Source organism: Ictidomys tridecemlineatus, chromosome 7 (genome assembly GCF_052094955.1).
Source record: "Ictidomys tridecemlineatus isolate mIctTri1 chromosome 7, mIctTri1.hap1, whole genome shotgun sequence".
NCBI lineage: Eukaryota > Metazoa > Chordata > Mammalia > Rodentia > Sciuridae > Ictidomys > Ictidomys tridecemlineatus.
The window spans coordinates 47,043,892-47,115,980 of NC_135483.1; the positions used below are offsets into that span (position 1 = coordinate 47,043,892).

The window sequence follows — 72,089 nt, forward strand, 5'->3', positions numbered from 1 at the left end:
TTTTTTTTTCTTCTTCTTCTTCTTATTTTTAAAAAGAATATGTTTTTCCTCTCAAGAAGTAGACTTTCCACTTCAAATTTTAAATGACATGTTAAGTTGGTGAAGGATTTGGCTTCCATTGTTCCTGGATATCAGGCCCACTTTCCCTCAGTGCCAATTAAAATGACACAGTCTGACGTCTGTAAGCACCTGATGTTTCCATAGCAGCTAGCAGTAAGCAGCTTTACTCACTAATTAGCCTGACAGTACACTGCAAAAATTCCTTCTACCCAAAGATGAGAGGTTATGAGATATGGCCTTTTTGTAAACATAACCTTATATGACAGGAAGCCAAAAAAGCAAAATTCATCCAGATGAAATAGAAAGGGGAAATGTACTCAGCCAAAGTGTTAAATTCAAGCTGAGATTTGGCAGAACACTGGGAAGAAAATATCCTTCCTGTACTGTTTTGTTATCACACACATATTCAGAGGAATACTTAATAATCAGAAAGAATTAAAAGCTTGATTTTTCTAATGCAGTTTGGCAACTGGCAACTGGCATCTCCAGGACCAAGGTCTTTACATATCTCACAAGACATTACTTAATACTGATTTAGGGGACATATCAGTCTGCTGAGTCAGCCCCACTTCCTGTCAACAACAATGTTAATACAAAAACCCTCACGTACTCAGCAGTTGTTTAAGAAAGCAATCTAAACTCTCAGGAAATAGAGGATAATCTATCAAGCTGAATAGTTTACCAAATATTCAAAGCATCGTCACAAAAGTCCAGGTGCTAAAGCTTGTATATTCTCTAATTTTAGACCTAATTTTAACTGGTATAAAATTTTAGTCTATGGCTTCATGTAAATAAGTCCCAAATCAAGTGAAATACAAGGAGGCTAGAGAAAAGTTCTAAAAGGTAACTAAAAGTTACCTTTTTTTTTTTTTTGGTACTGGTGGTTGAACCCAGGGTACTTAACCACTGAATTCCAGTCCTTTTTATTTATTTTTTTTTATTTTGAGACAGGGTAACACTAAGTTGCTGAGTATCTGCTAAACTCCTGAGACTGGCCTCCAACTTGCTATCCTCCTGCCTCAGTCTCCTAAGTTTCTGATTACAGGTATGCACCACCATGCCTGGCCTATTTTACTAACACTTAGAGAGAGGCAAGAAAATGATTTATAGAAAAAGCACACATAAAACGACAGAACATGTACTCATTTGGAGGTTTTCAAAGAAGAACACATAGGTCTACTGGGCTTATTTTTTTCTTGAAATAAATGTCTATTATTATTCAGGGTGGAGGAGCATCCCAAGCTGTTAAGAAGAGTTTATACTCTATGTGAAGACCACTGTTTAAAAAGGCAAGACACATTTATCTAAATTTCCTATAGGAATTTATTGTAAGATGGAGTTGAGGCATGGGGAATGGAAAGGGAATGAATGAAGAAAGGTAAGAGTCCTAGGAAACAGAAGTGACTAAGGGCTCAGCTGTCATTGTGGCAGACAGTAAGTACTATGAAGGATTTAGGAGGGCAAAGAGGAAGGGGAGTAACTGAAATTGCAAAAGAAGCATCTGAATTGCTCTAGGGAGTTGGGGAAGAGAGGTCTTGGGTTGGTAACAGGCGCAATCACCATACCAAGGAAGCCATGCAGTACAATGTTGGTGGATATAGAGGGTGAGAGTCCTCATTGATTAGAATTAATATGCAACCTGCTGTCATGTAAAATTATTTTAGTCTAAATCAATCAATCAGTCAATCTGTCAATCTATCTATCCATCTATCTATTTCCAATACCAAAATTTTGGTCTTATTTTAAAAGGAGATATGATTTATTTTGAGCAAATATTATGCTGTGAACTAACGGAAACACAGATAAATAAGAGATGGTGCTTATTTTCCATGTGTGTTCAGTCTGGTGATTGGGGTAGTCACACAAGTCATCCTAATACAAAGGAGGTATGAATTTATTTATTGAGCACACACTTTATGTCATGCTGTACACTAAGCACTAAAACATATCATTTAACTTTTATAGAAATCTGAAGAAGTAGATAAACTCACATCATTGTCACAGATGGGGAAACTGAAAAGTTCATTAACGTGCCTAGGATTTCATAGTTCTGGAAATTAGAGCAGATAGATTCAAATCTCTCTAAATTTTGGAGTCATTTCCTTTTGGGCTCTAATCAGTTAATTTCTTAGAGTCCAATTTTGTTTGTTTGTTGACTGATAAGGTTTGAAGCACTTATTTATCAGGCTTTTTATCAGCTGAGCAATGCAAGCAGAATGAAGGCAACCCATTGGACCAATAAGAGATTGAAAGGGGGATATCTCCTTGGGGATTGGATATTATTATTATTATTATTCCATTATTCCACATCATTTAGCTCTTTGATCTTTTCTATGTACTACCAAAGCAAAGTGTCTGATGTTGTCCTGTTTTTGGAATACATCCCCGGGACTGTGAAGTAGATTCCAGTGAAGATTTAAGTATCTATGGCAGAAGAACAACAAATAATGACCAGTATGTCCAAATACCTTCATCTTTTATCACCTTCCTTAACCTGGGCCCATGTTTCACAGGTGTTGTTCAGTTTATGCACATGGCAGTATTAGGACCATTGAATAGATTTATTTGGAAAATGCCTCCTTGAGGATCTGGCTTGGAATGGTGCGTGTGAGAAACACTTGCTGAGGTTAGGTTTAATGTTTAAGGGCTTTGGAGAAGCTGTCACTGAGGACATGCTTGTGGTGCTTAGCAAGGACATTTTCAGCATTCCTCAGCTCCCAAGAGAATTGCACAACCTCAGAGGGTTTATGAGATGGTATGTTCATGTGGCTGGCGGTCTATGTTTGAACATTGTTTGCTTCTTAATCTTCACCTACACCTGAAGGAGTCCATTATGGAATGTCCCTCTCTCATTAAGTGAAAAAGGTTGCTCAATGGGATAGATGGTTAAGTGCTCCCTAAGAGGAGAGCATGCAATGAATACGTAATAAGTGCAAGACTCCCCAAAACAATTATTTCAGAAAGTCTTAATACCTATTCCTCCAGCTTAAGAGTAAGTAGTCTGTGTGCCTTTCTGTTCTTGATGGGATGAACACTTTGTGGCTTGGTGCCCGGTATTTGAACACTGGGTTCAATGATGCCAGAGACTTTGGAATTAACCTTAAGTGCCATTTGCAAATGTTAGAAATAATTTCTCTCTTCCTTTTTCTTACATCATTTATCTTTTTTTCCTCTTTAATGTACTCATTAATTTTCATCACTGAAATGGAATATTCTGTGCTTCTGTTTTGACCTATGTGCCAGGAGCACTTTGAAGGAGAGATAACAAAATCAGTTGAATAAACAAACAGTACATGGCAGAGTAAATCTCACTTGATAATTTATTCTGATTTTTTTTCTCTTTTAATACATGCCATAAATGAAGAAAATAACCGGTTCTTTATGTATTTTAGGTTCCTATGAAGTTTAACGTAGAATCTTAAACATTTGAGCAGAGAGGCAAAATTGGGCTGTGAGTCATATCCCAAGATTGTCTTGATGTTTGGTGAGTATCATGGAGCAATCTCAGTGTATTTACCTATCTTTTGAGTTTGTCTTCTGGGAGCACATTTATCTGTAGCTCATGGAAGGAAGACTTTATTTAATTAAGTAGTTTGGGGCTGATGGATATTTCTGTGATGGAACCGGCTTGGCTTCTGAGTGACAGAGCTGTGCCAAAATATCACTGCAAGCAAACAACAATGGTCTGGCTGTTCCCTGCTCTCAGGGAACGCTGTACTGGGGGAAGGTCCCCTTTTACTCTTTCCCTTGTTTATTTCAGGATTCAGATGTGGTGCTGATGCAGCAGTTGTACCAGATATGGATTATTCATGCAGCAAATATGTGTTGTGTCTACTTTCCGCTGAGCATTGCACTGTGATTCAGGGTTTCATCAGAGAGGGAGACAACAGGGTCTCTATCGTTGGATGTTTATCTGTGTGTTCTCTGAGTGAGGCTGTGGGAACCTTTCAGTTTCAATTGCTTTGCCTTCTCCATTCCTGGGTACCAAAATGTCTGTGCCTCAATAGAAATATATAAATTCATTCATTTGCTGAGTTTGTTCTGACTCTTCTGTGATTGAAATTAAACTTTGTTTTTTAATTTTTTCATATGTTTAGTTGTCAATGGACATTTTTAAAAATTTATTTGTGCTGAGAATCAAACCCTGTGCCTCACACAGGCTAGGCAAGCGCCCTACCACTGAGCCACAACCTCAACCCCGAAATTAAACTTTACAAGAACTGGGGATATAGCTCAGTGGTAGATCACTTAACTAGCAGGGGTGAGGCCTGAGGTTTGAATGAAAAATTAAATTTCACAGGTGGAAGAACTTGTTCATTAATTCATTAAACAAATGTATGTTAAATGCTGCCACATGCCAGGCTGTGGGTAGAAGGCAGTAATCAAAAAGATCAAAAAGAAAAATTTGCTAGGCATGGTTGCACATGCCTGTAATCCCAGTGGCTCGGGAGGCTGAGTCAGGAGGATTGTGAGTTCAAAGACTGCCTTAGCAACTTAATGAAGCCTTGAGTAATTTAGTGAGACCCTGACTCAAAATAATTTCTTTTTTAAAAAAGGACTTGAGATATGGCTCAGTGATTAAGCGCCCCTGGGTTCAATCCACAGTACTAAAATAAATAAATAAAGGAATGAAGGAATAAATAAATAAATAAATAAAAATCCCTACTCTAGTAGGATAGTTGGATGGGGAAGACTGAAATTGCAAAACAAGTAAAGCCAAAAAGTGCATTTATTGTTGCAAATTGTGCTTAGAATTATGAAGCAAAAGACAATGTGAGAAAGACCAACATACAAGGTTCCTCCTTAAGACTGGAGGACCTCTTTGAGGGTGGTATGCCATATTTTCATGTACTGATGGTTTGCAGAATTCCAAAGATATGAAAGATACTTACTGGAGTTGGGCAACATGACAATGAGGAGACATTAAAATCTGAAAGGGAGAAAGAGGTAGTTATCTGAAAATCCAGCAGAAAAAGATTCCATGTAGAGAGAAGAATATGTGTAATGGTTCCAAAATGAATATTAGAACTTGGAGGATTGGAAACTTCCAGAGGCCAGGGGTGTAGCTCTGTGGGAGAGTGCTTGCCTATTATTTGAGAGTCTCTGGGTTAGATCTCCAGCACAAAAGTGGACAAATAAACAAATGAAAAAGTAGCTACATTTTTAATAAATAAAAGTTAAAGGCCAGTGAGAGGGGGGTAGTGGATGGAGGGCAGGAGGAGCCAATTGGAGAAAAGAATGAAAAGGTAGGCAAAAACCTAACCATTCTGGGGCATTTCAGTCATGGTAAATGTTTTGATTTTACTTCAAATACAAGGGGAAGTCACAGAAGAGTTTGAAATAAGGGGATGACATGGTCTTTATTTAAAAACAAACAAACCACACTCTCAGTTACAGAGGATAATAGGTTGAAAAAAGATTAGATTACAGTTAGAGGTCTATAGCACTAATCTAGATTTCTAAGATGAAAAAAGACTGATTTCTGGTATGATTTATATTAATATTTTTGTTAGTAGAATTGGGGGAACTTATTGATGGGTTGTGTATGATGGGAGAAAGAGACCTAATGGCACAATAAAATTTAATTATTGCATGCCTCTAATCCCAGAAGTTTGGGAGGCTGAGGCAGGAGGATTGTGAGTTCAAAGACAGCCTCAGCAACTCAGTGAGGCCTTAAGCAACTAGGTGAGACCCTGACTCAAAATAAAATATAAAAAAGGGCTGGGAATGTGACTTAGTGATTAAGTGCCCCGGGGTTCAATCCCTGGTACAAAACAAAACAAAACAAAAAACCTTAACTATTAACATTATACATTTAAAATCTGAATAAACTAACTTTTTGATAACTAATATTAAGGTTGAACAATGACAACACCACTTCCAACTAGAAATCACAAATTATACAGAATGTGATATGTTCTGGTACTCAGTAAATGCTAAAAAATATATTAAATGAATAATTAAAGTAGGTGGTACTTCTACTATTCCAATAATTTATAGAAATAAGTTAACAGCATATTATTTTTATAATTTGTCCTAACTTCTCAAATATTAGTGGAATAATAAATATTATAATTGGAAAGGTTTACCTGAAATATCTTGGCAGATCAGTTACTGGCAAACCCAGAACATTTTGTTGCTATTGGACAAGAGGTACTCTTTCTACTTACTGGACTGGGTACTGGCAGTCTGTGAGCCAGGGCTGCTGCGGGTCTCCCTGATACTATACGGGGAAAGACAGAGAGAGACAATTTTTAATGAAAAGTTTGAAGCTCTGGGTCCAATCCCATGAGCTCTTCTTTTTCCCATGACATGCAAAAATAAAATTTCCTTTTTGAATTTTAAGCTAGTTTGATACAATTCCTCTTATTTTTCATAGATCATATTCTGGCCCACTAAACACTTTATTTAGTCTTAAACTGGTGGTATGACTTGTAAAAATGAAGGTAACACTGAGAAAGTCATATATGTATATATATAAAAATCAGGACACATACCTCTAGTTTTGACTCTTTTCTCTGATTTTAATTTTCTTATTTGGAAGACTCATGTCCATTCTAGCTCTGAAATTCTATACAAATACACCTTGACTTACAGTGGGGTTACATCTCAATAAACCTATAGAAGGTTGGAAATACTGTAAATCAAAAATGCATTTAATACACTTGACCTGCCAAACATCATGGCTTAGCAACATAATCCACTGTAGAGTTTTGGTATTTACCTGGTGATAGTGTGGCTAAACTATCTTGACCTTCTTAGCTTTATGAGTGAGTATTATACTGCAGGGGGAAAAAAATCAAAATTCCAAATACGATTTTCTTTTCATTTTTCCAATTTTTGCACTGCTGGGAATCAAAATGACATATATCACTTGCAGTTTGGTCGAGTCAAAGATTGTAATTCAAGCATCATTAAGTTGGTGACTGTATTTTTCAGCATGTGTTTAATGCCTATATTTCATACATTATTAACATCATACATCTTGTTTCTTGTTCTCTTTAGGAAAGGTATAGCAAGGAAGAAATGAAGTTCTGTTTCTTAGAAGTCAACTTTGAATAAGGAAACAAAGGATATTAGTGTAAAGTACTGATGTTGTTAGATCAAAGATATGACCAAGAAAGCAAATTGTTTACAGTATAAAAATTAAGAGAGGTCACTTCTTGTACATCAATTTATTCATAGATATTTTGTAGATATTTCATTTGAATTTTCATCGTAAGACAAAGGCCTTGCTACAGAGAATATAGAGCATTCAGAACAGGTGTTTTGAGGTCCATAAGAGTATCATAAAAATATAAAAATGGGTTCTACTGATTGTGGCTAATATCTCTTTGCAGAAACCATGGTTATTCATCTGCTATCTTGCTTAGCTAAAACTGCTTCCCTATTTTCCACACCATTTCATAATCATAAAATGATAACATTGAGTGGCACCTGGGAGCTTGGGAGAAAAGATAACCTGGGTTATCTCCAGAAGACGGGAATCCTCAGGCTGGGGGACTGACATCTGTACATCCCTGTGATCTGCATGAGGCACAGCTGAGGAACTGTGGTGTCAAAAATAAATAGGACATATCTGTCCCCAATAGCTTTTTTCAAAAGAATGCTCAAAAACTCTCTTTATTAAATTCTGGCTTACATTAGTTAGCAGTATCATTTGGTCCCTAAAACAGTGTAATAGGGCTATTAGCACTTTCAGAAGCCTGAAAAGATAGACTCTCAATTTACATCAGCTTAAATGATAAGTAAACTCTTACAATTTCTATTTTAATAAAAAGAGCTGTTCTTTTGTACCTGCAACTACATTCATAGAATTTCAGAGTTTGGAGATTATTTTCTATTAACTGTTGAATTTGAGATAAAGAGCACCTAAATAGCTGCTCTAATGGGTCCTGTGGACACTTAGCAAAAGCTACAACATTGCTTTCCCTTGTCTCTGAGATATTACATTTTGTGGCTTCCATAAAGCCTGGAATTATATTTAAGGTTGGCACTTATTTTCTCATTCTGAGTCTATTCTATCCTAATTAAATTTAACATTTATACTACAATAGTTATATTCTACTGGGAAAATACACAGCAAAAACCCTAAAAATGAAAAGAAAGAAAATGGGGAAAGTGTTAAGGCATTAGCATGACTTACAAAGGGTGTATGCTCTCATTAACCTCAGCAAGATTTGCTTTGGTTTACTTTTCCTAAGTTATCTCTCAAAGTGGGCAGTTCTCATGGCTCCAACCTAGAGCTAATTTGAGGGGTGAAAAAAAATCATCTGCTCTGTTGAAGTTCTGTCTGAATTGTCTGCTGGTTTCTACTTTCTTTTTACAGAAGCATCTCTTTTCTCCTTGTTGCTGCCTTTCATGTTTGCAAATTCCTCCTGTCTTAAGTTAGGTTATACCTTCCATGTGGCTCAGGAGGGGTCAGCAGTGTGCCCAGCTGTTTTTGATTCACATTTCTGATTTTGCCTGGAAATGGCTTTATATCGCAGGATAGTATAAGCTATTCTTTGAACATAAAGATATATGCTTCCTTCTGGGAAATATACTGACTTAAATTTCCACCTGCTCTTCCTGGATCTACAGTATTTACTGAGGAGATTATGCATCTGTCTGCTCACTCTTTACTCTTCCATTTGATTTACTTTTATTTGGCTTTAAGTAATAAAAAATGACCAAAAAGATAGAAATGATTCATTTCCAGGTGCCATGAGGGATGTGAGAGCACAATTTTTATCTATTTCACTGGAGATGAAACCTTAAAAGTAATTTGTCCCATTTGATCACTCAATTCTGGATATATGCTTCAGGAAATATCACCTGGTCGACCTTTATTTTTTAACCAATCCATAAAGTTTTCACCTATCTTTTTGCAAAAACCAGTAATGCCGGGTAATGCATTTGATGGCCGGGAACATCAATTATTTTAGGAAGTTAAGTATGGATTTTTGGATTATAATTTCAATTTAGTATGAGAGCAAACTGGTTGTGACCTTGGCCCCGTGTCCTCCCCATGATTGACATGACTGGCTGTTGTCCAGGTGGGTAATCCTTCCCCACCAAAGCAGGTACCCATGTCCTGAAGCTTGTTCAGCTTGTTTGGCTCAACACAATGTACTTGTAAGATACAGGGAAGATACGTGAGCACTTATATTTTATTTCTCAAATTAAAATCCTTTCCCATCCATTAATTTTTAAACTGTGATTTTCTTCTATTCCTCAGGCTCTGCAGTGGAGATTTCCAACCTGGAGTCTATAAACCTCCAGGTTGCCCATGAATGGATTTTAGAGGGTGCATATTCCTTTCATATATTATGCAAAATTGCATGTGGATGTGCAGGTATCTAACATTCTGAGGAAATATGTCTTAGTATTCATCAGATTCTTAACAGGTATGTGAACCTAAATGATTAAAGTCACTGTTAGGATTCACGTTAAGTTTTATAGCTAAAATGAACTGATATTTTATGGAATTACACAGGGCACACTTAAGTGGTGGAATGTTAATTCCCTAGAATATAATGTATGTTCGTTTATTTGTATATACAGATCTTGCAGATCTTTCCTATGATCCTTTTGCTGAAAGCCTTTTGAAGTTCTGAAGTATTTACTTAGCATACACTATGGCCACCAGACTACCAGATGAGTTCATGTCAGTGAAGTTGGTGATGCTAACCAACTTGGTGTTGCTGTCAGTAAGAGAACCACACCAGTTAGCAAGCATCACCAGTATTTGAGTGCCTCAAGTCAAGTTCCTGATGTACTCATACATTTGTCAATGGTCCTGGCTTTTAAATGGCATTTGTGGATCTGGATAGAGAGATCATTCTCTGGGAACATCTCCTTTCTGTTATATTTATAGTCACACTGATCTATACATGTATCTTATTTACTTATTCTCCTTTCTTTCCAAAGATAATTCCAACTTGCCTTCCCTGGTATAAGCAGTCAGGGATCATCCTTGTTGAGCAATGCTGTACTCAGCCGAGGATCAAGCCTTCAGTTAGTGGCTGACACTTAAAACTGTACCACAAGGTGACTAAGGGGAAAGGGAGAGCAGGTGGAAAGGTCACTGATGGGAGGCCAGATGCAGTGATGAAAATATAAGAGAGGAGAAATTACTTAAGGAAGGAAATTTGGGCCTTATTATAGTTTCTACACTTTATTTTTGTATACATATATATAAAATGTACACTTTTTATGGCTACGCAGTCATCCAAAATGACATCAAAACTTCTGGGCTCAGCGACTGAGAGACGTAAGGGATGAAATCACTAAGAATGATGCCCTTTGATAATGTCACATATATTTCCTAGCTATTCTTAGTCATTCTCTCTCCCCATATATGTTACACACACACACATATACACACACACACACATACGAAGTTTTTAATGCTTCCATATACTGAAGTAGAGAAAAAAATGACTCAAAATGAATCATACAATAGGGAGAATTTTGGTCCTGAATCACTAGGACAAAACAGAGTGAAATTATAACTGTCTCCTTTCCTTGTCTTAACTGGATTTAAGACACTGCTAACAGCATTTCTAAGTGGTGAACTTAAAGGTTATGATTAACAAGCTCCTCAGATTTGATGATCATGGAGTCTTTCTACACTGTACAAAGATTCCTTAGTCTTCTCAATGTCATACTCTATTGCTGCCATGCTGGGCAGAGGGAGAAGAGGCACTTCAGACTGGTTGACAGAGTACCTTCATGGTCTAAAAATATTTAGCCTTGGGTCAAAATGCATCCAGATGCAGAACGGCCAGGTCCACTTTCCCTCAGTGTTCCTTTTTCCTGGAGCATCAGAACAAATGATATGACTTATTTCATCTTAGATATTCTCCAAACATCCTGAGAATTGCAACTCTTACCTTTGGAGCCCAAAGAGCACTACCAATCTCCTGAATGCAAAACCTCCTTCAAGGTCTAACAAGTTCCTGACCACAGAGAGGCTGAAAAAAGACTTGGCAAAACCATGAAAGCAATGCTGAAGGGAGCAGGGAGGGAGAGAGTGGAGAATGGTTGAAAGACTCTAGGAAAGAACAGGCAGGACTGGCTGCAGCCTGCAAGAATTCTGGGTGTGCCGTCATTGGAATACAATGTTCCCAGACCAAATGCACCAGACAAGAGAAGTGGAAATTTGAGAAGTTGAAGAAAGGCTGGGAGCAGGGCAGGGAAGAAATGGTGAGGAGCATCAGCTTTGTCACTTAGAATCAGAAATACATTTTGTCTCATTGCTCCTCATCGTTCTATAGACCTGACTTTTTGGCCTTACATGATAAAGTGTTTTTCAGAGGTCTACGTTCTTCGTAGTAACCCAGTTCCCTGATGCCTGATGGAAAAGTCAGATCCCAGCTCAGTCACTTGTAAACTCTGAAACTTCAGGGCAAGGTTTTCAAATTGCAACTGTGTGTATCCTTTTCAATGATTGGGCACATTCTATTTGCCTCAAGAGATTGTAGATTCTCACAAAAGCTGGACTCTTGAAAGGCTAAGGAAGGGTTTTGAGTCTTCATATACAAGGAAAGTGAGTATAACTTAAGCTTGCAACCTGTGGCCCACGAAGGGTCCTAGACATAACTTGCAGAGGGGGTAGGCAGGAGTCCTCTGAGAAGCATTTCCATACCCTTCTTGTATTCCTTTCCTATCAATTTTGATTTCCAATCTTTATAGATGCCCTGACCCTGAAAATCTACACAGACTAAAATGGAAAACAAAAGTCTCCCAGTGCAAGTCCTACTATGAAGGACAGTGGCCTGAGCAAGAGAGGGAGGATACTTTCCATCTCAAGGGCCATTTGGTCAACAGGTGCTTTGGCTTCAGCTGATGGGTCTGCACTTCGGTCCTGCACAGCTACCATCAAAACTTGGGTGTAGGCTGGGACTCCTGCATGGGGTGCTTTACCACTGAGCTATATTCTGAACCTTTTTTATTTTCGAATGGTGTCTAAGTTGCTGCGGTTGGCCTTGAACTTTTCTTTTTTCTTTTCTATATATATTTATTTATATTTAAATATATATATATATTTAGTTGTTGATGGACCTTTATTTTATTTATTTATATGTGGTGCTGAGGATTGAACACAGTGCCTCATACATGCTGGGCAAGTGCTCTGCCACTGAGCTATAGCCCCATCCCATTTGAACTTTTCATTAGGTCTGATTTTTAACACGACCAAGTAAGAATAGGAAAAGTACTGCAGGGTTAATTAAATGTCTAAGTAAAGTCATTAGGCACTTGGCTTTCTTGGTCTATGTGTCACTATTTTTATGTTTAAAAAAATCCCCATTACTAAAATATTTTACTAAAAATTTTGGATTTATGCATCTAATTCTAGATATATGTGTATATGTAATCTCTATATTCTCACTTAAAAAAATTCTCAAATAGCTACATTTTGTTGTTGTTGTTGTTGGTGGTGGTGGTGGTGTTGCGGATGAAACCCAAGGCCTTGTGCATGCCAGAGAAATACTTTACCACAGCTACACCCCCAGCCCTGTATGCGTTTAATTTTTAAAGCATAGCAAACACAGATTTTAGATTTAGGATTTAAAATATATATATATATATATATATATATATATATATATATATATATATACACTTTTAAAATATATATAATTTAAAAATATATATCATATTATATATATAATTACATATATATAATTAAAGAAAGGACTTGAGCAGAATTTTGCTGCTTTTACTCTTTCGGGGTAGCATCATACACTACTTTTACTGAGGTTTTATGGAGAATCCATACTGTACAAACAATATCTGTGATTTTTGCTTCTGAATGGAAAAACAAAAAACAATTAGTGAGGTTATTTTTCTTCTCTGGTAAAGTATGAAGGAACCACAAAAAAAGACAGTTTTCTTTTTTATTTAAAGAAAGTTGTGAGAAAGTAACTCATTAACAAATTTAACACTACTTGCATCAAGGGAACTGTGTAGCATTCTCAATTCTACCAAGGCAAAATGTCTTAGAAAAGAAATGTAACATTTCTCATTAAATGTGGTCTAAGTTGGCTACATCCAGCTTTTGATTTTTATGGATGTCGAGGAGAAAAGGCAGTTAAAAAGTAAAGGAGATTTTCAGTATTTGGGCCTGTGGAGGAGCATGGAAAAGAAAGAATATAATATTTTCATTAGGTCTGATTTTTAACGTGACCAAGTAAGAATAAGAAAAGTACTGTAGGGTTAATTAAAACTAGTGTCTAATTGAAGAATGAAACATAAATTTGGAAACAAAATTTAAGGCTGCTTAACAAAAGAAATGCTTTGTTTCAGGTTGGTTGATTGGGTTTGCAGTGGATCTACAATTCACCAAGGTACAGTGTGGCTTATTTTTGTATAATTTAGATAATGTAGCATAATTCCTTTTGTTTTCCTCAGTAACTTTTAACATTCATGATTGTCTGCATTTGAAGCCTCCATATTGGCTTATAAAATGGGAATGTAACTGTTGATTTTAGTTCGATGTCTCTGGGAAATGCATTCTGCTATCCACACAACATTTCTCATTTCTTGTTCCTTCAGCTTTACATATGCATAAAACACACCGTAGTGGAACTGCCTGTTGAATGCCAGCACATTCATTTGTACCTGAGGAAGGAAAAAAAACAACACGGGTGATCAACTTCTCTGGAACATACCGCACTTATGAAATAATATTAAGCTACAGACTGGCTTCTGTTCAATCAGTGCTTATTTGAATTTAAAAAGACAATATCCAAGTTGGGCCAAATGGAAGAAGAAACAGTAGCAATTCAGTAAGTTCTAAAGGGAGCATTAGAACTTTGACCAATGCAGAAAGCAGCACTTTAAAAAACCAAGTGTATAGACTCATAATACAAACTCCAAATTTTAGCAGCACTGCTGCTAGGGTAAAGATTGCTAGGTGTATTTTGGAATGTGTGTCTAACTTTGTACTAATATTTGTCTGGCTTCCACCTAGTGAACTTGTCTCATTTAAGTATTCTTGGCTACAACTTTTAAAAATTGAAAAAGGTATTTAGGGTGTCTAACTCCCCTCCGGGGCAATGTCACAGGCTCCTGGAATTTAGATTGAGTGATATTATGAGCTTTTTAAAGATACTTGGCAGCAATTTTCCATACAGTTGAGTTGTTTTATTCTGTAAAAGCTAAGTGAGCAAACAAAAATTGTCAAAAATAATTTTTTAACTGGAATAAAGTAGGAAATTCCTTCCTTTGTTTCCATTTTGACATTTAGGATGGAAAAAAGGAGGAGAAGTATTTAGTTCCTCGTGTAGCTCTGAAAACACTGCACAAAACAGTCAGGAAGCGGAGGCTGCCTCTGTTCTCAGCAATAGATACTTATCCCTGCCAAGGGCAGCTTCTTTAATAGTCCCCTTTGCAGCAGTAGCACAATAATGTGGAATTTAGAAAGAACCCTAATATATTGGGTAATTTGCATTGTTGTTGCTTTTTTCTATGACAGACATGAGAACTCTCAGAAAATGGCTAAAGGGTAGGTACAAGAAAGTTTCCAAATGGCTTTCGGGAGCCAATCCAAGCCTATTATTAGTTTTGGTCAGATTGAGATGGAAGGACCAATGATTTCAGAGAAATGAATACATGAGAAACATTCTCTAGATTTGGGGGGAATTTACCTGGTTGGGAGGAAACACTTTTGTTAAAACAGTCCAGTAGTCCACTAATTGACTAAACATGAGTTAAGTACTCCTCTGCCTTTTTTTAGGGAAAGAGAAGAGTCTAGAATCTCCAAATGGATTTCCATATAAATATTTCCTAAGATTTAAAATTGTGTCCATGTGTTTTAACCATGGAAAAACCCTTCCTGAAGGGAAAATGGATTAGAACGAGATGTACCAAACGGTGAATATTGTCAATATTTGATGGTGAGGAGGTACTAACTGGCTTCTCTAGTTAATTATGGAATAGCTGCTTTCCTCCAGAGCATCACAGGGTTGCACATCTGTTTGTCCAGGACAATTCCATATGAAGCTATCATGTGTAAGCCATAGAACCTTGGTACTCCAAGTCAGCCATTAATATGCTATTAACTGACATGCATTGATCGGCCTGCTCAACTACAAAAAGAATACCCAAACTAGAGCATATTTAAAACCCACAGTAAAAGTATGTTAACTGATAGCCTTTTTTATTTATGTCATACCTCATGCTCATAAAACACATCTTCCAATGTCTTTCCCCCATTGCCACCTACAGCCTCAAACAAAGGCTTGTATACCTTAAAAACAAAGACAAAGATTAATTTTTAAGAGATCTTCATTTATTATAAATGTATGTGAATATATTTTTCTAGAAATATAGAAATTGTGCATAAAAATCTATACCAGAAGCCCTGAATATTTTATGTAGGATCTTTGGTCTCTGGTCTGGACAAAAGAGAAAAATAATCCAAATAATAAGAGTGTGGATGAAATTCTAACCTCTTCACTTATTCGGGGATACAAGGCAAGAGGCAAAAGCTGACATTCTAGTCTTAACATACACTGTCAGAACTAATTACACACTCCAGTTCTTTGGACTCAGTGAACGCTTATAGTTTGATCAATATGGGTTCATGAGGGGAGATAACAACTGATAAAATTCACATGAAATTTCAAATGTGGAAGGGATGGGAATTGGGGGAAAGCTCCAGTTTAAAACTGTGTTGAATAGTCTCATATAATTATAGGTGAGATGTTATGAAGGTCCATGTATCATTTGCTGACTTTTCTGTTTATTAGAGGGCTTCAGAAATCCACAGGAAGGGCTGGGGATATAGCTCAGTTGGTAGAGTGCTTGCCTCGAATTCTCAAGGCCCTGGGTTTAATCCCCAGCATCACACACACACACACAAACACACACACACACACACACACACAAAAAAAAAAAAAAAAAATTCCATAGGAAAAGATGAGTGTCATTCTAGTCCAGGTAAAAGTTACCTGGAGGGTATGTAACTGTCAGAAATCAGAGGGAATAGAATCTGGGATGAGATATGTAACCTTGAGCTGAGAAGCTTCAGGCTGTTTTAGAGTAGCTCAATGCCAGCAGAGGGGAGGAATCCCAGTAGTTCTCTTTCCTCTCCCAGTTTCTTATCTTTCTTTTCCTCCCCTCCCACCACATTCTGGGGATTGAACCTAGTTGCGCTTTATCACTGAGCCACATCCCCAGCCCTTTTTAAATTTTGAGATAGGGTCTTGCTAAGTTGCTTAGGGCCTCCCTAAATTGCTAAGGCTGGTCTTGAACTTTTAATCCTCCTGCCTCAGCCTCCTGAGTCACTAGTATTACAGGTGTGCACCACCACATCCAGCCTCTCCTGATTTCTGCTACTCAGTAAAAAGGAGTGGAAAAATGCATGCATATCTCCATTCCTGTCTTGTAGTCCAGATAAATATTTGGCCCCTTGCCCTGTTTTCTCAATGAGTACTTGAAAAGACCACTGGGTCAGGGTATTACACATAATTTTGACATGAGCTCACATTTCCAGAACACCACATCAGTCTCTTGGGTAACTTGTTTTATCGAGCTCTTCAAAGGAGTGCTCAGGTGGCCACTCCTTAGAGATTTAAACAAATACTTGCTTGGCAGGAAACTTAAAAAACACACTTGGACCAGTAATTTGAAGTATGTCTTTGGGAGAGATGATTTTGTGTTACCTAATAAACTATAACTTCTTTGGACAGGAAGTATAAATTGGATGTGTGGGCTTCTAAAGCATATGTGAAGAAATTACACAAGGTAGCAGGGTGTGGTGGCGCATGCTAGTAATCCTAGCAGCACGGGAGGCTGAGGCAGGAGGATTGAGACTTCAAAGCCAGCCTCAGCAACTGTGAGGTGCTAAGCAACTCAGTGAAACCCTGTCTCTAAAAAAATACAAAATAGGGCAGGGGATGTAGCTCAGTGGTCAAGTGTCCCTGAGTTTAATCCCTGGTACAAAAAAAAAAAAAAAAAAAGAGAAGAAATCACACAAGGTGCTTGGGGCACCTGGGGTAATTACGTACTCCGTAATGATCTGCTACTCTCTTCATCTGGTCAAAGTCTTCCACTTGAGCCAACAAGCGCAACCCCTCAGGATGGAGCTTTCCACAGGTCGGATAGAGGGTCTCCCGGTCTTCCTTGCTCAATTCAGTGCCAAAGGAGTTAAGAGTGATGATGAAAGCTCGTCTGTCAGCCTCAAACTGAATTTGCAAGACAAAAATCAGTAAAATCTAATAATCTACAAAATGGTCTAAACAAAACCCTAAGCAGGCATTCATTTCTGAAGTGATTTGCTTTCTTTTCCTGACCTCTGTCTAAGTTGAATGCAGACATGTTATTAATGTTCCCTTAGTCTCTTTTTGGAAAGGAGTTAACTTTGCTTCCCAGAGCAGGATCTCACAGAGAGGCGATGGCCTGCGACCCTTGAAACCCCACCAAGTTTTATTTCCCAGACACCCTGCATCTCATGTGGGCTACTACAGTCACATAAAAAATGGATACTAATACCATAAAAATGGGAATACTATGCATTATAGTGCAGTCAGGGACAGAATAAGACCATATAAGTGGAAGTGTCTAGCACAGTGTTGGGGGGAAAAAGTGCATTTCATACAAGTTAACATCTTTTTCTAAATGTTGTCAGTATAATTGTGGGTGTGGGTGTGAGCACACCCTGCACATACATGCAGTGCTGGGGATTGATTCCAGGCCCTCATGCAAGCTAGGCAAGTGCTCTACCACTAAGTGATATCCCTAGCTCATAATTTTAACCATTTGTTTCTATTTTCATGGTTTAGATTTTCTTTTTTAATATCCTTGATTAGATATAAAAGAAAATCCAACTCTGTACCTAAGAATTCTATGGCTTGGGTGAGTTATCTTCCTCTCAGGGCCTTTGCTTCCTTATTCGTAAGAGGACGGGGTTGCATGATCCTCAAGGTAAGTCAATATAAAGACACGAGGCACCTGAGCTCCCATCCTCATGTAAGACCTAGTTCATTCAATCACTCATTCTAGAGACTTCCTTCTTTTCATTTGCTGTCCATGTTTTTACTATCTCCTGGTTCTCCTTCTACCTATTCTGACCATTCCATCTTATTGTATCCCTCCAGGATTCCTCTCCCACCTACCCTGGTATTTGCCATGGTCACTGGCCTCAGAAACTTGAAGTGCCCTATACTTACACATTAGTTTGAAATCTGTGCCTGTGTTTTATGCTCACTGCACTCTTAGATCTTTGAGGGATCAAATCTCTTCTTCCTTGTTCATTTTTGAATAACTAGTGCCCAACACACAGGAACATCTCAACTGTTTACTGAATCCAATAGAACAACAGTCTGTGGTGTTACTACTTTCCAAGTTCTCTAATATTTTCTACAATGTTGTTACTCAAGAGTATTTCACAACTCAGCAGGACTTTGTCACTAGGAAGCCTGATAGAAATGCAGAGTCTCAGGCCACAGTCCAGACCTACTGAACCAGAATCTGCTTTTTAACAAGATTCCAAGGTTATTCACATGCCTACAGAAGCTGGAAAGAATGGCTCTATGCTATCCTTTCATCGTTACTTCTGATAATTAACCAGTGACAAAACCAGACTTGCAACAGATTTTACTGGAATTTACTGTTTGTTAGAACAGGTGTTTCCTATCAGAAGGAGAGTGAGAGTTTTGTCTGATCCATTTGATTGCTCTCATGGAAATTATGGGTGGGCCAGGAGTCGGGAGTGGCCCAACTGGGAAGCAAAAGCAGCTGCCTCTGGCTACTGAAGAACACCAGACCTGTCAGTAAGTTTAGACCCTGAAGGGACAAGAGAAGAAATGCCAAGAGGGAGATTCACAGCAACAAGAAACCTTAAAATAAAAATTAGGGCAGGAGGAGCAACAATGGAGGTGATTGTCCCAGATGTTCTTTTATGTGTTTTCTAGTTCTAAGATGTTAGGATTTTGAGGCGAGAATTAGGGCAAGGTAGGCAGCACTGCAGATATGCAAGATAGCAGAGGCCATGCCAGAGGAGGAGCCTGAGTGAAGGAGGGCATGACATTTTGGAGGAATGATTGTAATTCAAACATCGGGGAAGCAATTCGAGAGGTGGGTGGACTGGTAACTGGGGAGAGAACATGAAGGGCTTAACATGCCCTGTCAAGAACAGAGGACTTCAACATACACAATAGTTACGGGAACATTCTGAACACTTGCCAATTCCTTGTCCTTATTACTACTTCTTCCCCAAGCCTGCAACACATAGACCCTGTACCATACCTCTGCATGTTGAATTCCTACCTATATTTGAGGGCCCCATCAAATGCCACTTTTCACAACAAGCCCTTCTATTTCTTCCCTAAGTGGATATGATTTCCTTTGAACCCCTATTATACTTTCATTTCCCTCAAGTATAACCATGTGCATATCCACCTTATTCTTCTACTGTAGAGGCTGTGTGAGTGTGTGAGTGTGTGTGTATGAATCCTCTCAGTGAAAAAAATATAATTTTAGAATTATGAAAAGACTCTTCTTTGATCATCCCTAAGTGAAGTTTGACAACATCTGACTACAGGAAATCAAATGGGGTGATACTGGTTTGATTTAGCTCCTGTTTTCTTTGCAGGGAACTGGGTTCCCGTGTGGCACAGTGTATGTTGGATGCCCTTACCACTCTAGAAATATTCATTTTCAAATCATAACTTATTTTTATTGTTGTTGTTAAGAAAAACCATACTGTTGACTTATTCAGTAATTATCAGTTGCATATCATAGAGTTGAACTGATCAGGTCACACATTGCCAGTTCCTTAAAGGAAAAAGGATACACCTAGTGGGGTTCAGAGAGCAGAGGTGTCCATGGCAATGGAAGGGTGAGGTGAACTGGAATCCAGCCCAACCTTATTGCCTGTGTACTGTATCATTAACCATTTACAGTAGATGGAAGATCAGGAACAAAAGGTGATAGTATACTGCAATGTATTTGTTTTGAATTTTAATCAATTTCTTTTCTTCATATGGAAGTACAATCTTATAATGATTGTACTTTTCACATGCAAGTCTAGGTTTATGCTCTCTTCTTCCATCTTAAGTCTTTTGAAGAAACCATCAAGTGAGATTAAATGAGCATGTATATGAAACTTTATGAATTTATCTGTAACTGCACAAATGAAAGGAAGGTGATTATATGATGAAAAATATGTATGTAAAATGAACAGATCTTTTCTGAACATATAACTAGAAAGGTTATAATGTTGTCCAGCATGCCATGTACAGCTGTATAGTGGTAGCTGAATCTTCATTTTTAATAGTTAAAAAAAATTATTCTAATTTGATAGTATTTTGAGGATAGGAAAGAGAAAATGAGAACACTGGGCTTATAGTTATTTGGTCAAATTCTTTCAGGGGCAAACATTTTTCTAACACTATTGTGTCTTTTTACACCAGTGAGGATTACAAAAACATAATTCTTACTGATTTCTGAATTTTTAGGCTATACAGTAGGATCTTGCTTATGAATTAGTACTTTATGCAGGACAACTGTGAATGGTGAAGTTCATACAGAGCTGACAACCAGGAGCCAGGCTGCCTGGTTCAGATCCTGACACTACCACTTACTAGAGTTGTAACAATAGGTAAGTCACTACCCTTCTCTGTGCCTCAGTTGTGCTTTCTGAAAACCAAATACTAAAATGCCCATTTTGTTGTGCACTTTTGAAGTCCATGTGAATTCATGTATATAAAGCACACAGGATAGACTATCACATAGTAAATGTTGGCTATGAATAGTGCCATTTTATACCTTTTGAAAAGTTATAAGTTTTAACAAAACTTTTATTTCACATACTTCTAGGTTTAAGATATACAAAACCACTTCTAAACCATAAAAATGATGCCAACTAAAAACTAGTTTTGAACGATAAATAATAAGACTTTTTCCAATAGGGAGACGTTTTTATAATAAATTATACTTACTGTGTGGCTAAATTGATGAAACGAAAGAGAACAGTTTCATAAGGTCACGAGGTTATTCATGTTGTATGACCAGCATGAAAGAGACTAGCTCGCTTTCTGATTTTAAGTTTGTCATGAAAAAAAAAGTTCTTTATTTATTTGATACCTTCTTCCTATATAACATGGATAAGGACAAACATAGATTTGGAGTTCTTTACTTTTTGGAGATCTTTACTTCAAGCAGTGCTATGGATTTAAGAATTTCAACAGGGGATAGCTACATATTTTTAACTGTAAAATTTTAATGATTAGATATATGAGGAAAACTAATTTCATATATGCAGTAACAGAACATTAGGTTAAAATACATGCAAATGATGTTCAGTTGCTGCTGCTTTTTTCTTATGTTGCTTAGATTTTTCTTGAAATCAGAAGTCTTTGGGTTATCTCAATATCTATCGACCTGTGAAGTCAACGTAACAGATAACCTATGATTAAAAATATTCTTGATCATGCATGCATTTGTAAATCCACCTTTGTGCAAGAGGACCTCTAAGCATAGATAGAATCATGGTGATAAAGAGGAATTAAAAAGAGTATAATATCTGCTGCAGAGGTAGACAAACCAGCACTCCACCACTGAGCTATGCCCCTGGGCCCCAGGCAAATACCACTCTTAATTTAAGACATCAAATGATATATATAATCAAGTGTCTGCTTATTTTTTACATGGCTTCTAAGATAAAAAAAATATATAAGCAGGGTCAAAACAAGAAAAAGTATGTAAACACATTATTTGGCATAAAATATTCAGGGGCTCTTTCTTACCTCAAGAATGGGACACATAATTTCTGCTGTGACATCACCATGATTCTTACAAAATTTGTAGAATGCCTCAAGGTAAGACTGAAAAAGAAGAAAGATCATAAAACAATAAAATGAATATGTTTTCCTTTTGGAAATTTCTAGATCAGTTTTTATGGAGTATTAAATGCTATAATGGCAATTGAATTATTATTTTTTCCAATAGGGAGACATTTTATAATAAATTTGGTAGACACTTTCATGTTGCGGCATGTTGCAGTCTAAAAAAGAACTCCATAAAAGAACAAAATGGCACTTATCATAACTTATAATTACGCATTTTTTTTTGCATGGTTCTTGAATTATTTCACATGGTTAATTCTGGCTATTCTAACAAGAGTGCCAAGTTCTTTTCTGAGCTTAGCAAGTGATTTTAGCGGCCCTGTGCTGACATTTAATCTCTCAGAAACATATTTGGGATGACTTGAGTGTGAGGATATATTGGAAAGACAGACTGGGTTGCAGGGTCAGACTGCCTGTGTGTGAATCCCAATTCTCATGCTCACTAGTTAACTAACATCTACCAAGGAAACCCTATATCTCCATGTCAGTTTTTTCACCTGAGTAATGGGTATGGGTAGAAATCCCAGTTTGGCTATTAGATGAAGTAAGTTAAGGCCTACAAATGGCTTAGAGTGGTGCCTTCTGTTAGTTATATCTCAGGGACATCTCCTTAAAGCCCACATCTTTTTATAAAAAGAAAAATTGCTTGTAGTACAATACTTTTGAGAGGACCATGTGTTTGAGCTAAGCCTGCTATACATAAATGACACTATATATTTATTTATCCTGTGGGAGTATCCAAAGATGCTACAAACGTTGGAATGAAAAAGGGCAGATTTGCTCAGTCCATACACAAGGCTACTCTAATGGTGGCAGCACAGTCCAGACAGTTGGATTGTGCAAAGTGGTGTATGTGATGTGGAGGCCACCAGTTTTTCATTTTGGTGATTGTGACACACTGTACTTTAAAATTGTGTGGGCAGTTAACTATGAGATGTGGGGACTCAATATAACAGGATCAATGACAGAGAGGGACTACATAGCAGAAGGTTTACTATGCATGCTGTTACTTTAAATGGATTGATATGGTTCACCCCACTCTTTTATCCATCCACCTACCGCCATCCAAGCAACACCTTTTATATTCTGTGCACTGTGCATGGAGCTAGGAATACAGAAGTACAGGGCATGCTATTTCCTTTCAAAAATCTTGTTGGCTGAGGGAAGCTGACATGCATGAATGCAATGGGAAGACAGACAAAAAAGAACTACATTCCAAATCTGCATAGCTTCATTATTATAGAAGTTGGCTGATGGGCAAAGTAACTTTTATTGATAAAGAACTCTGGTTATGATACATTGCATAATCAAGAAAAATATAATATTCAGGAAAACCATTACCTTATACAGTTTATTGCGCAGTAATTCAATATTCAGCTCATCTAGGGTATTTTCAGACATACAGTCTTGAAAGAATGGAGCTGAAAACAGAAATTTATCTTAAAAAAATAAATAAATCAAAGGCAAGATTATAAAGTGTAGATAACGTTTCCTGAACACACGACTCTGCTCACTCCTAATGAGAACACTATGGAGTTGCAATCTACAGACTCAATAAGGCTAGCAGGAATTAAGATGATAGAAGTTATTGTTTATAGAGCATTTACTATGAAAGAGGCCTGGACACTGCTCACTGTACTAAACACTGAATTCATTTTGGTTTATTTTAATCTTCTCAGCACCTTGGAACTACTCACTGAAGGCTCACTTTTTGAAATCCTTCCTTAAATCCCCAACACATGGCTGCTTATCTAGTAGTAATATTTATCATTTGCAACCTAATTTATGCTGTTATGAATAAAAATTATGTCACAGTTAGTTTGCAAAACTCTGTTACCACAAGATATGATTATTTCCAAAATGAAGAAACTGGGATAAATTGAGTAGTCCCAAGTCACCTTGGTGTGACCAGGCAGAGCCTGACTTCGGCTCATGTCTGTCTGATTCTAGACTCACCCCTTTTCCATAGGCTATGCTGCCTTAGCCTTGGACACAAAAGGGTGACACAAAATTTTTTCTTTTTTTGCCTTTTTAAATGGCAATTGTTTTGGCTAGGGGTGCAGCTTAGTGGTAGAGTACATTCTTATTACACAGGAGGCCTTGGGTTTAATCCCCAGCAAGTTAAAAATAAAAGGCATCTATTTTGACAAATGATTAACAGTGAAATGCTACTATCCAGAGTTCCTGACAATAATAGATAAATAATACTCATAAAGTTATTCCTTTAGCATTGTTAAAGAATAAGATTACATGTTTAAATAATAATAATAATAATAAAATAATAAATGAACATTTATAGTACAGGGTTTGCAAGTTGGAAGATGATCCCCAGCTTCTTCTCCACTATGAATGGTTCACATGTGACCCTAAGCAGGTTGATTCACTTATCTTGGCCTGAAAAATGATGGATCAAGATTAGAAGAATCTGCTGGGCACAAAGGCACACTCCTATAATCCCAGCAGTTTGGGAGACTAAGGCAGGAGGATTGTGAGTTCAAAGCCACCCTCAGCAATGGTGAGGTGCTAAGCAACTCAGTGAGACTCTGTCTCTAAATAAAATACAAAATAGGGTTGGGGATGTGGCTCAGTGGTTGAGTGCCCCTGAGTTCAATTCCTGGTACTCCCCCCTCAAAAAAAAAAAAAAGATTAGAAGAATCTTTAAATGTCCCCCCCCCAACTGCAGCAAATCTGTATTGTATAAAAATACAATCATGTTAGAAAAAATTATGAACTGAAAGCACATTTTCTACTGACTGGGATAGCATACATGGGCAGTTTATGCATGCATACCTAATGGTGTTTCAACCAAAACAGCATTAAAGAGATCTGAAGTAGTCTCTGCAATGTTGACAGCTTCCATTTCTGTGAAACGGCCCAATGGGTGGCATTTGGCCAGAATCTCTTTCACGGATTTTTTCTGCAATGCACCATTCATCAGTAGAATCACATTGTCTATCATGTAACTGCACCTGGTTTAGAAGAAGACTCAAATATTAGAGAACCAACTGCATGAAGAAAAGAAGCATCCCACAAGTAAAAACATACAGTTCAGTCATAATCTCTTTCATTTAAAAAGGGAGCATTTTAAACTAAAAATTTTAAACTTTGAGGTGGGTAAAAATATCAGTCATAGTTTGAAAAACCACAATCAGCTAATTAACAAACTTTAGCTGGTGGGGTTGGGGATGTAGCTTAGAGGGAAGGCACTTGCCTACATATGTGAAGCCCTGGGTTCAATATCCAGAATTAAAAACAACAACAACAACAACAACAACAACAAAAACCCTGGCTGGTAGGAATATGCAAAAGATGGCCATTATGTAATAATTGTCAGATGTGGTGGAATAGAAGTGAGGGTGTGAAGTGTTTGATTTATCAAAATGGACTACACTCTTGATAGACATAGAGCACCTCGTTCTACTTTAAAAATTGACTATTCAAATCAACAGTGAAGTCTATCACAGAAAATTCAAAATTTATGCTAAAAATATTCTGTGTTCTTTTCCTCCTATGAGACCAGGTAGTGAATTTTCTAGCCACTCAACCCATGTCCTCAAGAGTCCATAGGTTTATACTTTTTGTGATTTCTTTACTTGATATAATTCTGCCTTCAAAACAGGGTGAATGTGTTTGTTTGCTCATGTTTCTAGCACCTAAGATATGCCAAGAAATAAGATTGGGGAGTAAAGGAGACCCAGTCCCTTGCTTTACACAGAATACAGTTCAAAGTAGGATCTAACTGAACAAAGAAGCATTTACAATAAACAATAATGAAGAGTACACATGCTATGCAAAAGAAACAAAGGGTGGTGTGGTGATTGTAGTTGTATTGTAGGGATAGATGAGGCAAGGCACCAAAGATAGCAGGAAACAGTTTTATTGGGTTGCAGCCAGGCTCAGAGGGCACAGCTTTTGCTGTAATCAATCAATCCCCTGAACCCCGAGTTCAGGTAGTTTCAGAATTTTATACCCAGCATGTAAGGGGAAGGATTCAGAAGTTAACATAAAAGCAGCTTTTTCTTTCACTGTTTTGGGCAAGTTAACTCTTCAAGGACAGCACTAGAAAAGGGGAGAGCTTCTTCTCCTCTTTCTTTCCTCCCCCTGCCAGCTGTTACCATGGAGCCCAATTGGTAACTTCTCTTATCTTAGAAATGTAGACATCTCTGTGAAGCCCAGCTCAAGGCCAGAGGCCTTGTTTGTACATTTCTACAAATTACTATACTGGATACTTTTGTGAAAAACTAGTAAGGGGTGTCCAGAACCTGGAGTGCTGATTTCTTCCTGGCTAGTGTCCAAATAAGATAGAGCAACACGAAAATAGGAAGTTTATCTACATTAAACTCTTTTGTAGAGACTCTTGCTGGCAGTCCTAAAATCAGCCATGGTGAAGATTTCTGGAGCAGCCCAGTTAAGTCTTTTCTATGGAGAAAGGGGGTGCCACTAGAGTTGGGGCCTCAACTAGTCCAGGAATCAGACTTCCTATGGAAGTAACATTTCAGTTGATACCTGAAAAACAAGGAGGAGCTTTGCAGGCACAAGGGGCCAGAAGCTGGGGGGAAGTATGTCAAGGAGGAAGGAAGAACATTTGAAAAGACCTGATCATGACAGCACAAGAATATTCAGAATATGTTTTTTTTTTTTTTTGGCCTGGTATTGAGACATGAGATGGGGCTGAGGCAAGCATGCACAGTCATGGTAGACCAGATAAAGAATTTGGATGTTGGAGGTAATGAAGGATACTGAATGCTTTTAAGTGGAAGGGAATGTTATCATCTATGTATTAAATATTAGAACGAGAGAAGAGGTAAAAACATACATATGGTATGAGGGCTTTGTAAAACTTATCTTATTTAATCTTAATAAGAACACTGTAAGGTAGAGTCTATTCTTATTTCCATTTTACAGGTGAGGAACCAAGATCCAGAGAGACACAAACCAAGCCCGTAACACACACAGCTACTAAGTGGCCAGCTGAGAATCAAACTCAGATGAGACCCTATTCATAACCCTTATACATGCTGCTTTTAATCATCAAGTATGATGCATAGGTGTCTAGCAGTTAGATTTACTTAATGAGATGAGTGCATTGGAGGAAGAGGAGATTGCAGTGAGTACAGATATTTTGAGTGTAATGAGTTTAAGGTTCCCAGGAGATATCCAAGAGGAGATGCTAAGGAAGCCTCAGAATTCTGAATCCTGGAAACAGTGGTAGACTAGAGGCATTTGGGAGGATCTGGAGGGAGGGATTCTATCTATCTATCTATCTATCTATCTATCTATCTATCTATCTATCTATCTATCTATCTATCTATCTATTGCAATACTGGGGATTGAACCCAAGGGTGCTCTACCACTGAGCTACATCCCCAATCCCCTTCCCCCCACCTTTAAAAGTTTTAGACAGGGTTTCACTAAGTTGTCCAGGCTGACTTCAAACCTGTGATCCCTTCTGAGTTGCTGAAATTACAGGTGTGTACCACTGTGCTCAGCAAGGAGGGAGTCATTTAAAGGTGGAAGCCAAAGTCTTGGGAATATCTGAGATCATATCCCAGAAGGAATGTAAAGTGTTCTTTCCCGATAACTCTGGGGAGTTGCAATATTTAAAGACCTTGAAGAAAACTGAAAAAGATGATCAGATGGGAGGAGAACTGGGGTGTGAATACTAGAGAGCTCTAGAAAGAAGTGGTAGAGTATCAAAGGACTGGATATGTCAACGAAATAGACTTCTATAGATACGGCAGCTAAAAGGTCATCCGTGAATTCTATGAAAACACTTTCAGGGGCTGGGGCTGTAGCTCAGTGGCAGAGCACTTGCCTAGCATGCGTGAGGCCCTGGGTTCGATCCTCGGCACCACATAAAAATAAGCAAATAAAATAAAGGCATTCTGTCCATCTACAATTACAAAAAAAATTAATTAAAAAATAAAAAACTTTCAAGGGAGTGTGTTTGTGGGAGAGAGAAAAAGGCAGAAGCCTGACCACTGTGTCTTTGAATAAATGGGAAGTAAGGAGGCTAAAGAGAGAGTTCCTTCCAAGAGAGTTCCTTCCAAGAGATGACTGGGAAGTAAATGGAAAGAGCTACATGGAAATATAGGGACCAAATGAGTTTTGGTTTTGAGTTTTAGTATTTTTTTTTAAAGATGGAAGAGAAACAAAGATGTTTAAGTGCTAAATGGGAAGGAGGCAGTGGAGAAGGTGAATTTGCAGACAGGAAGAGGGAAGGGACAGTCCCCATATGAGCTGAGGTTCTCAAGGTTTGACAGTGACAGGGCTGAACTGCCACAAGATAGACTTGAAAAATGATACCTTGCAATGGATTAAAATTAACCTGGACACTTATTTAGAAGCACTGTCTGCAGAATGGCTTCATGAGTTGCAGACTTCCTGCACAAGGATTGATTTCTGAAAAGTAAGGCACCTTCTCTGTGGAACTTCTACAGTTTACCCCAATAAAAATTCTAACTAAAGAAGTTTTTGAAGCAGGCAATTATCCCTTTATAAAAAGCACATGACTATACAGTTTCTTCACCTCCCAAACAGCAGTACCAAATTTAGACATTATGGAATTTTAGAATCCTTTTTATCTCTTGAAAATGATATTAAAATGGAAGCGCTTATTTAACTGTCCCTTTATGGCTCAAAAGCAATTACCTGAGAAGGGAATTGCTAGCTCTTAATAATCCTTAGCTGGCTCTAGACATTTAATTGTTCCCCACAGCATCCCTGTAATGTAAAAGCATATGAGCTGTTAACATGCCCAATCTGCAGAGGACTAGGAGACTGATGTTGATGGGTGACAAATGTCAATGCTGTGAACAGGATTTACCCTCAAACAAGCCTGTGACTATATAGCATGTATGCATGTGTGTGTGTTGAGTATGCTTCTTCTTGTTGTTATTGTTGTTGTTGTTATTATTATTATTATATTAATAGAGTGGCTAGGTCCTGTCTTACAGTAAGTAAGAGTTTTATAGATTGAATTCAATTTCATTTCCACTCCTTATTTGAGTGACTTTGTTTCTAAAATAGGACAGTAATACCAGTTATTGTGGTGTTCGGGAAATTAAGGCCAAAACCAGGGCTTGGTTCATGCTGGGGGCAGAGGTCTCTTTCTTGTCCCCTTTCTTCTCCCCATCAGACATCTGCATCACATATCATTATTACTGGCTGTTGGGGTGGAAGGTAACCTGCCCAAGACAGTTCATTCTGCTCTAGACTGTAGTCTTTATAGACCTCCAGGGCCATGCCAACACTGGCAAGAATAAAATAATTGCTGAGCAATTTTTGATCTTCAAGACATCCAGTTATTCATCTAGTTCAAACCCACATGTTTCAGATAATTCTGTTCATAAGTAATGACAGAGCCAGGGTCAGTGCCTAATCAGTCAGATTAATTTTTCTCCTATTCATGGCCTATACATAAATCCTTATTTCCAGCCTTTTTAAGCATTTTATTCTGTAACTCTGATGTAGGCACCTGTGAATACCATGAACTCATCTAAAACTGTGATAGACTAAATTACTCAATTTCAAAATTTTAGGTTATAAAAATATATTTTTAAAATTCTACATCTTGGGGCTGGGTTTGTGGCTCAGTGGTAGAGCACTTGCCTGGCATGTGTAAGGCACTGGGTTCAATTCTCAGCACTGCATATAAAGAAATAAAATAAAGGTCCATTGACAACTAAAAAATATTTTTAAAAATTCTAAGTCTTTTCATTTATTTATTTTTAAAAATTTACTTATTTATTTATTTTTACTATGTGACAGGCATTATATGTATTGCTGAATTAGAGGAACTTCCTTCTGTGGGTAAAATTTTAGTACTTCAGTGTCTTTGCAAAAGCTGGGAAATGGCTGTCCTTGGCTAAGCACTCTGGCATGAGAGAAGAAACAGAGTCCAGTGAAGATCTCCAGTGTGCGGTGCCATGCCAGTACAGGGAGCGGTCCCATAGTTTGTTTTGTGCCCTAAAACCTTCCAGACCTCAGGGATGTGCATCATGGTGTGGTTTAGAGAGAAAAGTGGGAAAAAGTACTTGGGGAGAATGACAATTATGGAAAGGAGGTGGAAGGGACCCAGCATGATGGCCTTCCTGTAAGTTCTCTTAGGCAGTTCTAGTGTGTATATATGTATAGGCATTGAGGATCTGGAAGATGGTTACCTTGCCATTATTCCCATATTTATAACACACACACACTTAGGGGGACATATAACACAGTTGAAAAATTGCTATCCTAGAGGGCATTCAAAATTTTTTCAATAGGATGACTTTTAATTTCATTTTTCTTTTCTTGCACTACTGAGATTGAACTCAAGGGTATTCTACATCTGAGCTACCTTCTCAGCTCTTTTTATTTTGGAGCAGGGTCTCACTAAGTTGCCCAGGCTAACCTCAAACTTGTGATCCTCCTGCTTCTGGCTCCCAAGTAGCTGGGATTAGAAGGATGTGCCACTGCACTGGCTTAATTTCTTTCTTTCTTTTTTTTTTTTTTAATTTTAGTGTTCTAAAATGCACATATTAGAAGAATTTTGTGCATTTTTAAATTACTGGGTGTATCAAAGGATGGTGATCACTGATCTAAGAAGACAGAAAAGACATTGGACACTACACAATGAAGAGTTATTAGTCACAATGTCATTTGTCCTTCAGATAAAATCCAAGAGACTCTTATTGGAGAGTTAGATTGCCGGTATGCTAATGAGCACTGAATCAGAGTGAGCAGAGACAGAGGTAAATTCAGGCCTTTAAAATGAAATCAAAGGGAAAAATTGTGGAAGGGGTTCATTATGGCCCATGGAAGTATTCCAAGGTTTCCTTGTAGAGCCTCTTGCTTCAGCATCCCAAGTAGCTGGGATTACGGGCAGGTACCACTGTGCTTAACTATCCCATCATGAACATCTTAAATTAGTATGGCATATTTGTTATAATTAATGAATCCATATAGGCATATTATTATTTTTTAAATTTTTTTTTAGTTGTAGTTGGACACAATACCCTTATTCTATTTATTTATTTTTATGTGGTGCTAATGATTGAATCCAGGGTCTCTCATGTGCTAGATGAACACTCTACCGCTGAGCCACAACCCCAGCCCTATGCATATTATTTTTGACTCAAGTCCATAGTTCGTTCAAACTTATTTAGTTTTAACTTAATGTCTTTTTCTGTTCCAGGATCCCATCTGGGACACCACATTGCATTAGTTGCCACATCTTTTCAGGCCTCTCTGGGTTGGGGCAGTTTCTCAGAATTGTTTTTGACAATCCTGGTAATTTTGAAGAGTACTGGTCAGAGATTTTATAGGATGCCTCATTACTGGGAGTTGTGTGTTTTATTATAAGGCTTGGGCTGTGACCACATAGGTAGAGTGCTATTTTATCACATCATATCAAAGGTATGGATTAGTATTACCATTATTTGTGACTGTCATTGTTGACCTTGATCAACTGGCTTAAGTAGTATCTGTCAGGTGTCTCCAAAGTAAAAGTACTCCTCCATCCTTTTCCATATTTCATTTTTTTTGGAAGGAAAACTATGTCTCTGTGTTTAGAATACTTAAGAATTAGGGATGTTGGACTGGGAAATAGCCAGATACCAATCTCTTTAAAAAAATTAACTAAATGAAAAAGTTGGGTTCAGTGGCATAAGCCTGTAGTCCCAGCTACTCAGGAGGCTGAGGCAGAAGGTTCACTTGAACCCAGAAGTTCAAGACCAGCCTAGGCAACATAGCAATACCTCGATTCAAAAGGAAATAAGTAAATAAAATTAATTAAATTTAAAAAAAAAAGGATAGAAGAAAGATTTGTGGTTCTCATCCCCGAGCACAAAGTATCTACGTAAATCATTTGGAATTCTTCACCAAGGGGGTTTTGTCCCTTCACCTTTATTTATTAATTTGTTTAACCATTTATTTATATCAATGTAGATTTGTGGATAATTCAATGCTACTTCCTCTATTTTGTTGCTTCAAGTGTTCCAGAGGTTGGCCACTTCAAGCTCCTTCAGGTGGCTCCTCTGATGTACCCGTTTGTACTTATTTCTAGCACTTTCTTACTTTACAGCACCACAAGGAAGTCCAGGCTCATCTTGAATACTTCCTGCCTCAGTCTTAGAATTGATTATTTTTCCAAGGACATCTGGTTCCTCATCTGGGAGAAGGGCATTAGAAATCAAGATCTAGGCATCAGCTGAGCTTATTACTAGGTTGTTGTTCCTTTTAAGTCCTCTTAGCCAACAGAGCAAAGAAATACTTATGTGTATAATTAACCAAGGATGCTATTTTTGACATTATTCTCTTTCAGTATGTTCCACTCAAAGTTCTCACCCATGGCCACACTTTTCTTCTCTAACATGTAGAAGCAGACTTCTTGCAAATCTTCAACTCTAATCAAAATCTCTCTGCCCAACCTTAAATCCATATTCCCCTCCCTCTCTCTTTATATATATTTTTTGTGGTGTTGCGATCAAACCCAGGGGCTCACTCATGCTAGGCAGGCACTCTCCCACTAAGCCCCAGCCCCAGCTCTGACCCATATTCTTGTCCTTTCTTTTTGCAGATATGACTGCCTGATTTCCCCACAGGCTCCTAAATCATGTGATCTTAAAAACTGAAGGCACTGAATCTGTTTCTCCTTCTTTTGTAATCCCTCCCTTTATCTATAATCAGAATAAAGCACAAGTTTTTCATCCTTGTATATAAGGTCCTTTATTAATTGGTCTGTGATTTCTTCTCCAGCTATGATGTGGATAAAAATCATTAAAAATGAAGTATACATTTTAGAAAAGAGAACAGGACAGACCTCTGAAAGTTCTTAAGGGGCAGAAAGGAGATTTTTGAAAGATAGAATGGAAAGGAGTTTGAATGGTCAAAGGAGTGAAAAGAAAAAATGTCATCATAAAATGACTGGGTCAGGACGTCAACAACGCGCTGTTAAGTGCCATGGTGAGTTGGGAAGGGGCTGAAAAGCATCCTTGGGCTTAGCAACTAGCAAGGTTTTGGTGACATGATGGGAGAGGAAACAAGACTGAAGTGGATGAGTACACAGAAAATAGAAGGATGATTAATCTTTTCACAAACTTGTCCTCATGGGAGAGGAAGACTTCACAGGGTCACTGAACAAATTATATCAAAACATACATATAAAAGCAGTCTGTCAATGGGGCATGGTGGTACACACCTCTGATCCCAACTACTCAGGAAGCTGAAGAAGGAGGATTGCAAATTCAAGGACAGACTGAACAATTTATCAAGACCTTGTTTTCAACAACAACAACAACAAAATAGCAGCTTGTAAATCAAAAGAAGTTGTCACAGAAGAAGTCTGGAATTTGGAATAGATAATCCTGATTTTAAGATCGGGTCTGTCACTTAAAAACCAGTTTAACAAGTATTCCATTTCCTCAGTTTAAAAATGAAAATATCTGTTCAATTTTGAATGGTTGGCATCAGGACTTGTAAATACTTAAGAAAGTACTGACAGAGTTCTGCCCCAAATAAGAGAGATATTTTCCTATAAACAGATCTATGCAGGATGGGAGTAGAAAATATAAACCATGTAATCTTTAATGTAAAAAAAAAGTAAGGTTTTTACTCATTTTTAAACCTGAAGTTTCTGTACTCTCTGAGGTTTTACATTTAGTTCCAGCTAAAAGAATCCTTTCTGGTGGCACTCATCAGTGAATGCCTATAATTCCAGTTATTCACGAGGCTAAGGCAGGAGGATGGCAAGTTCTGGGCCAGACTTGGCAACTTAGTGAGATCCTGTCTCAAAATAAAATGAAAAAATGGATGGAGATATAGCTCGATTGAACACTTGTCTAGCACGCAGCAGGCCCTGGATTCAATCCCCAGAATTCTTCTAAAGTTGCCTATTGCTCTTAGACAATGGGAGTGTATGAAGCCTGTGTGGTGTAGAGACAAGGAGCCGAGTGGTACAGTTCTGTGGAAGACTGGAACATGACAAGACCATAAATCATGTTACCTGTTAGGATGTTAGTCCTTAGCTCTGATTTATACTTATTGTGAAAAGCCTATTACCATTCTGTTCTGCACCTTCAAAACCTCGAGTTGCCTTTTGGTGATAGGTTTTCTAAAAAATATGATGCTTTGTAAAAGATATCTGGAGTTCAAAAGACCCAATATTACCTCTTTGGGAATATAATCATTGATTTCAAAAAGAAGTTTGCTAAGAGGTTGTTATAAATGATAATCACTTTAATATGTAAAAAGGCCCAAACCTTTTCGATAGATGGAGGCACTTCAGAACTCAGTCTGAACACTTCCTTTGGTCCCAAATGAATAGTAAATTACTTGGTGATTGCAACAGATTCATTATCTGAAAACATTGTCTTAGACATGGGAGTCACCTCCTTATATTAGGCCTTGTTTGATACAGGTTCCTTCCTACCTAACAGGTGTGGTCATAATTCTTTTTTTTTTAACCTGCAAAACATAATATATTGTATTCTCAATGACGGTGATACTGTTTAAGGTGACCAAAACTATGTGATGTGTTGACTAAGTCACACTTGTACAGAAGAATAATCCAAGATAGGGATATAAAATAAATTCTCAGAGGTAATTGTTCATGGAAAGAACTGGTGTGTGTGTGTGTGTGTGTGTGTAACTTTGTGTGTGTTTTATAAGTTATTTTATTCCTCAGTGAATCTCCTCAATAAATGGTGCTGATTCATTCTTATCAGTTCTACCCGTACTTATTGTTATAAGGATAACAAGGGCTATGTTATATGGGAAGTATTTCCCAATGTGTTAATTTTTTTTAAATGAAAGTTTTCCTTGATTACATTGGTAAACATTACATTAAACCCTGGGTACGCTCAATCCAGGGTTAAGCACGTAAGGATGCTCAAATGGGGAAGCCTAGCCATTTTGCCTGATTTGGTAAATAATCTGCTGAGATTTAGAATATCCCCATAAACATTCTGCTCCCTCTTGCATTTTTGGTAACATTTCCTCTGATGCTTCTCTTTCTCTCTCTCTCTTTTAAATAGAGGAAGTGAAAATGTATTTTAAAAAACAATTTTGCTGTCACATTCATTTTTCTTTCTAGCAAAAAAAAAACACTGAAAAATTATTCAGAAGTCAGCAAGGCCTATTATAGCATATTTCAGAGCAAGAATGCTGATCACTCTGCCTTTCCCAAATCCTCTGTAGTTGTGGAATCTTTAAATTCTTTAGCATTTAAGATTCTCTACAATGTTGATCTAAACCATTCGTTTGGACTAAAAATTCTTCAAACTTGTTTGTCCTTTTCTACACTGGCGTCTTGGGTCCTACTCATCTATAGATGTATAAAGTTGCTAAAAGTTGAAATCCTTCCCATTCTTTAGAGCTACATTCAAACATCACATTTTTCCTTAAGCTTTTAAAATGTCTCCAGTAAGAGTGATATTTTTTCCTCTCTCTGTAAATCTTTGTGTTTATATTTATCCTGGGGTAAAATTAATTTTCAACACACATTGGCAGTACCAGTGATGAACATGAGGAATAGTTAGCATGCTCATTCACAAACATTTATCGCATATTTAGTATGACATAAGACCTGGATTCCAGTACTAATTCTGCCACTACTCAACCGTATGCTCTTGGGTAAGTTATTTTGTTTATTTTTTGCTAGTGAATTTGAATTACATATAACAGTAGGTTTCACTGTGGCATATTTGTATATGTATATAACACACTTTGATTGTATCCAACCCTTGCCTTCCTTTCCCCATGGTTAAGTTGTTTTATATATTCATCTTAAATATAGTTATTTGTAGCTAATTCTTACCCATATTTATTAACTATAATATCTATAACGTGGAGATTTTATTGAACATATTTCTTGTGATCTCACAGGGGCATGAATTCTTCTTTGCACAGAACAGAGATATAATTGTCACTTTTTCAATTGATGAATAAATATCTCACTATGTTCACAAAAGTATGTTAACTCATGGTGAGCAGAAGTAAAGGAAATATCTGGTTACTTGGAATCTTAGTCCTGAGTTTCTTTAATAGGAGCCATAGCTGCCTATTCCTTGAATTTTCTATAATGTATCCTCCCAGGAGAATCTTCATAATATTAAAAAGACTGCTCTAGCTGGGTGCAGTGGCGCATGCCTATAATCCCAGCAACTCGGGAGGCTGAGACAGGAGAATCATGAATTTAAAGACAGCCTCAGCAATGGCAAGGCGCTAAGCAACTCAGTGAGACTCTGTCTCTAAATAAAATACAAAATAGGGCTGGGGATGTGGCTCAGTGGTTGAGTGTTCGTGAGTTCAATTCCTGGTTCAAAAAAAAAAAAAAAAAAAGATTGCTCCAGAGTTGTTTCTCTTCTAGCCATGCATGGAATACTGTGGTCACTCTGAACAAAAACAATGGAGTGCTTCTTGTCAGTTTGGTTAGGCATGCTATGAGTGCACATCACGTCTTTTCGACATGGTCAAGAACAATGGCTTGCGGATCTCATCTTTATTATGCTTAAAATACCAGTCAGAACACATTTTGGATAATTTCATGTTTTTCTAACATGGGGAAAAACACCAATCACTGCAGCTGAGAGGATAAACGAGAAGCAAGATTTCCAAACACTGTGGAGTATTAGAGAGTAATTTGCTAATATCTATCAAAACCTAAAATCTGCATAACCTTTAACAAAGCAATTTCACTTCTGGGACTAGATTCTAGAGAAGTTCTGCCAAAAGAAAACAAAGTGTATGTACAGTGATGTGGGTTAAACATGACTTTTTTATCATTATTATTATTACCACATTACTTGACCCATCAAAGAAATGAAACAACCTAGTTAGACAAAAGGGGAATGATTAAATCGATTATGATATACCAAAAAACAAAAAATGTGATATACTACATTCATTATACAAGATAGACCTATAGATACTTACATGGAAAATTCATAGATTACTTTTAAGAAGATAAATTATAGACAATACATGTATATATGTGCGTATATATACATGTATTGTCTATAATTTATCTTCTTAAAAAGTATATATATATATATGCACATATCTAATTTTTTTCATATAGGAAGTAATTCAAAAGATATTCATCAAACTTATGAATGGCGACCACTGGTAGCATTACCCAGCAAGGCTGTTGTGAGAATTAAATGAACCTAATATATGTAAAGTAATTATAAAATTACTGACATATGATGGGCATTAAATTTTAATTAAAAACTCTCCTTTAAGAAAACACACAGGTGCTTATTTTCAATTAAAAAATAAAACAAGATAAAATAAAAGTACAGCAACATGTACCAGATTAGTCTACATTTCAGTCCCCATTCTGAAAACTAAGGCTACAGCACAGCCTCAAATCTCTTAAACTAAGCAATTCTCGGAGAAGGAATAATACTTTGGAAAGCAGGTTGTTGGGATCAGTCTTGCCCCCTGGTGGTTGGTAAATGGCTAGCCAGAAAGTTGACAAAGCCCAAATGAAATCTTGCCCCTGATTTGTATCCCAATAAGAACGGTTGCAGCAATGACTTCCTAAGCTCTTTTACATTCATTACCTTAAAATTCTTATATTAAGACAGTAATTTTTCTGACATTGTTTGTATCAACAATCCAATGGCAGGACTAATTAAACCTGTGTTTTCTGTTCTTTCTGCTAGATTTGCCATGAACCATAAGGAAAATGAACCCTAAGAATATTATACATTTGTATATAGTATATGTATAATGGATATAATATACAGTAAATATATATATAGTTTAATAAGTTCATTTCATTTGTGTGCAAACCACATAATCATACTGGGCCCCACATTTTATTTAATTATTTACTGTTCTCTTGAAATTATTAAACATGTTAAAGCAAAAGGCCCTGTACTTTCACTTTTAGTTGGTTCCACAAAACACACAGCTAGCTAATTTTTAAATTAAACTCATAACTCCACACTGTATGTAACTACATTTGCCCATTAGAAAAAAGGAGGAAACTAAGGTTTTGAGTGATTAATGAACTTTTATTGAGGCCCCACGGCTGGCACATTGTGGGCCCCTGTTAGAGTCTATTTACTAGTTGCAGAGTTTCTCATCTGTATAGGTATCACCTGGAAAACTTTCAAACATGCATATCACAGACCACATTCTAGGGCCTATTAAATCATAATCTTTGGAAGTATAATCTTAGAATCCACTCTGTAAGTAATTTTTCCACTGGTTAGAAAATAAAGTCTATATTCAATTCATTTCTAATGTTAGAATCTATATAAACCTTTATTCACAGCAGTCACTTAATAAATGTTATGCTGATTGTTATGATTTGGATATGAGGTCTCCCCCAAAAGCTCCTGTGTTAATGCAGGAATGTTGACAGATGAAATGATTGAATTGTGAAAGCTGTCATATAATCAGTCCACCCTAGTTTAAGTGGATTGGGTGGTCACTGTAGCTGGTGGAGTATAGATGGAGGAGGTAGGGCACTGGTGGTATGCCCTGGAAGGCTTCATTTCATTTCCCTTGTGTTCTCTTCATTCTTCCCTCTGCTTCTTGGCAGTCATGGACCAAGCACTGTTCTTTCACCACACCCTTCTATTATGAAGGCTGCCTCCATGTGGGCCCAGAGCAATAGAGTTGGCTCTCCATGGACTAAACTTCTGAACCATGAGTCAAAATAAACGTTTCCACCTCTAAGTTATCCTTGTCAGGTATATTTTGGTCACAATGATGAAAAACTGACTTAACCCAGAAACTGGTAGAGAAGTGGGGTCATTGTTATGACTAACCTAACCATGTGGTTCAGAAGCCTCTGGAGCCCATTTGTGGGAGGAGTTTGTAAATATTTGCAGGCTGCAAAAGCCTTAAAATGTAAGTGGAGCTTAATGGGCAATTCGGATGGGAGTTCAGAAAACCAGGAATATGGATTGTGCTCACAAGCTTTCAGAGGGAACTGAGAACTCTACTGAGAATTGGATTAGAGGCCATTCATGTTACATTCTGGCAAAGAACTTGGCTATATTTTGCCCGCATTCTGAGACCTTTTGTGAGGCTGAATTTTAAGGCAATGGACTAAGCTGATGCAGGAGATTTCAAGGCAGCAGAACATTCAGTCAGTGGCATGGATCTCACTGGCAGCATTTAGCCAGGTTTACTGTGAGAATCAGGTGCAGAAAGCAGAGCTGAAAAATTTTTAAAACTTGTAGTTTATCTAGAAAAGTCCATGTAAAAAGGCCAAGGAATGTGCAATTGTTAAGGAGGTTATAGCTACTAAAGAGATGGTAATTACTTTACACAGAGACAATAGGAAAGATGGCCTGACATCATCTCAGAATTTGTTAGACTATACCCATTTCAGCATAAATATACAGAAGAGAAGAGATCCTGGGGGCACCCTACTTGCACAGGGAGGCCTAGGAAGTTATTGTATCTCTTCAGCTGCCCAGGCACTCAGAGGCCTCTTCATCCATTATTCTAGGAGACCTAACGACTATCCAAGCTGATAGCAGACATTGGCATTGTAATAGGGCTGAGGCCTTCTGGGGAACTGAGGCAGCGAAGACTATCCCCACTTCAAGGCCTGATTCTTGCAATCAAGTCAGAAAGATTTCAGACATGTTGTTCAGAGTCACAGGCATGAGTTTATTAAAGCAATAGGAAAAGGGAAAGGGAGAGACTGTGTTCTCTCAGAGATGACAGTGTCCCTCTCCTAAACTCCAGTTTTATTTGGGTCCCAGAGAAGTTTCCAGAGAGCTCCATCCAGGTTCACTTTTTGACTTTTCACTGACAGCAGAATGACACTGAGAAACTAATGTGACTCCATTTTTGAGAAACCAGCCTCTACCTCAGAGCAAAGCCTGTCCAAGGAAGGGGGTGTGACCCTTGTCTTTGGAAAAACCCACAGAGCACTCCTAAGCACCCTGCTGAGTTGTTTGTCTGCAAATAACAGGAGAGATCTGTGGCCCCAGGTGTCCCTGAAGCAGTTAGGCTAGGTGAAGACCCATAGCAACCCCCTAGCAACCAATCAGCATGAGACAGAGAAAAAACCTAGGATGCCAGATGACCCCCCAAGTAGTTTATGGTGGTCGATAACATGTTGGGAAACCATGTAGTTTAGCAGTACTATCCTCGTGGCTTAAACCAATCAGTTCAAAGGAATTCCCCTCTTGTACTAACCAATCACCCCTACCCAACTTGTTCCAGCCAGAGAATGTGCTAGTCAATGTTAACAGTTGTTGACTTTCCTGCGCTATGGAATGATTTGCTGTGTGATGTTGTAATGCATAGAGTATCCCCCCAAAACCTATAAAATCTCACTGGACAAAGGACCAGGACTCACTCCCTGGGACTGCTGCGTCAGAAAGGATTATGAGTCCAGGCTCAAGCTTGCAATAAAGATTCTTGTGTGACTGCATCAGATTCAGCTCCTGGAGATCTATTGGGGTCCCACGAATCTGGCATTACAATGTCACACTTTCCAGTCCCCATTGCCATGACAACTCTAGGTCACTTTGGCCCATGCTGACTGGTTCTAATTGGATTCTTAACCATAAATTCTCAGATTTTATGGCTAGGAGGAATTATTCTTATCTCCCTGAATTCTGAGATCTGGTCTGTGAAAAGGGTCATAAAAATCTTCCTTTAGTGTAACATAGGTTCCTGTTATCAACATTATTGCTGGCCTCTATCTCTCCTGCAGCTAACAAACAGGTAGTTTTCTGAGGAATGTGAAATATCCTGTCCCATTACGCCAGGCAGGCAAATTTGGTTCTTGGAAAAGAAAACATGTGGTGAGCACAGTGGGCCTATTTTGTAGTAGTCGTCTCTCGTGCTCCCACCACTCACATCTGTCTGGCCCCTATCTGTATCATCCACAGGATACTGGGTTCTGCAGGAATGCAGGATGCTGGAGTTAGGTCAGAGAGACTTCCACCTGATTTCAAAGGAAGCCTGGGGATACCAGGAAAAGCACAGCAGGATTGGAATCTCAGCTGGTTGCCCCTGAGAGGGTGATTCATGAAGCATGGAGATCTCAGAAATTAAGAGGTACTGGTAACACAGAATGTCTGCTGAGAAAAACTGCTGACTATGGAGAGAGCCTAAGTGCACTACAACCTGCAAGGCCAAAGGTACAGGGTTGCACAAGCCCTTTGGAGAGAACATCTTGTACCCATGTGTCCTAGGTTCTTTAAGTGCTCTCCCATTGGCCAGATGAGAAATTGATTAATGCTTAAATGTTAAACTGCGTTTGGCCTCCCAGCCAGAAATGGCAGAAGTGTTCAACCACTTTCTAAGGCCTCCCAGGGGGAACATACTCCTCATCCTACAGGGTGGTGACTGTTAAGTTAGAGTTATAGACTGTAGCACACCAGAAGCATGTGAATGAGAAGTGCCTCTCCAAAGTCTTCCTTTCTTGACTTTTACTTGGAGATCTAGAATCCAAGCTCTGAATCTAGGCAGGCTCTGCTCTCATCCCAGTCCAGGCTCTCTCCTTGCTCATGTCTAAGGTCCAGCCACATCTAAGATGGGTAGTTATATCCAAACACAAAGTCCTTTCATACCTGTTATTCCTTCAACCTAAGCCCACTGTCGATATTGGTTCATATGCTGCTTTCTCCCCAAAATCTTAAAGTCAGAAGGAGTTGCTTCACTTTTTCTAGGCTCCTCTAATTGATTGATGGCTTGGGCCTCTGTGATAGCTGCCACTATTATCCTGGTCTTAGTTGCTCACCATTTCTGGACACATCTTCTGGCTTTTCTCAATTGGAAGCTGTCGGTAAACCAGGGTTACAGTATTCATTTCTTGCCTACCAGGTGTCAGGGTGACCAACTCATCTGAATTGCTGAGGACTTTCCTGATTTCAGCACTAGGAGCCCTGGAGTGTATGTTTCACACAGTGACAAGCCTATAGATGGTCTCTAATGCATCACTGAGATATTCAAGAACTCAGATCAACCTTTATAAACCAATCTTTAAAGACGTTTTCAGTGTGTGGCATTTAACATCAAATTCTCAGGAATTTTATGTTCTTAATTTAAGATGATGCATTATAGTCATCCCTCAGTATCTACTGGGGGGTGGGGGAACACTTGTTACAGGACTCCCTGGAGGTACCCAAATCTGCAGATGTTCAAGTCCCTATTATAAAATTGCACATAACTTGTACACATTCTCTTGTATGCTTTAAATTTTCTCTAGACTACTTATAATGCCTAAGATAATGTAAATGCTATGTAAATAGTTTTACACTGCATTATTTAGGGAATAATGGCAAGGAAAAAAGTCTTTACATTTTTAGTATAAATGCAATTTTTTTCTCTAATATTTTTTATCCATTGTTGGCTTAATTGGCAGATATGGAGGGCTGACTGTACTCCATACTGAAAATCTGTCTTTGGTCTTCTTATATTCAGAAATTTTATAGCCACTGTGGTGGGATACTCTGAATGCTTGAGAGATTATTTTTAAAAGATGGCTAATTTGAAAAGAGATGAGAAATTAAAATGCTGCTGAAAGTGTTGGGTAGGAAGGAAGAAAAATAAAACAACCCGGGCCTACATTAAACAGTCTTCATTAAAATGCTATTGGATTCATTCCTTTGTTTCATACAACTGTGTGTAATTATAGTATACAAAACCTCCAGATCTTCCTGCTATTAAGTATTTAAAAATATCTGTTCCAGATTTTCAAAATAAATTTTTCATGTACAGTAATTATATCACATAAAATGTGCAATGCTTAAGATTATTTTTATTACACTAACTTAAATTTAGACTGCTTCTCTTAGGTTGACTTAGTCATTTGTATAATGCTGCCTTGGGTATTTCCTAATAGGACAGGAAATAATTCTATTTGATATAAGTTCATGGGTGCTAAACACTTGACCAAAAAACATTCAAGAAGAGAAATAAGAAAAATGGTTTCAAATTTTGGGACACCTTTCTATTTGTACAACCTTTGCTGTTGAAATAAATCTCTAAGTTCTGCAATAGGGCTGGCAAGTCACAGGACATGATGACATGGTGAAACAAAACATGGACAGAGATTCAGAAGATACAGGGCTTTGGTCCAGTTGAGCTATCTGGTTCTTGATAGGGTGATAATTCTGTGTTGATAGCTTAGAGAGAAACTCATGAAAGTATTTGTCAAAGTCACTTCCAAGTGGTGAAGTCAAAGCCCCATGATGAGATAGTTTAAATCAGAGGTGCACATCAGCCTAACTTGAGAGTTTCCTGAAATACATTTGGGCCCTACTCTAAGGCCAATAAGATCACAATCTCCCAAAGGAGAATATGCACATTTTTTTTTGAAGACCACGCATTTATGACTTGCATGCCTCGTTATCAACTTCTAAGAGCGGCAAGAACATAAACTTTTTAGACTGATGGGACCTGGAACAGAATCCCTTTCAAGTCTCAAGTCCCTTAATTTGTGACTTTGGAAAATTCATTAATTCATTGACTCTCAGTTTTTAAAAGAATGGCAATACAAACCTTTCTTTGCACGGTTTTTGTATAAAGAGACAGGTAAAAAAACAACTAGGTCTGAGTAAATATCTTCAGGGGTCTGATAAGTAATCTAAAACATGAAGCTTGAAAGATAACAAGGAATGTTAGGAATTAGCTAATGGGAGAGTATTAAATATATTAATTTTTTTGTGTTTTTTATTTTATTTTTCTAAATTTATTTATTTAAATTAGGTATATATGACAGCAAAATGCATTTTGATTCATAGTACACAGTTGCAGCACAACTTTTCATTTCTCTGGCTGTACATGATGTACTGTCACATCTCATGTGCATTTTTATGTATCTAGGGTAATGATGTCCATCTCATTCCACCATATTTCCTGCCCCCATGCACCCTCCCCAACCTCCCACCACCTTGCGCAAAGTTCCTCCATTTTTCTCATACCTAATATATTAATTTAAAAAAAACCCATTGAATTAACATCACAAAACATAACTTTAGCCATATCATTCAGTTGTTATCTAATGTATTGACCAAATGAATAACCAATTCCTCAGTGTAAGATAAAATACAAAATGCTAAATTCTGAAGAAAATATTTTTCTAGTTCTGTGTAAGGTGCTGCTAAATACAGGATTATATATTGATTTAACAAATATTCAATGCCATTATATATGAGTAGTTCTAGATAAAGACACCAAAAGAACTAATTCAGAGTGTACAGCCAATAGTGTGTATAAAGTAAAATATGTCCATTGGTAATGACACTAAATTAAACTACCAAAGCTAGCTTTCCGATTATAATTTTATATTCACATTCTATAGATGACTTTGTGACTCTCTGTGTTTTTTAAATTCAATTTTTAAACATTGTTATTGACTAGAAATATTTGGAATTTCAAATAATTTGTTTTTCAGGGACAGAATATATTTTTAACATTGTAGTTTGTGGGGAAGTAAGGCTCAACATGGTCATTTGTTGGGAAATGAGGATGTTAGCTTAATAAATGTTAAGGCGCCATCAGGACCAAGACGCTATGACTAAGAAACAATAACTCATTGGGTTCATCACATAAGAGGAACACTGACCAAATGACTCACAATCATTCTTAGAAGTAGAGCATTTCCTAATATATTCTGGGCAAATTTCCTTTATGTGAAATGTTTTCCGATTCCAAACTACAAAACCTGGCAGCTTTCTGACCTAGTTGAATGAGCTGCTCTGGTGCATCATTGTGGTCAGATTTTCTGAACTCCATTAAAATCTGAGCTAAATAATTTTATGAGGCCTACTGCTGATCTTTATTTCAAACCATGACACTCCTTCACTTGCTAGACCTGCAGTTACTGCACTTCAATTTTAGTTTCCACATCCCTAGAATGGTGATAAGATTGTGTAGGACTTATCAGGAGGGTTAGGTGAGGTGATGTTGTCAAGCATTTTCAGAACCCCTGGTACATAGTGCTATTCAGAAAGGCTGGCTGGCATTTTAGTTATCATTTCTACATCCACACAACTAGGGCCCTTTTGTCCCTAGTTGTTTTGGGAATCCTTGAAGTCTCTATAATTACCTGTGCCAGGTGTTTCTGCAGGAGCCACTGCTGCTTGCAAAACCTCTCACAGGCAGTCACTGAAGATTAGATATGAACCAAGATCGAACTCAGTCCAAAGCCAAGTGTTATCCACCTCAACACAACCATTATGAGGAGAGGGAAGGTGTTCTATGAGCAAATCTGGCCTCCTCTTCCCTTTTACATTTTAAAATTTCCCTTAAGATTTAAATTTTTTTTTCAGAGGGGGTCCAATAAAACACATATGCGTGCACACACACACACAAACACACACACATACATAAAAAAAATACTTTGCTGTGATAAAGTCCAACTTCCTTAGCCTGGCTTTGAAGACTTTCAAAATCTGGCTGCAGTTTACTTCTCCAGCCTCCCATCCTCATTTCTCCCCTTCTCTTTTGGTTTACTCGACTGCTGGCCACATTGACTGTGACTCATGCATGTGACACCCTTCCCATCTGCATGCTTCAGCCCCAGATGCAGGGCTTTCTCCCACACTGCCAAATCTTGCCCCCTTCTAGGGGCAAGGTCAGACCTTGTGGAAAGCTTTCCAGAATACCTGGACTACATCAGATCCAAATTCATACCCCATCTTCATCTCTAACTAGCCCTATATTTGTGGAGTCTTTAAATAAAATAGAAAGAATTCCACCCCCACTGCTGATAGGAGGACTGACTGTGGCAAACAAGGACCATTAGCACTAACCACTTGTCTCAAGTGTATCAATTACTTCCTTCCTTGAACTGTGGTCATTTCTTCTATTTGCTTATTCATAGAAATGGGGTAGGAACAACTGGAGAGCTACTGGGAACAAAATAATTCAAGACTGAGAGCTCCTCATCCCATTCTTTACAACAAATAAATTCTAAGATAAGTTATCAATGTTAGAAATGTACTATCAACAACAGATGAGTGGAAGAAAAAAGACAAGTGAATTTATTTACAAATTTAAAATTAAAGAGGGCTTTCAAAATTGGATGCGGTAAAATAACCAGATGCCAACAGATGAAAATATTGATCATTATAGCTAATTAAAAATGCTCCCTGAGTGTAACTCAGTGGTACAACACCTGCTGAGTAAGGGTTCAGTTCCCTAGCACCAAAGTTCAATGTTTCTACAGCAAGTAAAAGAATGATAATAATAAATACTGAAAAAAATTAAATTATATCAAACCAAGATAATACATATTAAACTTGTATTATGAAGGTCCAATGTCCTTAATTTACAAAAAGCCTTACATGTCAATTAAAAAGTACTGAAAACTCCAATAAAAATTAGATAATGTAACTCAGTCAAGTACACAAACCTTAAATATGAAAGAATCAATTTCATTGATAAAAAATCAATTTGACTATAAATTGAAGAAAAAAGACACCATTTTTTAAACCTATTCGACTGGTAAAAATTAAAAAGTACCCAGTGGTGGTCATGGTGTAAAGTCATAGGCCTTCTTAGGCACTGTTTTAGGGATGTAAATTGGTGCTACTTTTGCTAAGAAAAATTTAGTAACATTTACCAAAATAAAATATGCATGTTCCCTTGACTCATCACTTCCAGTGCTATAAAATGAGCTGCAAAATAAATTTAAGATCTGCATAGGGGCTGGGGATTTGGCTCAAGCGGTAGCGCGCTCGCCTGGCATGCGTGCGGCCCGGGTTCGATCCTCAGCACCACATACCAACAAAGATGTTGTGTCCGCCGAGAACTAAAAAATAAATATTAAAAATTCTCTCTCTCTCTCTCTCTCTCTCTCTCCTCTCTCACTCTCTCTTAAAAAAAAAAAAAAAAAAAAAAAAAAAAAAGATCTGCATAGATGGCAGGGGGTGTAACTCAGTGGCACAGTGCTTGCCTAGCATGCATGAGGCCCTGGTTGATTCCCAGCACTGGGAAAAGAAAAAACAGACCTTCACAGAAATAAGCTAATTGCAAATGTAATGGGAAAAAAAAGGTTCCCTACTTGTCAATAGATGACTGATGAATGAAGTTATTACACATACAAAACATACAATTCTACAGTTATTTTAAAAGAATGACATTCACAAAGACATTTCTTAGAAATATTAAGGGAGAAAGAGCAAATAAGGAAGATAATGTCATTTATATACATTTGAAATGTGGGGTGAGGAGGTGGGGTATATATCCATAGGCACACATAACCTTAAGTATTTTTCATATATAAGAAACAAGTGGTTAGTTTTGGAGGACCTAGATGGAGAAAGACAGAATAAAGCAATTTTTATGTTTTTCTGAACTCTTGGAAGGTTATACTCATGTCCCTTGATTCCCCTCCCCCGCTTTTTTTTTTTTTAAAAAGGCTCAGGATTGAACCAGGGGCCCCTGTCATGCTAGGCAGGCCCTCGACCACTGAGCTACATCCCCAGACCACCCCCCAACCTTGTTTTTTGAAGATGCTATTCATGAAGTAAAGCTGATTCTCAGATAGCTAATGTAATATGCAATCAAAAACAGGAGAGACTTCCTTTCCTTCTGGCCTTGCCCAGTATGAATAATAGAAAGTTTTACATTGATTTTCCTCTGTGTCAAAACCCTGGGACTGCAGTTCTCTTCCATGGGGTATTTTCTGGCTGTTGTAGTTAGGTTCCAAGAAGTATCTGCTACAGTGAGAAATCTTGCTGACTGGCATATTAATTTTCCCCTCAAACTAAAGTCATGTGTAGCAATTAGAGTCCATCTAGCTTGGGTAAGCTCTGCACAAACATGAGGATATTCTTAGCTTCATTCTCTTGTTCACTAGACTCAAGGGCAGAGCTGCTGATATTTGTAAAATGGAAGAATGGATGATAAAGAAGTAGAAGGATGTAAAGAGGGATAGGAGAACAGAAGAAGTGTCTTCCTGGTCAGATAAGCAGATTCTTCTCCTGCCTGGCCCTTGAGGCAGCACCCTCATTTTATATGCTACCAGTCAACCAGGCAGATGCTGAAGCTGCTCTTTTTCACTCATCCTGGCTTTCTCTTATTCTTTGGAACCTGCTTCTAAACATCTTGGACTGTCCTGAGAGACAATTGCTCTGAGAAGCCCCCAGCATGTACACCAAAGCCCAGTTTCTTTTATTCATATTCATTTCCCTAATTTTCTACCTCTGAGCACAGAGTTTGACACAAAGTCCTGTTTGTTCTTTTGTTCCCTTTTGACCAACATTTGGCTTAAACAATCCAGCATTTGACTCATTGTTAATATCTTTCCACAAATGTACTGAGTGACTGGATGCCCAGCACCAATGTAGGACTTGGGCCTAAGTTTTTAACCTTACATCTAAATTTTATCTACATAATAAACAACTTGTCTACTGTAGACCTTTGTTCCCACTCGTCAGCTAGGAAAACTAGAGAGGTACAGAGGCATTTGAAAAGGCTCATTTTGGAACTGGAAATAATTTATTAACTGGATTAATAAAAGCACAATTTACTATGATGTTTACTATATTTCTTAGAATGAGAAGTCCATACATTAAAGATTAGAACTCTAATAATAGATAAAGGTAACAAACATGTCACTTTGACAGGGGGCACTTACATGGTCCCAAGGGCAATTGGGAGAGGTAGAACTGACCTTCAGAACCATTTGTGATACCTCAACCCTACCTGCAGAAATGATATAAAAAGGTCACATAACATTTACCTTGAGCATCAGATATTGCTTAATTATTTTTGAAATGACAACATTGCTTTACATGGAGCCACTATCACATAACCTTTATAAATTGATGATATCTTTTTTCCTCATGTGAAAATGTGGCTGTGAGTTTATCAGCTGCTAAAATTTGAACATATTCAAATTTATAAATAATGGGAAAAGTCTTAAGTCCTCAGCCCTAACACTCCACTGCGACCATCAGGGGCACCTGCACAGACACACTGGAGCCATCAGAGCTTCCTGCCATCACTTACGTCATGTAGGTGAAAAACGTGCTGAGAGGCTCCAAGGAATGATTCCGGAAATAGTCAAATTCTCCACACAGCTTTTTCCTCATCTCGGTGTCAATTTTGGAAACAGTAAGAGGATTTGTTTGATTAGCCAAGAAATTACCATAATCAGTGGTTTGAAGATGAATTTTCAGATCTGAAATGAAAAGAGATCACAAATCAAGTTAAATTTCCAGCATGCATAAATAGCTTTTTCAACATTAATTGAACGTGTAGTAATTTTAAGGTAAAACACTTAGTGTCTTACTAGATTTCAATATAACGTCTATATGTTATTTAAACTTGCATGTTGATTAAAAATTCAGTGTAAATATGCGTATTCTAGCACACCAAAAATTTTTCCAATTATTTCAGAAATCTGGTATTTTTTCACAGAGCTAGAAAGAAAGAACGACAGACACCTAGCAGAGATGGTTTTACCTGAGCCAGTTTTAGTCATTTTGAAGTAGCAGTTTGGGAAACTGTTGAATGGATACGAAGTCTCTGTCCCAAATTGACAGAAAAGAAAAATGTATTAGTAATCACACCCATGGAGTGGCAGCCATCACTGCCCCATTTCAACTCCTTTCATTATAAATAAAGAACCAAAAGCTCAGTATGGCTAAATGGCTAAATACTGGAATTATTTAATGGCTGAAGTAGGACAGGAGATGATACTTCTGTTAAAAATTCAACATATCCAACATCATGTCCACCAGACTATGCCGTGCATTCTTTAAATGTCAGTGGTTTGGGTTATTAGATGATTGAATTAAATTCCAGCTTCTTCTTTTTTGGGGGGCAGCGTGGGTACTGGAGATTGAACTCAGAGGCATTCAAGCACTGAGCCATATCCTCAGCACCATTTTGTATTTTATTTAAAGACAGGGTCTCACTGAGTTGCTTAGTGCCTTGCTTTTGCTGCAGCTGGCTTTGAAGAGATCCTCCTGCCCCAGTCTCCTGAGTAGCTGGAATTACAAACTGTGACGGCACCTAGCTAAATTCCAGCTTCTTTTATTGTCATTTCCTTCTGAGAAAACTCCACCCCTCAAACCCAGTGCTGGGGCTAGAACCCAGGGCTAATGGTATCTCCATTAATATGTAATTTTGATGCATCAGTTAAAAAAAATACTTATACATAAAAAAGAAAAAACTATGCTATATAAGATAAATATATACAATTTTTAATGCCAAATTTTATAAAAGGTGGTAGAAAAGGAGAGGAAAGATGAAGTAAACACTGGAGGATCCTGGAGGGCTTGGTATCTGTATCCTGGGAAAAAGAGGGAGCCACTGTGGTCTATGAATTGATAGCCTTGGGGGAGGGTGGATCTGTCATTAGGCAAGATGTAGTTCTTGAGTGGCTGAGATACAGGGTATGGGCCATTCTTCTTTGGCATTCCAAGTAGATTTTGTATTGAAAGGCTCTTTTATTTGCTTGATTATATAATTAATGAATTCACTTAAAAAAACGTTATGCTTTTTGTGTGTGTGTGTGTGTGCCTTGTTTCACTTTTATTTTGGCAGTTCAGATTTTTAAGTAATTTGACAGTTTGCATTCTCAGCACCAAGGAATATTTGCCAACAGAAGTGACACAAATGGTATTTCTTTCAAAACCACGATATTTTGCTCGGTGACATATGTTTCTTCTAAGCTAAACAACTTTCAAACCTCTCAGTTGCCAGAGAGATGCTGAAGTTTAATGTCTCCAGTGTTTCAGGCCCTGTAGGAACTGTGGAATCAGGAGTCAGTGGAGAGGCAGGTAGACTACAAGACACCCTCTTCCCAGCTCCAAAGTAATCCAAGGGAACTCACATGTGGATTCTAAGGAAACCCTAGGATATGAAATGTTTGCTCTGAGATGATGGTAGATTACTACTAATAAAAACAACAGTGCTCATAGATTTATAATTTTCAAAATTGGTTCACTTAATTTTTTTCCCTTGCATTTCTTTAAATGCGTATCTAAGTAGGGATGTCAGTAATAAGACTTTGTTGTCAAATAAGTTTGGAATAAATAGGCTTCTTTATTTCAGGAATTGAAAGACTATAAATATATGTGTGCCTGCATGCTTTCACATAGGTAAAATGTAAAAAAAGTGTCCTCTAAGAGTTGCCGTTGCCTAGTTAAAGGAACTGAGATCACTTGACTAGTCAATGAGTCAGGACAGGGAAGTGAAACATCATGATCACCTTCTATTAATTTGTTGGCAGATCATTTTTAGAGTAGTATTTTTTTTTTCCAAGCAGTGTCCTGCTTTGGCTTGAATGAATGTCCAGCCTGGTGTAGTGGTGAACACCTCTAATGGCAGTTACTGAGGATACTAAGGCAGGACAATTGCAAGTTTGAGACCAGCCTGGGTAACTTTGCCAGTTAAATTAAAAAAAAAAAAAAGAAAAGAAATTTAAAAGGGGCTGATGACAGAACTCAGTGGTAGAGCCCAGCTGGGTCCTGCTCCATATAGTGACCAAAAAAGTGTGTGTCTGACCTTCCACTCTACAGGTAAGGCTATGTCAAGGAAGCACATTAGAGGTGCTTGTCCAAGATGCTATCACCAAGTGGCCCCCTGTCCATTCTCGCCTCCTGCTGGTGCTGAATTTATGGAAGTTATCTGACCTTTCATTTTTTTTTCTGTCACTGAGTTGTACCCCCAGTCTCTCTCTCTTTTTTTTTTTTTTAAGTTGGAGATGGACACAATACCTTTATTTTATTTATTTATTTTTATGTGGTGCTGAGATCAAACCCAGTGCCTCACATATGCTAGGCAAGCGCTCTACCACTGACCTACAACTCCAGCACCACCCCCATCAAGACCCTCTATCTCATATTTTACTATGAGAGAAGGGTCTTGCTAAGTTATAGGACAATTTGGCCAAGAACTTGCCACCCTCCTGCCTCAGCCTCCCAAGTAGCTGGGATTACAGGCCTATGCCACTGCACACTATGTTTCTGAACTCTGTTTCCTCGCCTACAAAATGGATATAGAGGGCTCGGGACATAGCTCAGTGGTAGGATACTTGCCTAACATGCTCAACTTGATCCCCAGCACCACATATACACAAAGTATACTGAGTATCAAATCTATGCTTGCAGGCTATATCAGGGATTAGAATAAGAAAGATGACAGTCCTTTCTTAGTCCTCAGCTCCAAATAATAATAATAGTAGCAGTAGTAGTAGTAGTAGTAGTAGTAGTAGTAGTAGTAGTAGTAGTATAATAATAATAATAACAATATACTGCTATAGGGAGGTCACTTTCAAAATATTTTGATTCAACTGGCTTAAAACTTTGGTTATTAGTCTCTAAATCAGAAGTTTTCCAACCAATGTATTGGATTCTACCATCAGATCTAATAATTACTTAGACTTTTAATAAATATATCAAAATCTGTAAAACCAGACATGTGTTCCTCCACTTTTATGAAGCTATTGCCATTCATGTGATGTGGAAACTTCAAAGTCTTTTTTAGTGGTTTTTTTTTTGTGTTTTTTTTTTTTAATGCCAAATCCCTTGCATTTCTTCTCTGATTTCTATTCTTTATTTTTGGATTTAGAATGACTGTCTACTTCTTAGGTTTTTCCAGACTTGTTTTCCCTCACTTGTTTCCAGCCTCAAGTTTAATCTTTCTTAAGAATTGTTTTGCTCCTTTAATGGTCTAAGAAGGGAGTTTAGAGCCACTTAAAATTTTCAGTAAATTATTGATGATATCCTCTCAACCTGATAAGTATTTAGGTAGTAAATAGTGTCTTATTGTTCTTTTCACTCTCCATGGCACCTAATAAAACTGTTGTCACATAGCTGAGCCTCAAATCTTTGGTTTAATTTGTGATTAAACCTGGTGAGGCAGGAGTATAGGGTTCTAAGAAATTGGTGACAGTCAATAGGGACAACATGTTCCATGCTTCAGATAAATGGCAGGAACAGAAATACAAGGTTAAAGTTTAAGTTAGAGATGATTAAAAGAAAAAGCATTGCATGATTTATGCTTAAGATCAATGGTATAAAGGCCTCTCCAACTACTCCATTGTCCAAGACAAACAGCAAGAAAACATCAAAGGATGCAAACAGGTCAGACCATAACTCCTTGACCCAAAGTACCTGAGACGCTCATTTAAATGCATTTCCGTGTTACAAGATACACCCACAGGGAGGACCTAACACAATTTTAGACACATTTTTAACAATATTCAAAATGAGGCAGGTGCATCAAGAGACTGCAGCATAATCATGAATATTGCTATGCAAACTAAAAATATTCAAATTCCTAATCCACCACTGTATAAATGATCTGCACTATTTCTTGTCACTCTGCCTGTGGAGTGGTCACTTTATTGCCCGGCCACTCTGTATATGAAGTAGCCACTTTGCTATACTAATCAATGCCATAAATGATTCTTTCTAACCCTTTCTTCATCAGATTTCTATCCTGCACAAGTTTAAGGACTCACCGAGTCAGTGACACTGGGACCAGTAGACCAGCAGTCACACCGTGCTTCATTAACTCAGTATTAATAGTGTTGCAACTCAATTGATTCTTATTCCTAGAATGAGTATTTCCAAAAATGGTACCCTTTGAAGGAGAACGGAATTAACTAGTCATATGCCAAATACCACTATCCAAGACCATGCAACGGAAATAACCATTTCAGGAATTCCAGCGTCTAGCAGAAAAGGATTCTTGTTATACATGAACACAAATTCCCAGAAATACTTAAGATTGACAGTTTACAAACCATCTTCAAATATTTCTGATCCTCTCCTGAACTGGGAGTTAAGCCAGGGAGATACTATCTCAGTATCAGACAAGAAAGTACCCATGCTAAAGGTTCAACAGCCCACTTTTCCCATAGCCAGGAGTTAGAAGAGCTTGACATAAGACAAAACATTTAGACATTTCTTCTTCTCTCTCTTTTTTTTTTTTCTTTTTAGGAGAGGAGAGACAGAGAGAGGAGAGGAGAGGGAGCAAGAAAAGACAGAAGAGAGGGGAAAAGAAAGATGGAGAGGAAAGAGGGAGAGAGAGACTAAGGAGAGAAAGAAGAGACACAGAAAGGAAGGAGGGGAAATGTTTAGACATTTCTAATGTTCATTTTGAGATTCTTCCTATGCAAAACACAGTCTTGTGCTATAAGAGGCAGGAGAGAGAAAAGTGTCAGGTGTATTTTCTGCCCATAAAAAGCTTATGATAGGGTTGGAGATGTAGCTCAGTGGTAGAGCACTTGTCCCCAGCACCACAAAAACAAAACAAAACAAAGTAACAACAAAACTGGCTTACAGTGTAGGAGACAGAGGCACTTACTCATGAGCTAAGAATCTAACTTGGATAGTCTCTGCATCATCAAAGACAACAGAGACGAGTGTCCTGCTCCAGTGTGATACACCTATGCAAATGTCACCAATGCTATATAGCATTAGATTCATTGCAAGTTACATTGGAGCACAAATGAGAGACTATCAGTTCTCCCTCACAAGGTTATAGCAGTATTAAAAGGTTGATAGAGGAACAGGATTGAAAGGAGACTTTAAAGGGAGTGAATGTTCTTCAGGCACACCACATGGAGAATGGAATTTGTGATGGAAGGAATAGCTTTAGAAAAAGCAGAGTGTGCTGAGGAAGTTCTTGAGACCAGCCAGAGCACTGGAGGCCTTTAAGCCAAGAGAGACATTTCTTCTGCTTCATGGAAGCCATTTGTGGATATACATTTTTAATATAAAACAGAAAAAAAAATAAGTGCTATAATTACAAATAATATCTAAGGAATCATGGAGAAGGTTCTTTGAAATAAGAGTCTTCTTCACATATGTATTGTTTAATTTAAAAATAGGTAGTAGGTATATACCACCTGCATGCATGCAGGCATACACACACAAACACACAGGTAAACAGTGAAAGTTCTAGACTTGTCATCCACCCATCTACCACTGCTGCCGCTTATTGCCTACCCCAGATAATTACTATTTCCTGTTTCCCTTGGATCCTTTCACACTGTGTCTGAATCTATAAAATCACATAGGACACATTTTTACAATTTATCACTCTTTTCTATTCAAGAGTACAATTCCACCCCAGGTTCTTCTTCTCACTTATCTCATTTAATATATCTCAGTAATGTTTTCATTCCTAACATCTTAAGAGTGCTTCCTCATGCTTTCCCCATTTTTATTGCTGCAGAATATTCATTATATAAATCTTACATAACTTATTTTAACCAGTTCCCTACAGAGGGACATTCGATTTGCTTCCATCTTTTGCTATTCCAAGCAATGCCACAGTGAGATCTGGTATAGCTGTCATCTCACATGCGGGCATGTCTGTTTGTGGGACGTGGGATTCCTGAGGCGAATGTGCATTTATTTGTAATTTCGGTGGGTACTGTCCAACTATCCTCCTTAAGGATTTCTTATTTTTCTAATATTTTCATTCTCCACTTTTAAGGCAAGGACGTATCTTATTCATATTTACTTCCTAGCTGGAAAATGCTAAATACATGATTACTGAATTAATTCGTACCTGACAGCATAGTTGGAGAAGGATGGAAGGAAAGTCAAATCTCTTAAAAGGAATGTAATTGTTATCGAGATGTAATAGGCTCTCTTCATTCCCTTTCCAAAAAATGCGTAAAGGGGAACAAAATAAAAACTCAATCCAGTTCTCTCCACATCCTGAGAGTCAGTGAACATGTTTACCATATGTTTTAGAAAAAGCCCATATATTACTAAACTTTACTAGTTTCACCATCTTGTTTTTCTCCAAGAGGAAAGAATGTTTACATGACAGCCACACTTTTAATTAAAATCCTGATAAAAATAGTAAGGCTAATTTTAAAAAGAATACAACTTCTTTTTTTTTTTGTACTTTGGAAAGACTGAGTCCCAGTACTGGGTCAGGTGCCTATTAGTCAGGGACAGGCCTTGGAATAGATGAGCATTTCTGATCACACTTGCTCCCTTATGCATGTGAACTAGCACAATTATGAATACTAAGGCTTTCCACAGCTTTTCTGGGGTATCTTTATCTCTTCTAAATTTACCTGAAGATTTATGTGTTCCTTGTAAGTACTGCTAACACAGTTTGTTGCTATCTGAATACTTTTAAATATTAGAGGACTTTAAAGGACTAAAAGCAAATTCTACCTTTGCCATGTCAGCTTTTCTTTCACATGTAGTACTGTAATTACACAGTTACCTTCTCTTCTTTATCCATAATTTGTACAGTACACACTTTCTGCAAACATCAACAGAAATCCTTAAGTCCTTAATTTCTATCCCCTAAAAATGCCCTTGACTGATCCTCAACTCTGAATCTAGCTCTGAAGGTGGCTGGGTCTCTCTAAGCACATTTATGGATGCAACAAATGCACTGCTTTTCAGTTATTTCCCAACATCCTGAAAAATCATCGAATTTAAAGCAGTCCTTATTATTTTCTATTATCAAAATGGAGCTGATATCAATTCAATCCAAATATTCATGCATCTTCAACTTATACCCAAGGAGTAGTAGCATTTTGGCGGGGAAAGAGACACAGATTATTTCTGTCCTCCACCGCTGACAGTTTGTAGGTTGATCACTACCACTCTAAGTCTCAGTCAACTGTTAAGTGAGGACGTGTGAAATTCTTATTTAGATTCATTTATTTGTGTATTTGCAGCACTGGAGATTGAACCCAGGGCCTCGCACATGTTAAGCAAGTGCTTTGCCACTGAGCTACATCCCCAGCCCTAGATTTAATTTTTTCAGCAGCCATAATTACCCAAACGTGGTTTGATGATTCATACTTAATATTTCTGGGAGCCTCCAAATGTAGATTGGCATGCAGACTCGAAATGAATAAACTTAAAAATATATATTACTGAGATGGTAGAAACGACAAGATGTTAAAGTGACAAAGCAATGTGTATATGGCAGTGTTTCTTAAACAGGGTACAAGGATGGGTCCATGAACCCCTGACATTGTATGGAAAATTGTTTGTGTGCACATATATATTTATTTCTAAGAAGCTTCATTCTTGAGGTCTCCAAAAGGGTCTGAATGTATTCTTTCTTTCCCAAATTGCAAATGAAGCTTCCAAATTCAGCTGAGTACTTATTTAGATGCTAGATCTGTTAACCTCATTCCTTAATTCTCTCCCTATCTCAACAGAATATTTTGGTCAAAAGGGCCCATAGCAGAAAACATTGAGAATGACTTTTAAATTCCTAATTTTAATCTTTTTTTGTTAACCTATTTGTTTCCTAGAATTCTTTCCATGACTTAAGATATGGATTTTCCATGGTTTCTCTCTGAATTCTCGTAAGCAGGCTAAACACTGTTTTTGGTATTGCAAAGATATTTTATGTGTTGGTTACATTTAAATTTGCATTTCTTACCTCATTTAAAGGCTTGAGTGAAAATGAAACAGAACTTATTTAAATGGCTTCTCTCAGAAGCACTTATCCTGCTCTGTGTTCTTTAAGTTTGTCATATTTATGCAGATTTTTCTATACATGATTAACATTCTCCAGTCACCAGACTCCTAATTTAATGTGCTGAGGAGATTTAGGATTGGAATTGTATTGTAATTACTTGTAGCCAACAGAATTAGTTACCATCTGAAAGATTCTAGCTGTTTCCACTGCTGAGGAAAGGACAGTGTGTAACTCAGTTTGGGTGTTTAACTCTGGCTTTAACTGGTCACAACCATAAACAAGTGACCTCAGCACTCTCCTGCTCTACCTGAAAAGCCTGTAAAGTCACCTTCAGAAGACTTTTCAGTTTGTTTTTACCTTTCCTGGGAGGCTTTATCCTTAGTGCTTACAGGTTTCTTTAGAGTCATCTGGAAGTTTTGAAGCATTTTATTGACTCTACAATTATGCTTCAAGGTGACCAAGTGAAGCTTGTTTTTAATAATCACAATACTATTTCAGATATGGGATCTTTGGTAAAGTTTTGGGGAAAAAAATGTGGTTTAAAGGTAATTTTCATATGTCTTGTTTATTTCTCCCTGTAACTCACCTAAATAGGCATTTGCCATCACATGTGACAAATGGGGACTTAAAGGCACCCATGGACACATGGCAGAGGTCAAAGCCAGGATTCTGAATCCAGGGCTGTGCCCACCACCGACCTGATTTTTTGCATTTTTTTCCCCATTGATCTTCTGACAATTTGGTGAAACACTTTTCCAAATACTGATTATAAATAAGTAGAATGAAAATAAATAAGATTACTAATATTTTAAAATATAGATATCCAAAATTTTTTAAATAAATATTGTGCTTCTTTAATAAGATGTTAAAAATCAAACTTAAAAGATGAGTGTAATCCTTACTCTTAGTCTGGCTTCCAAAGAGAAAAAAACATACATGATTTTTCAAGGTATCTACAAGAACGTTAAATGGATATGAAAATATTTAATTTTTGTTGGTGACAAAGCCACAGGTACTGCTTACACCAACCACCTTGATTGTTCATGATGAAAGGAAGTGTTAAATTTCACTTAGATTTACTGGAGATCTAATTTTTTTTTTCCTCTTCCAAGTTCATAAACACCCCCAAATCTGGACTCCAGAAACAAGAACCTCCTTAGGACACAGACCAATGGGATCATGGTCTCTTCTCCTTGCTTCCAGAGAGCGACCTCATTTCCACTTTTCCTTTTTAAAGGGCAAGAAGAACACACTTACCTTCCAGGGTCTCACACTGGACCAGGTTGATATAGTCCTGCTGGGTCAGGAGGCTGGCTTTGCATCCTCGGACCAGGCCCTCCAGGTAGCCATGGTCCACATTGAAGTACAGCTCCGCGCTCTCAAGCATGGGGAAGGATCGCAGGGGATCAGGCTGAGCAGCACGGAGGCCTGGTCAGCCTCTGTACACTTGCACCAGTCTGGAAAGAGTACTGGTGGCACAAACAGTCTCTCAGCTGATCGTCAGGGTGTTTGTGACTAGTTTCCTCCGGTTTCAGTGGCTTTCAACACTCTATGCTCAGCCCTGTTTTTATGGCAACAGTGAGTGAGCCATATGACCCAAGTAAACCCTGGGAGCAGATCCTACTGGGAGGAAATTAGGACCTAAGGGGGAGGGGGAGGGGCTCCACTCTTCCCTCCCAGAGCACCAGCCCCTGACTGCAATGGGAAGGCTTCAAACACCTGAATGTTTTGTAAATATTTCCATAACCATATGAGCTTTCAATTATAAATTGCATTTGTTCCATTTTTTGACAATTATTAATATGTACCAAGAGAAGGCTTTTTTTCAGAATAAAAAAAGAAACTACATAGATTGATCAATCAAATATGAGCCGGCTGTTTGAAGACTCTTGTGAAGCTAATTCTACAACATGGTTTGTAAAACAAATGTTACTAATGTTTAAAATTGCCAAGGGATGAATGCTTCTTACAGTCTAGGGGTAGAGCCCGCTGGTTCTGTAATAAATAATCCACTGCTTTGCAAAATTTGACTGTTTATAAAGTACTCTTCATTTTCTTTTTTCCCATCTGAACTGCATGATTACTTTGAGATGAGTATCTGCACAGGTACTATTACTACTTAACTCACAAATAAGGAATCAATTCTCAGAAGCTGGAAGGCAGCTCAAAATGCACAGGTGGTAATGCAGTAGGTGTTAAATGAAGCAGGGACTTAATTGTTGTGTTTAATGCTTCAAAAAGAAGTACTCATTCTCCCAGTATACTTAGATTGAAAATTTTGTCAAATAATTCAAACACTATTTACATATACAGTGTTTCACATTCTTAATTGGAGTTAAAGTGCCAGAAATTCTCTGGACTTTGTCTCCATATTTCCAAACTGTGTGGGAGAAGTAGAAAAGAAACAATGTAATTCTGTTTCAGTTGCTGAAAACCACAGAGAATCAAACTTAGCTTTACACAGTGCCTGACTTTGAAAGTGCCCCCCAAATAGGATTGGCTCTTAATATGTCATCATTATCCCTCCTTCCCCTAACTGTTCCACCATTGCAAACATCCTGAATATGTTTTATGTCGAATCATATGAGCTTATTTATTATTTTGATAGTTCTGCAAATGGTCACACATCAGCTATTTCTCAAGAATTCAAATTAATGCAAACTTGCAATGAAATTATAAAAATAAACTTCTCTTTTCCTAATAATTTTTATTATGTTTTACTATTATTTGTGCACTTGAGGTTATTTTGTCTATTGTAGATGTATGGCAGACATTTTTGGGGGGACAGAGCAGGGAGGGGAAGGTACCAGAGATTGAACTCAGGGGCACTCGATCACCTAGCCACATCCCCAGCACTATTTTGTATTTTATTTAGAGCCAGGGTCTCACTAAGTTGCTTAGCACCCTGCCTTTGCTGAGGCTGGCTTTGAACTCATGATCTTCCTGTCTCAGCCTCTTGAGCCTCTGGGATAATAGATGTTTGGCCATCACTCCCAGCTGGCAGATATTTCTGTTGCAGTTTTTGTAGTGCTAGGGATTGAACCTAGGGCTTCACATATGCTGGGAAAGTACTACTGAACTACACCCCTCACATTATAAGGAACAAATGAAGTTCTCACATATCCTTTGCATTCTACCCTTTAACATATATAAAAATAACCAACATACACATGAAGTACACTTATCTGTCCACTGCAGCCATTGGTTGGGTACAGATTCAAGAGCTAAACAGCACCAACAAAGTCAGTAAAATTGTGTTGTGAAAACCAACTATATGAAATTTACAATAAAGAATATTATTTTATTGTTATTTGTGAATTTGGTAATAAAAGATCCTTTTATATCAATCAGTAAAATTTAAAATAAACATGCACACATATTTTTTTGAGACAGATCTAAGAAGGACATAGACCTTCAGTTTTGCCTAGAAATAGTCCTACAGGTCAACATTACTAAAAAACAATGGAATGTTGTTGTGTGTATGCAAAATAGCTTTTCAATTTTCCATATTTTTTAGGCCAGTTGCCGTGGTGCATGCCTGTGATCCTAGTGGTTTGGGAGGCTGAGGAGGCTGAGACAGGATGATTGTTAGTTCAAAGCCAACCTTAGCAATTTAGCAAGGCCCTAAGCAACTCAGTGAGATCCTGCCTCTAAATAAAATACAAAAGTAGGGCTGGGGATGAGGCTCAGTGGTTGAGTGCCCCTGAGTTCAATTCTGGGTTACCCTGCCCTCCCCATTCCATGTTTTTAAATTTATTTATTTATTTATTTATTTATGAAAAATTAATAGTAATCAGCTCTCTTATTTTCAATTTAAGCATGTCTCTCTTTCTTTCTTGACAGGGTCTTGCTAAATTGCCCAGGTTGGCCTTGAACTTGTGATCCTTCTGCCTTAGCCTCCTGAGTAGATGGTAGCTGTGCGCCACTGGCTAAGCTATTCTTATAAAAATCTTATATAAAGTATCTGTCATTTACATAATTAGAGAAACTAGTGTGATGAATACCCATCATTCACCTTCAAAAATGATGAATTTTTTACTAATTTCTTCTCTATCCTCTACTGTACTATATTGTTTTGATGCATACACCAGACACTGCATATTTCTTTTTTTATTATTTATTTTTTAGTTGTAGTTGGACACAATACATTTATTCCATTCATTCATTTTTATGTGACAATGGGGATCAAACCCCAGGGCCTCTCATGTACTAGGCATGCACATTACCAATGGGTCACAACCCAGCCCAGACACACTTCATATTTCTCTCTGTAAATATTCAATGTGTCTTCTAAAGATAAGGATTCTTTAAAAAACCACAACCATAACTGAAAAACCAGCCTCTACCTCAGAGCAAAGCCTGTCCAAGGAAGGGACAAGACCTTTGTCCTTGGAAAGACCCACAGAGCACTCCTAGGCGCATTCCCACCCTGCTAAGTTGTTTATCTACAAATAACAGGAGAGATTTGCTGCGCCAGGTGTCCCTGACTCAGTCAGGCTAGGTGGAGACCCATAGTAACCCCCTAGCAGCCACCTATCAGCATGAGACAGGGAAATACTTGGGATGCCAGATGACCCTCCCAGTAGTTTATGATGTTGGGAAACCGTGTAATTCAGCATGAACACCCCTCATGGCTTAAACCAATCAGTTCAAATGAGCAATCAGTTCAAATGAATAACCCTTTTGTAGTAACCAATCACCCCTACCCCACTTGTTCCTGCCAGTGAATATGCTAATCATATTTTAGAGTTGTTATTTGATTTTCCTGCGGTGTGTGATGATTTGCTATGATGTATGTGAAGTCCCTGCCTTCTCCAAAGAATGTATAAAACTGCTGCAAACCCTGGGCTTGGGGCCTCTCAGCGTCACCAGTTGCTGTCTGTGCTTGGAGGACCAAGCTAGCTCGCCATAAACACCTCTTTGCTGCTTACATCGATCTTGGGTCTCTGGTGGTCTTTTGGGGGTCCCGAATTCAAGCATAACAATAACATCATTATTAAACATGAAACTTAGCAATAGTCTATTAGTATTTTTATTAATGACCACATATATCAATTTTATATAACTATATTATTTAATGCAGCATAAGTTTAATAGATTAAATGTTCTTTTATATTTTGTATTCATTGTCACATTTTACATTTATATGTAGAGAAAAGTTCCAGTGTTTCTTTAAAACAATAAGACACCTATGTGATCCACTTTTAATGAAATTGATGGACGAGTCAGGAAAAATGCTTCCCTTTCCTATCACATTTTTATTCAAATCTGGCAGAAGCAAAAATGTCTTATTCCTGCTAGAGGCACTTGTCAAACATGGGATAAAGCTCATGAGAGATGAGAAGAAACCCAAACATTGACAAGATCTGGAGCTTTTTTATACATTGGTCCTTAGGGTAGACACAAAATTAAGAAATTCATTTCAGGATTTAAACTACCAGTGAGATTCAGGAAAGTGGGTGTTATGGTGTGAGTAAAATGGGAATACCACTTACCTCCTAGGTAGCTGTAAAGATCAAAGGAGATAAAATCTTTAAAATGCTTAGCACATGTGAGTATGTGTTCCAAGTACTTCACAAAGGAAGCCTCTGCAGCAGCTTCTCTTCCTCCATTTACTGACAAACCTTCAGGATCTTAATCACTTAACACTGAATTGAGTTCTATAAAGCTTCGTCCATTTCTCTCTCAAGTGCTTAGCAGCAGGCCTTGTGGGAAAGCAATATTCAATTCCTGTTTGCTTTATTAACCAGAGTCACACTTCTAACATGACTGAAAATTGCTTCTAGAGAACCTTTAATTTTATGTTTCTCTAGGAAACATTTCACTTGGTAACTGAATCTGAATGGTAGGGGTATTTTGTGATTTTTGTAGCAGAATATACCTAAGTATGTAACTGTGGCTGTGTGTCTATTCTTAAAGGTTGTGTGGTGTTTATTGTGACTTTCTGTCAATTTAAAGAGCTCCCAGGAGTCATTAGCTTCATAGTTTTAGAGGATCGATTATTCTTCTAAGGAATAAAGATGTTCCTTGGAGAGGTATGGTGCCTGTTACTCTGGATATAAGAGTTTTCTGGATGTGGTGAGCTTTTCAAAACACAGTGAGGGAGCAAAGGAGATCAAGGCTGGTGCCTGTGCACCACCCTCTGGATGTCTACCATGCCGCTAAGGCAGGCTGAGGCCTGGCTGAACTCTGAGCTAATATCAAGGAGTTATCCTTGACCACACTCAGATAGTCCCTGAGAGTATCCTTAGAAGCAAGGTTTTGAAGGGACCCCTCAGAGCAAACCCAGAATGCAATCCATTATGAAAAAAATCAAAAGCCAAGTCAAAATCCTTTTCTAACTCTTTCAGTACCATTTAAAATTTTTTTATTACAGAAAATTTTATTATTTTATTTATTTTTTAGTTTTTGGCTGACACAACATCTTTGTTTGTATGTGGTGCTGAGGATCGAACCTGGGCCGCACGCATGCCAGGCGAGCACCCTACCACTTGAGCCACATCCCCAGCCCAGAAAATTTTAGATAAATAGAAAAGGAAACATTTCTATAATGAACTTTCATGTATCCATCATTCAGCTTCAATAATTATTTACTGTGTTGGCAGCATTTTGTTTCTGTGATCAGAATGCCTAAAATAACAACTTAGAGGATGAAAAGTTTATTTGGGGCTTGCAGTTTCAGAGGTTCAGTTCATCCATGTTCATCTGACTCAGTTGCTCTGGATCTGAGATAAGGCAGAACATTAAGGTAGAAGGATGTGGCAGAAAAAAGCTGCTCAGTTTGTGACAGCCAGGAACAAGATATAGTCCAAGGCCATGTGATCGGCCTCTTCTAGCTATGCCCACCTGCCTACACGTACAATCCTGTGATCCATTCAAACTGTTAGTCCATCAAGTGGATTAATCCATTGGTGAGGTTATAGCTTTTTATAATCCCATATTTTCATTTCTAAATGTTGCTGCATTGCTTACACATTAGCTTTTTCAGGGGACATACTACATCACTTATGGCCAAACTTGATTGAACTGATTTATGGATAAGCAAGTTTTTTCTGTATGATATCAAATAGTAAATATTTTAGGCACTGTGAACCATATAGTTTTGTCAAAACTACTCAACTCTGCATTGTAATAGGGAAACTGCTTTAGTCCACACATAAATGAATAGTTATTATTGTTTTCTAATAAAACTTTATTTACAAAAATGGGGTGGCGTGGGCTGGGGATGTGGCTCAAGCGGTAGCGCGCTTGCCTGGCATGCGTGCGGCCCGGGTTCGATCCTCAGCACCACATACCAACAAAGATGTTGTGTCCACCGAGAACTAAAAAATAAATATTAAAAAATTCTCTCTCTCTCTCTCTCTCTCTCTCTCTCTCTCCTCTCTCACTCTCTCTTTAAAAAAAAAAAAATGGGGTGGCCAGATTTGACCTCAAGGTCATAATTTGTCAATCCTTGATCTATAAATTTGCTTTTTTTCTCCCAGTCTCGGTTATTTTCAAGTAAATCCTTAGTACATTATTTTGTCTATAGATATTTCAGTATCTCTAAAAGGCAAATATCCTTTTATATTGTAATCACAATTCTATAAAAATATTTAAAATTTCCCTTAATATAATAAAAATCCAGTCAATGTTCAACTTTTTTTTTGATTGCCCCATAATATTTGTTTATTTATTTATTTGCAGTTGGTTTGTTTGAATGAAGAGATACTATAAATGGTTTATATAACTCCTCATTTTCTTTTAGGTACCCTCTCCCTCCACCACCACTTCTGCCTTCTGAAAAACTGGGTCATATATTCTATAGAGTTTTCCACAGTTTAAAATTAGCTGATTGTATCTTGTGTCATTTAATTGTTGGGCTGTCCCCTGTAATTCTTATATATTGATATTTAGATGTGGAGACTAGGTCACTTTTATGTTAGAGTTTTTTTTTTTTTTTTTCAAGAACACTCACAGCAGTACTGAATACTGTATCAAGATGCAAGGAACACCTGTCTCTCACCTTTTTTTTTTTTTTTTTTGTAAAAGCAGCCATTTATGATCCTCACCTAGATCCATGATTTCATTAGGAACAACAAAATCATTATATTTTATTATTCCTCCTTCCTTTATTGGCTGCAGTACTTCTATAAGAAGAAAAATTTCAACATCAACTAGCGTTTACCTTTGTTACCAGTGTGTGTAGGAAAAGCAGAATAGATGTGTAACCTTCTCCATTTATTTACCAGTTTTCATATAATGGGCTCCTTACCATCCTCCAAAGAAACTAATATGTTTTTTATAAATACAAATATTAAATTATATATTTAAAAACAGTTTACATGTTTGCTTGTTTATTTATGTATTTATTTTCAGTATAGGTGTACTTTGTCACTGACCTACATCCCCGTCCTTTTTATTTTTAATTCTGAGACAGGGTCTTATTAACCGGTGAGGTTGACCTGTTTTATGATCCTCCTGCTTTGGCCTCTGGAGTAGGTGGGATTAAAGGCATATGCCACTACACCCAGCTGACCTGTTCTTTTGATATCTCTCTAGTACTCTTTGTTAGCTTTCTTGATCTAGAACAACAGGATGTTCCCTGCTTGTTCTGTACAACCTAGATCTAGAACCAGCTAATTCTCTGAGAAGCTCTGTTTGAACACTTCAGTTCTTCCTGCCTCCCTCAGTTCTACTGAGATATAGTTGACAAAATTTGAGTTTTGATATATGTATGCATTGTGAAATGTTACTACAAATCAGTTAACTAACCTATCCATCACCTTTTAAGAGCAATGTAAATGTGTGTGGTGAGGACATTTAAGATCAACTCTCTCAACTAATTTCAAGTATATATTTTTATAAACTATAGTCACCATGCTGTACATTAGAGTCCTAAAATTGATTCATCTTAAAACTGAAAGTGTGTTCCTTTTGGCCAACATCTCCCCATTCCCCACCTTACCCTGGCAGCTATCATTTTAATTCTGTTTCTAAGACGTCAACTCTTCAGATCCACTTAAGTGAAATCAAATGGTGTCTGTCTTCCTATTCCCACCACTGTGTGTATATATATATGTATATGAACACACACACACACACAGGAAATGAAATCAGTATCACAAAAAGGTTTCCTTACTTCCACATTCATTGCACCATTATTCATAATACACAAGACATGGACCAACACACGTATGTATCAACAGGTGATCAGAATAAAGAATTGTGTGAGTGTGAAATATCATTCAGCCATAAAAAGAAGAAAATCTATGTTGCAACAACATGGATAAACCTGAAGACCACTGCAGCTCTTAATTCATTTAATTCATGGTCAGAAAAAGGTGAAGTCCCTGTAGTGGAGGGTGCTACTCCCTGGAGGCTGAGGTCACCACCAGGGTGGCAGATTTCCAGGGGCAGATGCATGTGTGGTTACCTTTCCTTAATTTTCCATCCTCTATCTAAGATTTTCTAATAACAATATATCAAAACAAAACAAACTTCCCTTGTCAGTTTAAGAAAAACATGCTGAAAAAAAAATTAAAATGTAAAGCCCCGTGAACTTAACTCCTGTGTATGTTCTTCAGGAATCCTGACTTGATTAAAGTGGATTACAGTGACAAAAACCAGAAAGCATGTGACTATCTTCACTACAGGAGCACTGCAGGCAAATCCAGATTGCTCCCTTGACAGCAATTCAGAACAGCTCTGGCATTGCTAAGGCTGAGCGCACTTCTGGTTTAGCTTGCTTCTTACAAACAGGAAAATTTGTGAACTCTTATCAGAGTCACTGACTTTCTGGGCCACTTCATACAGAAAGATCCTTTATGTCTGAGGTTAGGAGTAGAATCATTCATACTCTATCAGTTTGGAATAATTTGAAATTTTAAGGGTGTTTTAATATTTTCTTTCTCCTGAAGAAAAGACTAAAAGAATTTCAGATGTTGGTCAGCCATTAAATCTTGCCTATCAATGATGTGTAATGTGGTATGTGCCCTAAGGTTGTACCTTTTGTACTTTAACAATATGATATTTTGCTTTTATATATTAATTAAACCTGGTCCTATTTTAGTGCATCTTTTCTTTCATAACATCTTGTTGTTCTTCGGTGACCCTATTTCATTTCCTCTTATAAAATCTGTTCTGTGGCAAGAATTTTTAATCTGATAAGAGAAAAATCAAGTATTTTAATCCGAACTCTATATGCTAGCTTTCAGGAGAAATGAATGAGGAAGATAATCATTTCCCACTATATTTTATCTTATTTTGTTCTGTTATTTTCTTCTCACCAGAGCAATTTATATGTTTTGCAAAAATTGAGCCATTAAAGAAATAAATGAGATAGAAGTCACTCTAATATTTTTCTGAAAAGATAATCTCCCAAAACAGTTTGGGTGGACATTGAAAAAGGCCCCTGAATCACCAAAATGTTTTTGCTCTGGGTTCCAGATTTAATTTTTCCAAGGGTCATTTTGGTCTTGAGCCACAAGAGGTCACCATAACATTATAGCAAGCATGTCTTTTCATTGGGCTCAGGAACCAATAAATTTTTAATTTGAAAGGTGTTACACTGAAGTTTTAACAAAGTGACCTTCAGTTTGTCTTAAAACAGGCTCTAGGCATCTCACAAGTGTCAAGGAATCCTGCTCCCTCTGTCTTTTACTCCTTGCCCCAGACTACCAATGTCTCCATTACTGGGTCCAAGTCCTCCCGCTTTCCTCCAAAGAGGCATGGAACTACCTTCTCATTGGTTATTCCACAAGCCGGTTTCATTTACTCTCTCTGTTACAGTGATATATCTTGTTTAGGATCCCTGAGATATCTTCTGTGGGGAAGAGAGCTGCATGGATAAATTGGTATGAGAAATGCATTAGACAGTTAATGTGCATGTTAACATAGTAAAGTCTCTTGAGAAATCCTTCAGTAATTAAAACTCTTAACTCTAACCCAGCATTTCCAAATAATTGATTGGGCAATAGGTCTTTTTATTTAGGTAATTAGCACCTTTAAAATGTAAAGAAGTAGTATTCTTTGGAACATCCTTTGGGAGCTCTGATTTATAACATCAATTTTTTAAGAAGTGTCATAAGACTCTTATTATTTTATAAATATTCAATTAATTTTCACTTGGAGAAATTATATTTTAAAGTTCACACATATTTTAAAATTTAATAGTCTAAAATGTCTTTTTCTTCCCACCAAGTAGTTTCCATTAAAAAAAAATTTTTTTTTTCTTTTCAAACTTTGATGGCAGTGTTCCCAGGACCTGCCTTGCTAGAGTAGTATCTTGTATGATAATTACATGAAACTAATGATGGAAAATTCACCAGTGGGAATAATAAATAGCATTATTATGCTGAGAATAGTATTTCTAGGAGAAAATATGAACTAAGAAAAATGAGTTATATGTAGAAAGATCATTATTTTATATTATAAGGCTAGAAAAATGTCACAGATGAAAGGCTTGTAACCAGAAAAGGTTTTATACTAATAAAATCTTAGTGTAGAAGAGAACCTCAGAGGTCATTTGATATAGTGTCACACCAACTGTGCAAATAGGAAGGAATGCTTGACTTTCTGAGTCAGATCATTACATTTTCGGCTATTTCCAAGTATTAGAAATATCTGTTTCTTAGCAAAGTATAACATGTTTTCTGGAATTCTAATCCACTAGTTCTATTCCTATTAGATATAGTTTGTTTTCAAAGATCTAGTTGGCCAAAGTCTCTTTAAAATTACTATAAAAAGTCTTTAAAATTTAACCTCACATTTGAGACTTTTCTTAACTATTCACATATCTGTTGCTCCATGTCTAAGAAGCTAGTCAAAATTAAGATAATAATAAAAAGTGTTGTTTTGTCAACTATGAGGAAATATTGATTGACAAATCTGGCTATTTAAACTACTGAAAATTAATATAAGAAGAACAATTTTGATGAAGTCAGTCACAAATTGACAGAAGTATATTCATAACTAGAAGTTATAATGTTGTTATTTAGTATTATAATAGGCCAACATATGGGAGTAATTTCTTCTTCTTCTCTTAAAATATATAGGTGTAACTTAAAAGTATTGATCCATTATTTTTCCATTTTTTGTATTATTATATTAATGGCCTTTTTATATTAGCAAAATCCCACAAAATTTTTGTTGTCTGTGTATATTTTCTAGTTGTTATTACTTGCATGATTATAAGGAAAATAAATATATGGTCAAGAGGGAAACGGGTAATAAAACAATGATCACTCCAGGGGTCCAAAGCTGATGCACCCCTGCTGAAGGTTGTACATAGGGTATCTTCCAGCAGAACTTCCAGAGGTAGGAAAAAGTGCTTTGGTCTTGATGGGAATGGTAGTGGCACAGTCCATTAATCACCACACAGTGGAACTAAATATTCAATAATGAATAAAATTTTTTTCAACTTTTAAAAATTTGTGCATTGTAGTTGTACATAAGGATGGGATTTGTTGTTACATATTCATACATGCACACAATGTAACAATATAATTTGACCAACATCATTCCCTAGCACTACCCTCCCTTACTTCCTCCTATCCCTTGATTCATTTCCTCTACTGATCTCCCTTTGATTTTCATGAGACACCACCCCTCACTTTCTTTTCCTTTTTCTTCCATATATGAGAGAAAACAGAACCCTTGACCTTCTGAGCTTGGCTTATTTCCATTAACATAATGGTCTCAAGTTCCATCCATTTTGCTGCAAATGACATAATTTTGTTTTTCTTTGAGGCCGAACTTTGAAACTCCATTGTGTGATTGAGATATATATATATATATATATATAGATCACATTTTCTTTATCCATTCATCTGTTGATGGACACTTGGATCCCTAGTTTGGCTATTGTGAATTGTGCTGCTATGAATGAATGTTTAATTAAATATAGAACGATGGAATCCTGGTTAGCCATTTAAAGCCATCTTAGATAAATTTTTGTCATGGGAAAATAAAATAATGCTAGTTGGGCAACATGCTATATTGTATTTTATATACACAATGATATCTTCAGTGACATAAATATGGACTAAAATGGCATTCACATGTTTATAAACTAAAGTTATTTTTGCTAATGGCTAGCTTTCCTTTGCATTTTTAATAATATTGCATGGAACATGTATTAACGCTAAAATTGGAAAAACACCAGTCAGGTATGGTAGCAAGCATCTGTAATTCTAGTGACTTGGGAGACTGAGGCAAGAGGATTGCAAGTTTGAGGCCAGCCTTAGCAACTTAGCCCAACCCTGTCTTAAAATAAAATTTTAAAAAGACTGGGGATGTAGCTCAGTGGCAGAATGTTTCTGGGTTCAATACCAGTACCAATAAAATAAAATAAAAATAAAACAAAATTGGGAAAAACAAATGTAAACTAAACAAAAGAGTTGGTAAAGCAATTTCTCTGCAGTAATAAGTATACAATGCTTTCTACCTGTCTAAGCCTTTTAGAGCCTGGTAGATGTAAAGTGGCCTTACCCCTTCTCTCTCTCTCTCTCCCCAGTCCCCCTTTGTTTCTCTCTCACTTTAATTCATAGCTCTCACTCTCCACTCTTTAACCTGGTGGTTGCCTCATATCCCGATTTTCCTGAAAGTGAAGCACTTGGATCCTATAAGTTTACTGTTTAGGTAGCCAACTTTGCCACATTGTAAGTAATAGCAGTAAATATGACTATAAATCTCTGCATTCATCTTGGATTTAAATTTTAAATTTGAGTATCTAAAACCATGTTTTCAAATTGTGGCTTGTAGATAAGCCCAATAAATCTGAAATTTGGGGAATAACACTCTAGAATTTGCATTTTAAACTAGCTCCCTGGTTACTTTATACACGTTAAAGTGTGAGAACTATTGATAATGGCTGAGATCAAGGGTAAGAAAAATAAGAACACACATATCAAGCTCCTGCTGCGTGCTTTTAAACTCTGATTTTGTGTTTTTTGACTCCTTGTTTGAACTATTTTCCTGAGAGATGATTAGTGAACACTTTTAAAGCCACACACACAAAAATAGGTACAAATAAATGATGCAATTTTAATAACCTGAGAGCTTATTTTCCCCCAGAAATTTCCTACTTCATTAAAGTACCCCACATGTATTTGAGAATTGAAGTAAATAAATCAAGAAGCGATGTCTTTAAAAAATAATAGCATTTCAGAAGGAGCACTTTAAGTAATGGAAGGATAAAAATCTGGATTTAAACATTCTCTGGTATTCCTGAAGTCGAATGACGCTTGACAATTTTGAACACCAGAGAAGCTGATAAAAGACTGAAGAGAATTAGGTCTTGAAGTCTTTCACAGTAGGCTTCGACTGGGCTATGGTCTTCTCTTGGGTAGGAGGGCTGTGTCCTACATTCAGAAACTAATGTTTGGAAGAAAACCGTGACCTCCAATTTCAACCTACAGCAGGTTTCTTCAAAATGTTGTAGAGAGAAAAATTGGCCATAGACTAACAGTAGGGGAGAAAAGGATTGGCAAGAGTGCAATTGATAGTGTTTTAAGAAGAAAAAGCAATTTCTTTGGAGGAAAGATTTGTGTGAGAATTATAGATATATGAGAAGTATGTTGTATAGATTGTGCAAATATGTAGAAACAAGTCAAATGAGATGCAAGGGTCTTCTTTTCTCGGCTAAGTTTTAAAAGTTCTATTTATGTTAAATGTTTCATTAGGGAACTATAGGACATATTTCAATAAATAGTTAAGAAATGTTGGTTTCTTTAAAGTTAGAAATCAATTCTGAAATGTTTATGAAAATTATGCAAAATTCCTTGAATGAAAGTGAAGAGGTGATTTTGGTTATAATACTCATTTGAAAATATTTTGTCTAGGTATTCAGATGTTGCTGTG

The 72,089-nt window shown here is 37.4% G+C and overlaps 1 protein-coding gene and 1 long non-coding RNA gene across 2 annotated transcripts; one reads left to right on the forward strand and one right to left on the reverse strand.

The window, feature by feature from the left end:
* Positions 1 to 12,930: 12,930 nt before the first annotated feature.
* Atp6v0d2 (ATPase H+ transporting V0 subunit d2) lies at positions 12,931 to 58,827 on the reverse strand. Its single transcript, XM_005328630.4, has 8 exons — positions 58,506 to 58,827; positions 48,828 to 48,999; positions 24,690 to 24,868; positions 23,241 to 23,320; positions 21,801 to 21,878; positions 17,061 to 17,237; positions 15,224 to 15,298; positions 12,931 to 13,668 (listed from the first exon to the last, which is right to left on the reverse strand). Exons 1-8 carry the CDS (start codon positions 58,633 to 58,635, stop codon positions 13,507 to 13,509), a joined length of 1,053 nt encoding a protein of 350 aa, XP_005328687.1. The 5' UTR covers positions 58,636 to 58,827; the 3' UTR covers positions 12,931 to 13,506.
* On the forward strand, positions 13,664 to 33,033 carry LOC144365462 (uncharacterized). The gene is made up of 2 exons (XR_013423928.1): positions 13,664 to 13,835; positions 32,458 to 33,033. It is a non-coding gene; the product is annotated as an uncharacterized LOC144365462 (long non-coding RNA).
* Positions 58,828 to 72,089: the final 13,262 nt, after the last annotated feature.

What these genes read in the sequence shown, in the direction of transcription:
- Atp6v0d2 (XM_005328630.4), bottom strand. Translation starts at nt 58,635, where the DNA reads ATGCTTGAGAGCGCGGAGCTGTACTTCAATGTGGACCATGGCTACCTG. An exon ending in TTTGGTTGAAACACCATTAG is followed by an intron (nt 23,321 to 24,689) that starts GTATGCATGCAT and finishes TTCTGTTTTCAG; the next exon opens with CTCCATTCTTTCAAGACTGT. An exon ending in TGCGCAATAAACTGTATAAG is followed by an intron (nt 21,879 to 23,240) that starts GTAATGGTTTTC and finishes CTTCTTTTTCAG; the next exon opens with TCTTACCTTGAGGCATTCTA.